Source organism: Nelumbo nucifera, chromosome 2 (genome assembly GCF_055504915.1).
Source record: "Nelumbo nucifera cultivar China Antique chromosome 2, China Antique-T2T, whole genome shotgun sequence".
Taxonomy (NCBI): domain Eukaryota; kingdom Viridiplantae; phylum Streptophyta; class Magnoliopsida; order Proteales; family Nelumbonaceae; genus Nelumbo; species Nelumbo nucifera.
In genome coordinates, this window is record NC_142650.1 from 75,910,346 (window position 1) to 75,982,434 (window position 72,089).

A 72,089-nucleotide genomic window follows, 5' to 3' on the forward strand; every position below is an offset into this window, starting at 1 on the left:
CAACAGGAGTTCCAGGTGCCTACAAGACCTTGTAATTAGGCTTAATAGAGGTGCCAACAAGACCTTGATGGTGTTCAATAAGTTGAACACTTACCTGCTCAAGGATATTTCTTTAGTAGATTTACAAGCAAAATAAGCCTCTTGCTAGAGTGTGATTATTCTTTGGTTTGTATGGATAAATAAAAATGGCAAACAATTTAACAACAAAATTTCTTCTCCTCCCATTCTTGTTAAGAGAGCTTGTCAATATTTTGTGGGCCTCAAAGTTAGTTTTATTTGTGGTGGGTCTCCTCAGGGGTAAATCCGTTATGAAGATCCAATGAACCTTCATTGTGGAGAAGTTATGAGCAATTTTGATGCATCTTGGGGCACTAATGGCTTTTGCACCATTTCTTGTATAACTAGGAACCATTTGGATGAAGTCCTTGATTTGAAAGCCTATGCTGATTCAACATAATAAATCTTGCCAAAGCTTGGACTGTTTGGGAGGCCCATAATCTTGTGCTCAATTTTAGGAACCATCTAATTGTCATTAAAGGAGATTCCAAGCTGGTTATTGACTACTTAAGGAAGAAGGTGGACCTCCCATGGACGAGTGATTGTGCATTGGCGCACTTCTGGACAAAGGTGTTTTAACGCACTTCTGGATTGGTGCATTGGCACACTTCTAGATACCGGTTGACTCGAATAAGGATTAGCTGAACGCTTTAACTGTTCAGCGGGCTGTGGAACCAGTGATGAGGTTCCACGCCATAATAAATTCATGGGCCCCACTGTAAAAGATGAGGACCCTATGTATTTAATACTGGTGTGGAACCTTATCATTGGTTCCACAGCTCGCTGAACAGCTAAATCATTCAGCTAAACTTTGTTTGGTTGACTCATGCGACTCTATTGGGTTCATGGTTTTCAGTGATGGGGTTGCCTTGCGATCTTGCAAATATTTGTTTTTGTGATTTGTGGGGGCTTGCTACCCCTCGCCTTGTGTAGCACAATTCTTGTTCTACCAAAAAAGTACATCAGTAAGAGCATTTGCCTTCACCATCATATTATTGCTGTGACCAGAAAATTTTGCAAACCCCGCAATGAACCGATTACCATGGTAGCTGATCAAGCCCCCTCCACCAGTAAGGCCCAGATTTTCTCTATAGGCACCGTCAAAATTGAAAGACTGCAACCTCTAGTTACGAAAGTTTTCTTCTGTTTCATCAACCATTTCAATGTGTATACCAATTCATTACCAACATGCATGGAAATTTATTCATAAGGTATTGACTATCAATGAATGTGTATCAGTCCATATCAGTCTATCAAAATATATGAATCGTATTGATGGATATTGGTCGAATATGCATTGATAGAGTTCACATCTGTGCCCCACAATGTCCCACAGCGCATTCCCAGCTCCCCGCCATGTATTGGGAACATCTCCCAATGATAATACCAGACCCGATGCGCTGTGGGATGTTGTGGGGCGCAGATCTGAACTCGCATTGATAATGAGAACGGTGGAATCCCTTTAAGATATTGACGTTCCATTTCCACCTTTATATCGTATGCAACCAACACAGCCCAAAACACAATACTTGTTGATCCTTTCCACCTCAAGCAAGTCCGGGAAGTATCCTGCAATGAGCTTGGATTTTCTACCGACATGACATCACATTCCCACATAGGGAACATCTCCTGTGCTTGTATGTTATTATGCATGGAGAGATGTTCCTAATTCAAGAGTGTAGTGTTTTGTGGGTAGAATTATGAGATCCGTTAGTGGACTTCGCATAAAAAGTCACTTGTGCTGACTCTCTAGTTCTTTACCCAAAATAAAGTCTTGATTCTCTAGTTTAACGGGATTCCTGCCAAGGTTCAAATTATCGAAATAATAGAGGGTGTATCCGGCATATGTATCAGTTTTCAGGGCCATCAAAATGCAACCCTATGAAGTGCAATAGCCTTTCTACTGATATCCTAAATTAATTTCAAAACTGTATTTTCTTTTGCAAGTGTGGCACCCCTCTGAAACATAGGCAAGAACATGGCATATCGAAACTTTGAACCTTGATTCCTACTATTTTGGTAGTAGGTTACGCAACCATAAGACAAAAGTGGGTTTGCCATTACGTCAGGCCATTTTTGGTTTAACTCTCATTATTTCCCATTCCTATCTGAAATTCTAAGATGACAAAGAATTAGTATTTAGTAAAAATGGACAGAATGAGAAAATATTGCTATGAATCAAACATTTTTTTCTTAAAAAATGAATTCTTTTTTGTAGCAAGAATGAGAACAAATTTTGACCCGTTTGATTACATTCGACAATTTTAACCTACCATACTCATTTTGTAGGTAAATACTCTCATTTCTCTGAAGAACTTTAGAGCAAAAATGTAATCATCTTTCTGAACAAACCCAGAAATTATCGCAGTCCAATAAACTACATGAAAATTCATTCACAACTTCATCAATATCACCACACTTGGCATAAAGATCATAGCAATTCCCACAAAGGCATTTGCACCACATTTGACCACCCACCCATGAACCCTTTGCCAATCCTTAGTTCTCCAAGTGCATTACAAGTTGTCAAAATGCTTGAAAATGTAGCTGTTTGGCATCAAGAACCCACCTAACATTTGGTAAAAAATATTTAAAGCAAGGCATTCCAGCGTTTATGGCATTCCAGCATACACATTCTCACATAAAACATCTTGAAATACAGTCAAGGCATGTTTGAAACTCCTACATTTTGAAGACAAGTCTACCATTCCAGTCCAAGCATATCCATCAGTAAAATACCCATTCTTATCACGTGAGAACAGATCTGGTGACCAGAAAAAAAAAAAAAAACCAGAGGCAGTACATGCTGAAAGCATAGTCCCATAAGTGAACTGATTGGGAACAGACTAAGAAGAAAGCAGTCTATAGAAGATTCTTCAGGAATCCCCATGTTTCAGGCTTTGGCTCCTGAAATGATAGCATTTGGACAAAGGGATTTCATCAAACAATCAGATGGAATCGTCCATTGCTGCACATTTACAATAGTATTCAATATTAACAGAGTTGGCAACTAAGACATCAGACTAAATAAGGGACATTTTGATGAAGTGTGAATGAATTGATTTGACCTATCCCAATGTGGGATTTTGCGTTCTGATTGGATCACTAAGGTAGTCAACTGGGTTAAAAGATATGCTGATGGGATTTCAAGGAGGGAGAGGGAAGATATACATCTAATAGAGAAAATTGGAAATTTTGCCGAGAGAGTTTGGCCATTGAGGATACTCATTTGATTCATGTCAGATTGTCAAGAGGATATCGAGAGAGTTCAAAGGTTGAAGGGATCACCAACAGCAGCAGAGAATCACTGCAGAGTGAGAGAGCGCAAAATGAGAATGGACAGCCTGCGACACAATTATGTATGGTGCTGCAGGTTGCAAGGCCCACTTTTCATTCTAAAAAAATGAGGCCCATGGCAAGAATTTTATTAGCAAACACCATAGTGTTATTCATTCTTGCCCATTCTTATTCAAAATGAGTAAGAATTGAAAAAAATGAGGCCCATGGCAGCAAACCAAAAATGGCCTAAACCACTATAACAACATAAATCTAGAGATTACTGGAACCTCTTAAAAATGGGCTAGAAGAAATGTACAAGGTGCTCAAAGAAAGCATTGCACCCTTTTGCCATATGCACAAAGATGATACACCATACCAAAAAGGCAAAAACTGCTAAAGACATCGAAGTATGAGCCAATTAGAAACTTTTATGCACATGAGCCTCTGCAATATCAAAAACTGTGAAGATATATACTGCTACGTCAATCCCCAGCTTATGGAATAAATTTACATGATATGTTACATCTCAGAAATGAATCTATCACTAATTATCCCAGTAATTTCTTAGCTGGGACATATGAAGCAGCAGTTCGTTCCTGCCCAAGCCAGTCACGCTGCTTGTCATGATCCATGGAGGAGGTTCCTGATAGTTTTTTCTGATAAGTTCTTGAAAATCCTTAATGTTCTCATCAGGCCGCTTTCCTTTACTTTTCTTCACTTTGTCACACTTGGTGAAGACAAAAGTCAATGGGATCTAAAATATTACACGAAAGGCAAACCATAAGAGAGGGAGAAGAGGAATACAACTTGTGCCCCAACGTTTGAGTTATAAGAATTCCCACACTGCAAATTAAGAGGGAAACATAAAAGAGAGAGAGAGAGAGACGGAAAAGGCAGAAAAAAAGAGAAGTTTTAAATTTAAGTTACAAGGGAGGACATACATTGTTGCGGCCAAGCCAATTAGCACAATCCAGGTCAATCTTCTGAGGAGGAATACTAGCATCAATCAGTAGTAAGACAGAAACCAAAGTATCTCTGTTAAGAAAATAACCCTTGGTGAATGATGACCAATCCATTCGAGCAGATTCTGGAGCATTAGCAAACCTGCAAGCAATGTCTCATCAATGAAATTATAAACCGACACCCTTCAATCTAACCAGAAATTATGCACAGATTCCTAGAGTGATACAATATGTTTAGATTCCAAGTGATCTATCAGCAGAACTTTGTCATCATGACTTACTTATACACTGAGGCAAACAAAACCCAATAGAGGTCAGGTACCTCTGAAACAGGAAGATTTCATTATTTTTAGCAACATCTCCAAGTTTATAAGGGAAGAGAATGAACCAAGGAGAAAGCTGTTATACTGGACGACCATCCCGGAGTTGTGTATCTTGTTGGCTGAGATCTTTGTTTCTTCCTGCTTAACCCCCTATATGGAGCATAGGTGGCTTCAAGGATTGAAGTATCGGTATTGTGTATCGTATCAAACTGCTTGGATATGGATATGCTTTGGAAACACATGGATATAGACCAAAGATATGGATATGCTTGGATATATTAGGGAAACACATATAAATCCTATATGCATTATTTACACTAAATTTAAGGCTAAAATATCCATAAATAAAGCATAAATACATATGAAATATCTATTTTAATGATATATATAAAAAAAATATATTACAATTAATATACGGGATGCATAGATATTATATAATTTTATTGATCCATCAATTTGTAAATTATATAGATGTTTACAAATTAGTACATGCAGAAAGCCATTTTTATGTTATTTTCTATTAAATCCAAGACATAAGACATAAGCAACTATTATAGTTTAATTATTATATCAACTATTTTTATTTACTATTTTTTATTTTTAGCATTAACAAATAAGAAATCAACTAAATATTAACTTCTCAAATGTGTGATAAACAATATTTTCATTTTTGTAAATAATAAATGTTGTTATTCAGTGTGAATTAAAATATTAATAACAATTTATAAAAATATGTAAAAGTTCTAAGATGCATATCATGTGTAAATTCATAAATTTTCATTACTAAAATAATTATTCTATTATTAGATTTTTATTTCTATGATTTTTTGAGATTAAAAATCATTCTTTTAAAAATTGTGGATTTGATAAATCATTTATTCTAATAATGTCTATAATGGGTTTGACTATGATATCAAAAATGTCTATAATGGGTTTGACTAATCAACCAATATCATACAAGACATGACTAATTAGGTGGTATTCATCAAAATTCATGGGGGTGCTTTGATTGATTATTGGTCAAAGCTCTTCCATTACCATGTTTTTCCAGTAGCATAGATTTTTCCCTTTTATAAAAGGCTGATTTTGAATATTGTATGTATTAAAAATAAATTTTATTATATTTCACTTTTTAACACACCAATGGAAGATAGTTAATGGCTTGAGATTGAGGCTTGGAAGGTGTATTCAATGTTCGAGCGACAGGTGACTTGCGTTTGAGTCACACTGCCTACAATTTTTTGGTAGAGGAATTAAAGACGTGTCAGTGCCCTATACATATCATGCTGTATTGTTGCATATCAGTGGACACAGCGTGATACGGTATGATACAACCAATACTACACTACCAGCACACTACAAATGACTGCTAATGTATCCAGTCATAGCACGCCCCATGCCATTCCCATTGGACACCAATACGATACGCTCAATATGGGTTGTATTGTATCGATATTTTGAATGCTGCTGGGTAGCCTTGCTCCATGCTTTCCATTGTAGGGAACTAACATTCATGGCTATTGATTGGAAAAAAGGTGGTTAGGTGGAGTTGGGAAGTATTTAACCTGAATAAATAAAATTATCAATTGGCTCTAGGCACACTAGTTGTATTTAGGAGTTAATGACCATATCAGTTCTGAATAGCCAGAAAAGAAATCATTTCAAACAGGGGCTCCGACCTCTTATTGTTTGTCTTTTTTCTGATACAAAACAAGGGCCACTCTCATTCTTTTCCAATTTTTATTTGCCACTAATTAGGGGCTCCACCTTATCTTTATCACCTACTTTTGTAATGTGAAACAAGAGCTTTGCTCCATTGTGTTTTCAGCTGTTTTAACATAAAAACAGGAGTTCCACCCTGCTTTTTTTTTCACTCCTTTTCTTATGCTAAACAGGGTCTGCTCCTCATTTTCTCCCATTTTTTTAACACAAACAGGGGCTCCGCCCTATTGTTTTTTCATCCTCTTTTTTATGCAAAATACTCCATGGTTTTTAAGTCTTTTTTGACATGAAAACAGGAGCGCTGCTCCACGTTGTTTTGGTAAGGTATTTGTGTTTGAATTCTGAAAGACTGAAACTCTGAAGATTTCTTTGTTAGTTCTGGTGTGGTAGTGTGCGTCTTCTTTATGCTAGTTTGATGGACATGGTTTGGCTTATAATTTGTTAACTCCTCAAATAAGTCTTTATAATGGTGTTATTTTGTTGAATTATCATGTTCTTGGATGTGTATTAGGCTGAGCAAGCATCTCTCTCTCTCTCTCTTATTTTAGTATTTCTCATGAATTGCATGCTTGACTTAAATTATTGAAACTTGAAGTTGAAACTATAGGGAATTAGGGATTAGATAACATTATAATTCTTCTCCCTTAAAAACTTGGAGATAAGATCACAGGATAACTAAACATTCAATAGTAGATTAGTAGTATTGTAGATTTGTAAGATCATAGGTTCATTATACTTATATCATATCTATAGTTAGAAAATTAGTACCATATCATTTTTTCTATTCTTTTGAGAGGCTTAGGTATTTTTTATAGTTTTTTGACAACTTTTAGAATAATCAGAAAAAACCTTATGATTTACCATACAAATTTGATTCAAACCTCTTTACAATTTATGATATGATTACGGTTTTCAGAGCATTGGTCAATATCACAGCTTTGTAACTCTAAAACCACCCACAACCCATCCCTGAAGTCCTCTTTCTCGACTTGAGCGAATTCTGGATGCACTAACACCCAATCTATAGAGACTTTGCCAATGAAGGCCACTAACTTCCTCAAGCTCCAACTTTTGTTTTCAAAACACCTATTCCTTTTTCCTTCTAGATGCACCAACAAACAACAAACAGGATGCAACACCAGAGCAATCTAGCCTTCTTGATCCCTCTGATTCTTGGCCAGGCAGAAAATATTTGTAAGGAGAACTAGATTGACTGTATCTCACCCCAAATAAGGCTGAAAATAATTTCCAGATGAAACCAGCCACATTGCACCAAATAAATAAATGGCTGACACACTCCTCTTGCTCCTTGCACAAGTAACAAATGCTAGCCATGCTGAAACCTCTGCCCTTGAGATGATCAATTGTCAAAACACTTTCCATAACAATAAGGCATGCCAATGCCGCTGCATAAAATGACTTAACAGAAAATTTACCATTAGAGCATTCTTTCCACCACAGCTCATCTCTTGACTGATCTGAAATCCAACTTTTTCCAACTTCTCCAGCTTCATCAAGCTCCACCTCAAGCAATCATCTCCTAAATTTTGGGCACCAAATCAGCTGCTCCCCAAGTCTCTCATACCACCGGCTTATGGAAATCTCATGATCAGACAGTCTATACAGTCTTGGACATAACTCATTCAACTTCCCAACCCCAGACCACCCATCTTCCTAAAACCTTATCCTAACACCATCCCCCATAAGGAACCTGATGCAATAGGGCTGGAACAAACTATCACAAGACAGAGAGATGAAGAGAGAGAGAAAGGATAGAGAAAGAGAAAAGAGAGATAAATCCCAAGGAATCACTCGAGGGTTTGTAGGAATCACTCCATACAGCAAACTTGCAAGAGAGCTGTAAAGAAATCTTCATTAGCTTCAAAAGGAAGAGAATACATCTATTTATAGAGTGACTTGTGTGGCCCGGAATACTGTTCACCATAATAACAAAAAAGCCACTCCTTGTTTTGTGCATCAAGAAAGATAATAACTTCCTACCTACTAATGCAAATAAACTGAAAATTGAAAGAGAAGCACTACTAAGCTAGAGGAACAAGATGCTATAGCCCATGTTTTCTGAAGCAGTACCACATCCGGCCTGAATTTTCTCATATTGCACACCACTGCCCTCCTCTCCTCCATTAAATCCCTGACATTCCAACTCAGCAGCTTCATCCTTGTTTCACCCCCTTCCCCTAAAGCTCTCTTCTTTTCACTTTCCTCACTTCTTACCCTTTCAAAATGTTCAAATGCTCTCCTAACCACCTCTTCCCCTCCCAGAAAAAAGAGACCAAGGGATTTTCCAACCTCCACATGCCTTCCAACTATGTTCTCAATGTCCACTTTTCTGTTCACCACATTCAACGCCCTGCTGCTTCTTCTCCCTCCTTATCCACTTGCTCTTCGACATCCCCCCTAACTCCCTAACCAATCTCCCCTACTTCAAGCACTTTTATTGATGAACGAACAAAAACTTATTAGCCAAAAGGATAAAGAGCTACAAGCAACCCAAGGAACGAGATAAGACCTCTCCTTTAAGACTGATCACAGTTTCTCAAGCTCAACTATAGCATGAATTACAAAGTATCCCAGAATAAAGAATCCTGAGAAGCCCCTTGTATAGCAAGTGAATCAGCCATCACATTTTCTAATCTACCCACCCATTGAACTCGCTATCATGTTCCTTGTTAACCATTTAACTTTTTTCAGGAGGTCTCTATAGCCCCAAATTATATAATCCAGGTTCAGCTGAGAGTCACCTTCAATTAGCAAATGCTCTACCCCTATCTGATTTGCAAACTGGATTCCCTGTACAGCAGTTAGTATCCCAGCCCTTGTAGAGTCTCCTATTCCCACCAGGCCTGAAATAAGGATATGATTCTGTTGTCCTTATTTCTCAGAAACCCTCCTATGCCCAAAGGTCCTGATTTACCCCAACTACTCCCATCAAAGTTCAGCTTCATAACATCCTCCTAAGGCAGCATCCACTCTACAATAATTCTGTTCTTCCAGGTGGAAGTATCAGCCACTGCTAACCAACTCCACCAAAGATCATCAAACAAATAATTGTCAAAAAGGTTTTAAGGTTCTCAACCACTGAATTGCCCTTGTCAAAATACAATCCTTAACTTTAGAAACGCTTCTTTCCTTTGCTAAGAAGATTTTGGCATTCCTCTCTTCCCAAACAATCCACAAGAGAGATGCTCTGATGTACTTCCACATAAATCTCCTTCTCTTGGTGTGCCACCCAAAAAAAAGATGGATTAAACATGCTAATATCAGATTTCAAGTTCCACCTACATCCAAACAATACAAAGATCCAATTCCATAAATCTGAAGCTAGGGGTGAGCATTGTTGGGTTAAAACCAAAAAACCGAACTGAAAATTTCAGTTTTGATTTTTTTGGTTTGATTATTTCAGTTCGGTTAATTCAGATTTACAGAAGTTCAGTTTCAGTTTCGGTTTTCAGGTTTGGAAATTCAGCTAACTGAAAAAACTGAATAAACTTTATTATTTATACATAATATATAATATGTATGTACTAATATATAATACATAAGTAATCTCTATCATAAAATACATTATATTATGTATTAAAATATATGCATATCATAAAATACATTAGGGGATAAACACCAAAAAGGTCTCTTCTTTTGCAAGTTTTCCAAAGAATTAATCTTACCATAGTAAACTTCCTGGCAAAAAACAACTTTGGGGGGGAATAGGTCTAGTCCAAACTTCTTTAAATGGGAAAACCCATGGAGCAGAGATAGAGCAGAGGAATTTGAAGAAAGAGGAACAACTAAGGTACCTTTCGGAACAATTAACGTCTACTTGACATCCCTCAACTCTTCTCTCCACCATTCCTCAACCTTATGCACAAAATCCAGGTGTGTTAACCGCATATTTTTAAATCTAAAGGGCTTGGATCCAAATCCAAGGGTTTCCTAGCCCAACTCTATAGGATAGAGGTCAAAGGTAACTCTAGTCTAGGCAAAGCTTTGGCAACCAATCCCCTCCAATAGGCCTCCTATTCTTCATTAAAGAGAAGCTATGAGCAAGTTAGGTTTTCTTGGAAATTAGACCACATAAAGTTGGCTTATGGCAAAGGGATCTCCTTAAGTTAACAGGTGTTGATGAGGTCATTGAACTTCCTCATATTGGTTGTAATGGTCTGTTGGTGATTATTTGACTCATTTGTAAATCGTATTACATTAAAATCTCCACCCAAACACCAAGAGCCTTCCCATAACCCTTGGATTCCATAAAGTTCCTCACACAACTCATTCCTCTCTCTATAATTATCCAGCCCATACACATTGATTAACACCCAAGTAAAACCATCCTCCACCATCCTTAACTTTAGGGATGCAACAAAGCTACATACCAGTCCCTCTAATGGTTCTACCGCTGTTAGACAGTGTATGCCCTTAGCTTCAATCAGAATTATGTACATTATGGCATTTAATGTAAATGAATAAAGTACATATTTGATTCATGTTATTATGGTGTGTTTCTGCGTAATACCCTTAAATTGGACACATATGAGACTCGTGTTAGTTTAGAATCTTCACAGCGTTGGATAGATTTGGGGAGATTTATCCTGCCAAGGCTGACACTGATGTGCCACCAAGTTGGTTGGGGTGGCCTGTCTCAGCTGTCAGGGTGAGACCTGAGGTATATGCAGTGTGGGTTTTCTTAAAACCCTGAACCAGACCAGAATTCTAGTATTGCCCTGGACCTTGGAGATAGATGGGCAAAACTGGAATGTTACACCTGACCCCTATACTCGATTATGATACTGCACTAGGTGTCAGATTGGGTTATCTTTGATATGCCAATCAGTGAGATCCTAAGAGGGGGTCAAATCCTGGGTATGTTGGGACAGTCCGAGAATTCATCTGAGTGGGTGATCAAATTGACAGGATCAGCCCCTTTGTCGGACAAAGTGAATGATCGGGGATGCACTCTCTCTGATGGAAACCAAAACTTCTGACAGTTGATTTCAATCATTGAAATTTGTTTTGCAAAATATATTTATATAGAGATATATATATATATATATAGATTATGGTTTCGAAATGTTTGCAAAAGGTTTTAATTCCCATGATCCATGTGAGTAGAGAGTGCAGCACTGTACCTTGCAGTCGAGGGAGAGGTCCTATCTTGTCGGGCAATGTTTGATCATTATGGGCTAAGAGGTTAAGTGTAAGACCATTGAGGAGGGTAATACCTGATGGGCTAATCTTGCATCTGCCCACAATCCTTTTTTATAAGGTGGTTTGACGTAAGGACCATTTAGTGTAAATGTTGGGCCTATTAAGAGCCCATGGTGATGGACTCAGGGGTTCACTGTCTCCTACAGTGAATTCGGGCCAAGCCTTGTAACAGAGGCTGGGCTGAACCCATGTGGCTGATGTGTAGATCAATGTTTGGGTCCCACGCCATACAAGGATAACCAACTGGGCAACAGTTTGGTGGGTAAGTGAGCAAATGGACTTAATGGGCCTAAAGCCCAATTCGAACTGGCTTAATGAGATTAATTAAAAAGGGGCGGTTCTGGGATTTAGATCAGCAGATAGGATAAGGGATTATCCCTATCCACTCAGAGAGAGTCCAGATCCAAATAAAGATTTGGATCAGGAAACTCCTAATTAGATTAGGATGGCTGATCTTTATCTGCAGATAAGACAAGGGATTATCCTTATCTCTTAAAAAGAGTCCAGATCCAAATACAAGATTTGGATTAGGAAACTCCTAATGAGATTAGAAGAACCTCTCTTTAAGGCTATAAATAAGAGAGCAGGGCGAACCCTCAAAATACAACAGAAATCATCTAAGTGACTGCTGATTTCCAGAGAGAGACAACACAGCTTGACTGCACTGTCTCTTTTTCTCCTGCTCTTTCCACCATACCAGTTCGATCTCCACCTGTGGGAGCGATCAAGAAGAGTTCTTGATATTACCTTTTGGCAGAAAAGGTAATATGAAGTCGTGCTCACTAGCCCTCCATCGGATTCTTGCTGAAGAATTAGCAAGAACCGTCCTGCTGATTCTGCTTCATCCTGCACCGTGTCATCTTCGGTGGAAGCAGTCTTTGGATTTTTTCTTGTGCGTGAACACCTTCAATGGATGTCATTACTACCTCGTATTAGGTATATCCCTCCACTCCCTTTTGGTTTCAGATCTGGTTTGGTTTAGGTTCAAGATTGATCCTTGAAAATGCACTTTTCTAAAATAGGGAATGCGATTCCCACATGGGAGAGAGAAATTTTTTAAATTTCGCCCAACCTTCCTATAGGGTTCGGCCATCCATATAATGGATCTTTCATCCCTTCAACCGCATCTTCTCTCCAAAGAGTTGTGGAGACACTTAATGTACTATAGTTCTATGGTCCCTATTGAACCATAGTCTTAGTCTTATTTTCTTCTTTTTTATCTTTCAGCCCTCTAAGGGCTCTTTCATAAATTCTTTATTTTTCTTCTTCAGCCCTTCAAGGGATCCTTTGTAATTATTCATAATTAATATATATTTTGACTCATTTGGGGTGGGGGTCGAACATTAGAGAAAACACCCCAGAAACCTTTGGTGTTCTCACGAATTGGAAGAGATTCACATGGTATCAGAGCGGGTCATGTCTACCAGCTGCTGATTCGATTAGCTTCTTGGATGATTAGAGGATTCTTTGAGGAGTATTTTGATAGCTATCGAACTCTGGTTGAAGGTTATTTAAGGCTGTTTTACTCAGCTGAAGCTGATAGGTTTTTTTCTGGAAAAGGTGCCCAACAGGTCAGTTTTTTCTTGTTTTCTCTAAATTGGCTGACTCAATCAGCCTAATACTCTATAGTTGATGTCGTCCAGGCCTCCTTTAAATGGTTATTTAATCTGCTTTGAAGACTGGTTCAGTTTTGATAGGGTTTTGATCCTACCTTGTAGTCGACAGTCCTGCAACCTTCCATTTTAGGATTAACATTGATATAACCCAATTGTTCTGAGATTTCTGCATCATAATCTCAGTTTATTTAGTGAAGTATTACTTCAGTATTGATCTTGAACTGTTACTGATTTAAGTTGGGTGGTTAATCTCTGTTTCTTCCTTCCTTTAGCTTCATTTCGAGCTCTATTAACCTGTTTTGGACTGTGGTTGTGATTCGGAATGTCTGAGAAGGCTGAGATCATTCCTGTAAAGTTTGATGGAACTAACTACAACATATGGAAGTTCCATTTTAACTTCTTTGTTTTAGGGAAAGACCTAGAGGGATATTTGAATGGGAAGGATCACAATGGAAGTTGGATAATAGGAAAATAGTTTCTTGGATACTCTAACTCAACTATTTCTCATATTGCAGTACCCATGAGAAGAGCGCATACTACTTATGAGATGTGTGCATACTTGAAGAAGGTGTACCATTTTTTTTTTCGATCAGTTTGAAGAAGGTGTACCATCAATCCAACATGTCTAGACAGTCTCAGATTGAATCTGAGATTTTTGCCTATTGCCAGTGAGATAAGATTCAGGAATATTATGCCAGTTTCATTGACTTGTGGGCAGAATATGAGCTTGTCCATACAGACCCTGCAGAATGTGTCAAGTATCTCCAGTAGCACTTTGAGAAGAGGAAAGTGAATCAATTCCTTAGACCTAAATATGAGATAATCAGGTCTAACATTCTGAATAGATGAACTCTTCCAGATTTGGATCAGTGATGGATGAACTATTGAGGGAGGAGACTAAACTCTTAACTGCTGCAAATATTGATGGGAAATCAATTGACTCTGGGGCTGACATAACTTTTGTTGTTCAAGGAAACAAGAAATCTGGTGCTAAGGACTTCTCCAAAATAATCCATCAAAAAAAAGGACTTCTCCAAAATACAATGTTATGAATGCAAGGGGTTTGGTCACATTGCTTTTCATTGCAAGAAAAAGAATGTCTGCACTTATTGTAAGCAGCGTAGTCACATCATTCCAGACTGTTCGGTTAGGCCATCTTAAGGTGCCCAGAAGAAGCACCAGCCACGTAAATATCAAGTGATTGAGAGACAAACCACTGATATCTCCTCTATCAAGGGAAATTCCTTTGCCTTTAGTTCCTTCAACTTCCAGTGGACTTTCATCCCTTCCCAATTCGCCCTTGGGTTACTCCCCTCCCACCATTCCTTAACCTTCTCAATAAATCCATCAGAACTTAAACCACATATTCTCAAATTTGAAAGGAATAGGACCTCTACCCCCCACATCAGCCTTACAAATAGAAATTGGCCAATGATCCAAAATTATTCTTGGAAAAGCTCTTTTGACACTAGGCTTTCCCATGGTGAATAAAAATCTATCCAATTTAGAACAAATTGGGTTAGCCTGCATATTGAACCAAGTGAAAATGCTATGAGAGAGAGTCAAACTCCTTAAGCTCAAAAGTATCAATAAGGGGTTATATGGCTGAAAACACTCAGGCAAAGATGGGGATTCTTGGAACATATTTATATGACCATGGCTGAGAATCAGATGCCCTCTGTTTTCTCTTTTAGTTTGGTCAAATTGGAAACAATTAAATGAAGCCCTCTGTTTCCTCTTCCAGTTCAATATATTTGAAGAGCTACAAACCGAATATAGATGAGAGGCTTAACGGTGGCTTTGAGGCTCTCTATTTTATCACACAGGAGAGACCACTGAACATGTGCTTATAGCTTCTATCCTCTTATTGGGCCTAGTATTGGCTACCGTGGTAAAACTACAGCAGATCCAGACTCCAAACATTATATCTTCAAATTAACTCTTCTTTAATTGCAATAACAGTGGCTCTATTTATAGACTCAGCATATGAAATCAAATAACCTTTACAGTCTCCAATTGGACTAGGAAATTGACCCAAATCAACTTCTAATTGCTTTAGAACTAAGACAATTCCATAAGTAACCCATAAGGACAATGGGGACTCTAACTCTGATAATACTTTCCTAATTCCACTAAAACTAACTTAATTTAAAGACACCAGAAATTACTAAAAATAGTAAACTATAAGTTTACTAAAATAATAATTACAAAAAAATACTATAATGGTAAGACTGAAAGTTACATAAATAGTAATTTTAAAACAACAGTAAATTTCTGGATACTTAAAATCCTATTCCTAAGACTCCCACAACTTCAATAAAAAGTTGCAGCTTAAGTAGGCTCAAACTGATCTAACCAAGTACATACTATTGCGCCATACTTGCTCTGCTTATACTTGCTTTTATTAAACTCTCTTAACATCTGTCTAGAGTCTCTAGACTACTTTGTTGGGTAAATCTATGCCTAATCTCAAACTAACAAATTGAGGGCTTTCTGACCAAATTCCAGCTTGTTTAGGCTCATTTCATCCACCTAATTAGTGCTGTTTGGGCCGGTTGTGCATCACACCTCTCTTTTTATTGATCAGCGGCATCAGCCATGCATCATAGTGTTAGCAAAAGGGGCATCATATTTCAATCAAATTTGACAGTCAGTGGAAGAGGGGGGAGAAATTTGAATAAGATAGTATATAGAGAAAGGAAAGAAAGGGAAAAAACCCTACTTTCTCCAGCAAAAAGAAGATTTAAACCCTACTTAGCTCAGAGAATCGCCACATGAAAATATAAAAATAAAGAAAGAAGAAAAGACCACTGGAGGGAGGAACTAGAAAACAAGCGACAGAAGATTTAAACGAACCAGTAAACTGCACAACTCAACTGCAGCTTCAAGACTAAGTGCAAAGGAGAAGGATAGTAAACCCAACAAAATACTGGGATGCATTTCCTCTAGCTCTCCAAGAAGATATAATATGCATTGGATTGGGAGGTTCAGTAATCTCAAAATTAGAATTTATTTGTTGTCGTCAATATGAACTTTGTAGTTTCCCAAAATATATATACCCTGGTTATCCATGTAGCAAAATATTATTCAAACTAGAAATAATTGGATTTCAGAACAATGTACGAGATTGGCTCATTACCTCAAAATTTTACATGACCAGACACCACTATCCAATCAGATTGAAAAGAAAGATACGCAGCATGCCAATTAGGTTAATGCTAGTCAATATGAACAGATGGTCTCTTGGAAGGTGTCAAGACTTACCCGTAACCAGGTAAATCCACAATATACCAGCTTCTGTTTACTAAGAAATGGTTTATAAGTTGGGTCTTCCCTGAAAAGTTATCACAAGTTTCTCAAAAAAAAAAAAAAAAAACAAAAATGAAAATGAAAATGAAAAGAAAAAAGAAACCAAAAATTCAGTTCAGATAAAAGTTCCCAAAACAAAGACAAGAAGGAATATAACAAAACCTGGTTTCTTTGAGGTAAGTGCAACTTCTTTCATCCGAACAAGGGCATTAATGAGCGACGATTTTCCAACATTAGATCGACCCAGCATCGCAAACTCGGGACGATCATCTTTGGGGCAATCCTTGGCTTTTCCGCTGCTCTTCACGAACTGAACCTCCTTAATTTGGGCATGACCGGCATAAGGACCCAACACAATGTTCGAACCAGGAAGAATCATGTCTTCTCTCACTTCTTCTGGTTCCACTCCCGGAGGGACGAAAAAGGCCTTCTTGATAAACTTGACGGTGTCTAAAACAGCCGGTTTCGAAGTCTTTGCGGCAGAGACGACATGGTTGGGGTTCTGCTGCACTTGATCTGGCGACTGCGAAAAGAATTTTTGGAAGGAGAATATGATAGGAAGCTTTATAGAAAATGTTGGAGAGGACGAGAAGAATGACGGCCGTTGGAGACTGATCAGTCGGTTTTGCAGTAGCATTTCTTCGCTTTGAAGGTTGTAATGTAAGCTCAATTCAATTCAGAGGTTCGGAGGCACTTCTTTCAGTCACAGTTTGTGAAGGCTTCACCCTTCAGCTATAGTTTGTATCCTTCGGGAAGGTTTCGTTCGGATTTGGTCTAAAATTGCAAAGAAGCCCATGGAATCTATAGAGGTCAGAAATGTGATTGGATTGGGAAGTAGGGTTATTCATGGGCCGGACCTGGTTGGGTTCGGGCCGAGCTTAGCACCTATAATTCGGGTTATAAGCCCCGGATTTCAGGCCTATTATTTTTAGGGTAAATTTCTTAAACTATCCGTATGGTTAAGTTAATTGATTAATTCTATCCTTACTATTTGAAAATTGACTAACACCACCTTTAATGTTTTTGGCAATTGACTAATCCTTTTTTGTCAGTAACATGTATCAAGGGAAATATGAAAAATGCTATTCTACCCTCCAATTTTCTTTAAATTTTGAAAAAGTGTATCTCTCCCTCTCCCGCCCGTTCTCTTCTTCGGAACTGCCAAAACTTAGATCTCTCCCTCTCCCTTTCGTTCTCTTCTCTAGAACCGCTAGAACCACCCAAAATGTTATATTTTGCAATTCTTTCCATATGTTGATCATCTATGCTGGAGCCCATTCTGATTGAAAGTTTTGGTGTCGATACTTCTAAAAGATTCAATTTTGGTATCGTTGGCTTTGTCACAGGTGGCAGTTGCAGTTGAATCATTGATCCTTTATCCAAACCAAAGAGGAAGTCAGGATGGGTTCTCTCCTTATGGCTTGATGAATTTAATTGGGACGCTCTGTATCTATGCAATCATATGTAACCACAAGGGTATGCTGTTGAGGTTATCAGGGACAATAGTTGTTTGGGAGGGTTATTTCGATGCATTGGATACATATTATGATCACAGAGCATTGAATATGGGCGTCGGTAGATCCTTACGTGAAGAATGACTTCAAGATGTGTTCAAGTGGAAGCATCTATAAAGGGTGTTAGGGAAGTAGTTTGGAGTTCAAGAGCGGGCTCCGACATAAAATCAAGACAAAAAAGACAAAAAAATGGAGCTCAGTTCTGTTTCAGAGTTGGAAATTTATTAGATCAAGTCAAAAAAGACACATCCTAGGCAGATCTTCTCTGCAACCAACCGGCACAAACTAGTTCTGTTTCAGAAATCAGTTATGTAGAGAGTGTTCAAGCAAAGAATGGATTTATGTTTTGTTTCAAAGTTGAAAGTTCATAAAATCAAGACAAAAAAGACACATCCTAGGCAGATCTTCTCTACAACCAAAAGATGCAAACTAGTATCAATCACTCACAAAATGCAACATTAACATGCTATGGGTGAAACCAAATACCACTAGGTGAGAGTAGTGAGTAGAAAAAATAGGTTTTTGAGGGAGAATTTTCTTGCTTGCCTTTTTGTAAGTGGTACTGTCTTCTTCAATGGTCCAATCGGACTGATTTTGTGCCAATAGCTTTTACTAGTAATTTCTAGCCCTTGGAAGATAATCCTTGTACCACCATTATTGGTTGCACCCAGACTTAAAATTTTTATTGGGTTTTATTTTGAAACAGGAACTTAGTTCCTGGGTTTTCGTCGGAACTGAGGATGTTGGATCTAAGACCTCTTCGTCAAAACTGAGATCGGCATCTCTGCTCCTAGGTTTTTGTTTGAAACAGATAAAGAAGTAATGAAGAAGAAAGGTTTTATGGATGGTATTTTAGGAACAGAAGTCAAAGGGTATTTTTAGGAATGAGTGAAAAGGGTATTTTAGGAATTTTTAATAAAAATATCAGTCATGTGATGTCACATGTAATGGAAAGTTAACGTATGATAACAATAAGGGTAGAGCTAGTCAATTGCCAAAAACAGTAGGGGTAGTGTTAATCAATTTTCAAATAGTAAGGGTACATTTAGTCAATTAGCTAAACCATAAGGGTAGTTTAAGAAATTTACCCTTACTTTTATTATTCAAAAAATTTTAAAAATAAAAAATAAAAAAAATGTATAAAACAAATAAAGTCAAATGGGGTTCCACAATAAAATAAAAATAGAAAAAAATAAGAAAAACTAAAAATATAATTATGGGGGATTCTTGTGATGGTTTCATTTGTTTTGCTTATTAAGATGTTTATAGTTAATTGAAGAATATTTTTTTGTGCTTATGTTCATTTGGAACCACACGTGGGCCCTTACCTATTGGGCCATGAGAGGGGTGCCTAACCCCTTCCCTCTCTCATCCACGTGTTACCTAGATTGACTCAACTAGTGCCTTGGGCCTTGGAATCACTATAAATGAAAAATGATTTTTATGCAAATTCCTAGAGATCCCATCACCTCCATTTCACTTAGCTGATGGGTGGCAACTACAAATCAGTGCAAGAAAGTCATTTTCCAAAGCTCACACATTTTGCTCATTGCCTCCATGTTTAATTTCTATTGTTAATTTAAGTATTGTTCTAATACCACAATCACATCTTAAATTTCTTTATGATATCAGTGTTCCATACTTGTCTTGTCAAATTCAATGCTATTGATTTTTATAATTTGTTTAAATATACCATTAATATAACTTAGAAGTTGTCATACTGTACAAGTATCTACTTAATATTTAGTGTTGTTCTAGATGTGCATCATTTTGAAACAAGTAGGCTAAGCATGTATAAGTATATGGGTATTATAATTGCTAAAAAATGATGCATCATGTTGTATGATTCGAGTGTACTAAACCAAATATGCAGCGGATAATCCTATCAACTAGATGAGGCCAAAGTGGAAGGACGAAGTCGCGCACCGAGGAGATCTGCAAGTAGAAAGTAATTAGAGGCCCAATGATGAGGTCCCCAAGAAGGCATTCCAACGCTTATGTCGGTAACAGGGTGATGAAATCAGTCGAGCCAAGTTGTAGAGAGTGAGCTGGTCCAAGCTGAGGAGAATAGTAAGAGAGCTAGAGAGTTCAAAGAGTTGAAGGTCCTTTACTGCAAGGGGCAGAAGCCTTTAAATAGATGACTGTTCATGTTGTAGCTGGACAGGCTCCTTGCGGAGTTATCGAGATCAGGCCACCCGTTGAGGTCTTCAATAGGTTTCGCCTTTCTTGGCGAGGGCACTTCTCCTTGTCCATGTGGGACTTTGCTTCTCTACAAGGTCTTTGGTGATGTTACTGTCCACTTAGGTGGGCAACATGATGATGTGGTCCAAAGACGTCGACCATGGAAGCGTCCATGTGATATTACTGTCTGCCCAAACATTGCCCCCACCATGAAGACTCAACTCTACATTTTAGGCCCCAAAATACATAGAAGGAACAGGTTGCATGAGGTTGGCAATCCATGGAAATTTTACTTCACTCCATGAATCTTAGTTAGTGTTTTAATTACATGCTAAGGCATCATTCCCTTAGGAAGACTTGGCCTTCTACAGACAGTGTGGAAATCTATGACAAGTGGTCCTAACCCCAAATGATATTATTATGATAATGATGATGACATCGATACGCATCACCTAAAATTATCTGATTCATTATTGTTCACTAAGAGAAAATAGTTGGAAGGAAAACATGTTGTTCTATAATAGTCAATCTCATTTTGGTAGAATTTTGAGGGCATAACTAATTCGAGCCTATGCTGAAAAATATTGGCACAGAATATTCTTAATTAAATTGCTTTTTCTATAGGTTTCCTCTTAAGTGAAAGACCCTATTCTAGATATGTTTACGCTCAACCTCCCTACATCCAGTAAAACAATGGGAGCTAGCATTTTTAGACCTCTGAAGTACAACACAACAAAAGCTTCTAATATTTACTAGATCTAAAGAAGGAGATCTATTCAGCACCTCTCACACCCACCCCCATCCCCTCAAATCCATACACCCAAAACACCCACATGTTAAAACCTGAAATTCTACCAAAACTTCTCATTTCCAGAGCAAACTGAAAAATGGGACAATATAGAAAGCATGGTTCCCAATAATATCAGATCTAGAGATGCTTCATATAGTAGACTGACTTTGTTGTAGAAATGTAAACAAAATATTAAATATTAATTCACTGTCAAATAGGTACTGAAATAGTGAAGAATGTAAAACAGGGTATGTGGATATTTGAAATTCTGAACATGATCATCTATGGTATCCATCCAATTCCAATATATCAGCACGAAAAAATCAAATAAAAGCAGATCAAGAATAGAAATGAGAAAGACTAAATGATATAAACTAGGTAAACCCTTGAAATTGTATTGGTGTTCCTTCAATTCTCATTCTATTTGTTAACTCTTTGTGAGAGGCCATCTCATATGTAGTGAGAAAATTCATTAATTTTTAAAGATATGATCTCGGCTCATTAGTGAAAATGATTGTATCATCCACATAGAGGCAGTGAGAAACATTGATAAAACCTTGAGGAACCTTGTAGAACAGATACGGGTTATCATGAAAGACCTTGAATAAACCACAGTTGAAAACTTCTTCCGCTAAGATGAAAGATAGGGAAGAGTGGATCCCCTTGCCATAGACAACTAAAAGCCAATTAAAATTCAAAGAAAACCCACAATTATCAACAAACTTCCTAATCAGATCAATCCATTCAGAGTCCAAGCCAAACTTTTCTAGAATTGAGAAGAGGAAATTCCATTCAAGTCTGTCATATGCCTTCATCATATCTAGTTTAATTGCAACACTACTCCCTTTAGTTTTCCGATTGTGAGTGTCGGAAAATGTCTCCCTTGGGTTGATATAGAATTGTCACTCATCATTTGAGGGAATTGGAGGTAATGGGACCTCCAAGAATGATTTTCAAAAACATTTTAACTTTAATAGTGACTCCAAAGCCTGAGACACCAGCTAACCAATTCGGGTAAGACTTAGATGAGAGAGGAAGGGGTTAGGCACCCCTCTCCCGGTCCAATAGGTGAGATCCACATGGGGTCCCAAAACAAGCCCAAATAACAATTAAATAGATCAACACTAAGGAAAGCAAATCACATAAGACAACATAAAAGTAAATTCTACCCACTTATTTTCATTTTTGATGATTTTTTATTTTAATTTACTTTGTTGTATTTTTATTAGTTTTTTGTTTTTATATTTTTTTACTTCCCCTTTTAATTTATTTCTATTTATTTTTTGTTTGTTTTTTATTGTTGTATTATTTATCTTTTTTTTTATTTTCATTATTTTTTATAGAACCCTATTTCTATGTTCATTTCTTTGTTATTTATTGAATTTACTTTACTCTATCCTATAAAATTCTTTGTTACTATGTCTTTTATCAACCTTCTTTTCTATTTTATTCATTATGTTTTGTTTTTTATTTTTTATTACTTCCCTAATCACTACACCTTTATATTACCCCATTTTACTCCCATTTCTATAGTTGTATTCAATCTGCTAGAATGAGTTCGTGTCCCTGTTAAACCACTTAACCTCTCCCATTTCAGATTTGTATATAGGGAATCTCTTTAGCTCATTCCTTACTTCTTCTTAACAATGTTTCTTCTCCCTTTTCTTTTTTTACATTAATTTTATTTATTTCTAATCTATGACAGAATGAGCTCAAATGGCAAGGAGATCACTTTGTCCATCATCTGAGACCATGCTTCATATCTGGCTCTATATTCTTTGCCCTAACCTCAAGCAGATATGCGACTATTTAGTCTCACTATCGAAATAAAACTAAATATTGTTATTAAACATTAACAATATCCTGAAAATGGAGATGCAACCAACATCGATCAATAACACATAACAAGAGGCAGAGAAGTAAAGAAGAGGAACATGTAGATTTGAATCTAGGAAACACTATCTAAACAAGATAAAAGTAAATAATAAGCAGTAAACAACCGCATTCATTGTTAGCCAAGGCATTTATAGAGGATGGCTCTATGGAGGCTCATTGGCGTCTCTAATGGCCAATGGATGAACGTAGTTCAAACGGAGATTAGAGAGGCTACATATATAAGAAAAAATAATAAAAATAGATAAATGAAAAAGATAATCATAAGGTTGAATAAGACTACTCTTAGAAAGCCTTCAACGAACTGAATACATATTACCTTACCACTACTACTTAGCAGGCCAAACCCAGGGGAAAAGCTCTACCTGTAGTTAGACCTATTCATGGGCCGGGCTTGGGCTGGGCTTTGACTCTTTATTAATAGAAAAATGTTAGGCCCGAGCCCTGATAAAAAGCCCGAAGCCCGAGCCCGAGCCCGAAGCCCGACCTAATAAAAGAAATTTGAATTTTTCCCTATTAAAATAGATATTATCTATTTTAATTCAGATGTTTTTTTCCCTATTTAAATGAACAATGGGCCTACAAGTGAATCAACAACCTTCTCAAATCAAAAAATTTATTCAAATGGACATCACATAGGGTTTTTACTTAGGTTTAACTATAGGTCGGGCCGGGCCGGGCTCGGGCCGAGCTATTTTGGCAAAGCCCGAGCCCGGCTCAAATTTTATGCGGGCCCGGCTTTTTGGCCCGAGGTTAAGCCTGCGGGCCAAAAAGCCTGTTCAAGCCCGTCCGGGAATCGGGCCACCCAGCCCATGAACAGGTCTACCTGTAGTTGTCCATAGGTGATAGAGCAGTCAATTCAATATTGGTCCTAGAAGATGAGAAAATATAGAAACCAATGTATTTTGTCAACAAAGTCCTTCATGATGCGGAAACCAGATATCCTGATGCAGAGAAAATGGTCTTTGCACTATTGACCTCGGCTAGAAAGTTGAGACCCTACTTTCAAGCTCACTCCATAGTTGTCTCGACCAACTAACCTTTGAAGCAAATATTGCAGAAGCTAGAGACCTTGGGTCGACTACGAAGTGGGCAATAGAGCTATTGGAATTTAACATCAGCTACCAACTGAGGTCTTCAATCAAAGCTTAGGTGGTAACACACTTCCTGCTTAAATGCATCTTTAGCAGCAACAATGCCCCAGCTCACGAAGAACTCTGACCCACTTGGACTTTGCACGTAGATAATCCTCCAATACCAAAGGAAATGGAGTTGGCCTCATCCTACTAATTCTAGACCATAACAAGCTAGAGTTTGCACTCTGGTTCAGTTTCCTTGCCTCAAACAACGAAGGCGAGTATGAAGCCTTACTTGCTGGTTTTCACTTAGCCAAAGATCTTGGGGCAGAACAAGTTGAGGCCTTCGGTGATTCATAGAACCTACCATGGCCATGACCAAGTACAAGGCCAGAGAACCTACCATGGCCAAGTATCTAAGCGAATTCTAAGAATTGATTGGATAATTCCAAGAATTGATGCCCTCTTCAAGCTTGCTAGCTCCTCGAGTTCGGACCTTGGCTACACAATTCATGTAGAACAACTGGCTCACCTAAGCATTGAGGAAAAGTCAGTGCGTCCAATCCAGATGGAGTCATGTTGGATGAATCTAATCCTTGCCTACCTGCAACATAGATAATTACCCGATGACAAGAACAAAGCCGAAAGGGTCAGATGCCAATTAGCTCGATATACACTATTGAAGGAAAAACTCTACAAGAGGTCCTCCATGTTTCCCTAGCTCAGATGCCTATGTCTAGACAAGGGAAACTATGTCCTCAAGGAGATACAAAAAGGCCTCTACAAAAATCATCTAGGGAGTAGGGCCCTTGCATAAAAAACACTCAAATAGGGATACTTCTGGCCTTTCATGAAGGAAGATAAGAACCAGTTAGTCCAAAAATGTGACTAGTGCCAACAACAATCCAACATATCCCATCGGCCTGTTAGGATGCTCTCATCCCTTAGCAGTCCTTGGCCCTTTGCTAAATGGAGAATGGACATCTTCGGCCCCTTTTCTCCTATAACGGATTAAAGAATACACCTTATTGTGTCATTTGACTACTTTACCAAATGGGTATAGAAGCTGAGCCCTTGGCAACTATCACAATAAGGAACTTACAAAACTTCTTTTGGAAGAACATCATTTACCGCTTTGGCATATCCTATATGCTCATCACAAACAGCATCTGACAATTTGATGACTCCAAGTTTAGGGAGTGGTGTGCAAGTTTGTGGATAAGACAACACTTCACCTCGGTTGGCTATCCTTAAACCTACGACATTCCAACATATCCCATCATCTAATAATTAGTCCAAGAATGTGACTGGTGCCAACGACATTCCAACATGTCCCATTGGCCTAACACAACGCTCTCATCCTTTGGCCCTTTTCTAAATGGGGAATGGACATCTTTGGCCCCTTTCCTCCTACAACAGGTTAGAGAATACACCTTATTATGGCAGTCAACTACTTTACCAAATGGGTAGAAGCTAGGCTCCTACCCACTATCACGATAAGGAACATAGAAAACTTCTTTTGGAAGAACATCAATTATTGCTTTTTCATACTCTATATGCTCATCACAGACAACGTCCAACAATTTAATGACTCAATGTTCATGGTGTTAGATAGTTGTATGCCCTCAGCTCCAATTAGATTGATGTACTTATGACATTTATTGTAAATGAATAAAGTACATATTTGATTCGTGTTCTTGTGGTGTGTGTTTTTGTGTAATACCCTTAAACTGGACACTTAATGAGACTTGTGTTAGTTTAGAATGTTCACAGCCGTTGGATAAGTCTGGGGAGATTTATCCTGCTAAGGCTGACACTGATGTGCCGCCAAGTGTTGGGGTGGCCTGTCTCAGCTACCAAGGTGAGACCCGAAGCACATGTAGTGTAGGTTTACTTGAAACCTTGAACCGGACCAGATTTCTAGTATTGCCCTGGACCTTGGAGATTAGTGGGCAAAACTGGAAAGTTACACTTGACTCCTAGACTTGATTATGATACTGCACTAGGTGTCGGATTGGGCTGTCTTTGATATGCCAATCAGTGAGATCCTTAGAGGGGGTCAAAACCTGGTTATGTTGGGACAGTTTGAGAATTCATCTGAGTGGGTGATCATAGTGACATGATCAGCCCCTTTGTTGGACAAAGGAAATGATCGGGGATGTACTCTCTTTGATGGAAACTAAGACTACCGGCAGCCGATTTCAATCATTGAAATTTGTTTTGCAAAATATATTTTATATATAGATATAAATATATATACTACAGTTTCAAATTGTTTGCAAAAGGTTTTAATTCCCAGGATCCGTGTGAACTGGGCTGATTTGATCAGTTAAATAAATGGGCGAATCTGAGACTAGATTAGCAGATAGGATAGGGTCTTAACCCTATCCACTCAGAGAGTCCAAATCTGAATATAGATTTAGATCAAGAAACCTCCTGGTAAGATTAGGAGAGGGTTGATCTAATATGTAGATAAGATAAGGGTCTATCATTATCTCTTAAAGGGAATTCAGATCCAAATATGATTTGGATCAGCAACTCCTAATGGGATTTGGGGCTGATCCCTTTAAGGTTATAAAAGGAGAAGGGGGCGGCAACCTTTAGAAGATCACACATTCAAATTTAGAAAGAGAGCATAACACCCAGTGAGACTGCGTTATTTTCTCCTTGCCGCCACCATAACTGCCAGTTCGATCTCCTCTTTCAAGAAGGAACGATCAAGATTGGATCTTGATATCAGCCTTTGGAGAAAGGCTGATCTAAAGTTGTACTCATAGCCTCCAGCGAATTCTTGTGAAGGGTTCGGTTACATTGTTGATTCTGCTCTATCCTACACTACGCCATCTTTAGTGGGATTAGTTTTTGGTTCCTTCCTTGGGCGTGAACACCTCCATTGGGAGATATTGTTTATTCATATCAGGTATATCCCTCTCTTGCTTCTAGTTTCAGATCTGGTTTAGTTTATGGTTCAAGATTGATCATTGAAAATGCAGATTTTCTAAAACAGGGAATGTGATTCCCAAATGAGGGGAGAGGAAATTTTTGATATTTCGCCTAACCTACCTACAGGGTTCGGCCATCCATATGATGGATCTCTCATCCCTTCACATGGAGTGGTGTGCAAGTTTGGGGATAAGACAACAATTCACTTTAGTTAGCTACCCTCAAACCAATGACCTAGTCGAGGTCACCAATAAAATCATCATCAATGGCCTAAAAGCCAGACTTGATTGAGCCAAGGAATTATGGGCAGATGAGCTACCCAATGTATTGTGGGTTTATAGAACAAAACCTCGGATGGCCACAAGAGAAACCCCATTCAAACTTGCCTATGGCATGGAGGCAGTTATCCTAACAAAAATTAGCCAGCTGACGATTTGAAACGAAGCCTATTTATGAACTCATTGCAGACGTGTGATGAGTTGTGGGCCCATCACAAACATCCATTTGGTATTGATTCAACATCCTCTATGATCTGATGGTCTAAGTGACCACTATGTACCTACATTAGCCCCCTGCTTATTGGTAAGTGGAAACTTACTAATAAGCATCTTTGTCCCTTGGTTTGTTTTGGGGTTTTGTGATGGAGCAAAGTGAAAGGGGATTCAAGATGTTGTGGCATCCTGATCTTTTTGCATTAGGTCCGGTGATTGTTCGCATCAAGTTTGGTGATTTTCATTAGATCTAGTGATTGTTTGCATTAGGTCTGGTGATCGTTCTTGTTCTTGATGAAATTCTAGGCGAACAGGGGAGATTTTATTTGGGTATGTTATTAGCCCCCCTATTTATTGACAAGTGTGAACCAGTTAATAAGCAATATGGCATTCAGCTTAGTAATATCTTTGGATAGGAATCGAGAGCGTTCATTTTGGGCTAACTTATCATTCATTATGTGATTTAGCCCCCTTGTCTTTTGACACTTTGCTTTCTGCGATAGGCAACTTTGTACTCAATTTATTAGCAAAGTTCTCAGCCCCCTACCTTTCAGTAGGAAGTGGATTGTCAAAAGACAAGTGTTAGACGATAGAGTCCGGGCTTCTAGCCCCCCTCTGGTCAAAGTTGTCCCATTTAAGGTTTATCCACCCTATTTCATGAGAGGGTAATGCTTTGCCAAAGACAGATGAGAAGGTGTTTTTGATTTTCAGCCCTTGTCTTTGGCAAAGTATTGCCCATCGTGAATACATTGTGTGAAGTAGGAGTGTTTTGTTTGGGTGGCTTTAAGCTTTATGCACGGGTGATGTGGCATTCATCATTAGTACTTTTTCATAAATGTTGTCTTGCATTAATGCATTGCATTCGCACATGTGGCTCAGAGGGTAGATGTGATATTTAAAGTGATGACTGCCAATGTGTGCTACTTTTGAATTAATGCACCGGTTGTCTCGCCTTCCGGAGAGTATAGTTGTAATTTTATTTAGTTTGCTTTTTTGTTTAAACGATGATAGGGAAGTGGCAATCATTTCGTTTTGTCTTCCCCGATGGTATTTAGGGTTCCGGATGCGTGTGAAGCTTCTATAAAAGGGTAGTACCTCCGCTAGTGGTTCTTTCTACTTACCTTGTTGTTCTGAGTCGACTACTCTTTCTTTATTTTTGTCCTTCTCCGTCTGCTCACTGTTCCCTGTCTATATCCTATTTGCCCTCTATTTGTTGGCAATGGCTCCTCGCTAGAAGAAATCCGAGTGCCCATTTGTGGGTTTCATGTAGGAAGTGAATACTACTAAGATTCTCTCTGAGTGTGAGGCATCTAGAATGGCTAATAGAAGAAAGGTTTTTGGCCCCCCATGCTAGTGACATGGGGAAGGAGTTGCTATGTTTGTATGGTCTCCAGGAACGTTCCGTGTCATTTCGATGCCATGAGCCCAGAACTGATAGGTCTAAGTCTCTTGTCAATTATTTTGAATGGGCTTGTTTTGTGCTAGACGATTCCATGTTTTGTCATCTGCTTCGTGAGTGTGGTTTGCTTTGGTTATTGGATTGTTTTATGGATCTTCTAGGAAAGGAAGGAGGCTAACTACGTGAAGCCCCGTTTGAACCACTAGTGTTGTTGGACCCACTCTTTTGTGGGGGCTTTTGGTGAATTTGGCATTACTGTTGAGGACGTCGCCACCCTTTTGGCACTTCCAATAGGTGGAGCTCTTTCTGATCGTCATTTGCAGTTCATAGAATCCATCCTGACCAACTTGTCTACTTTTTGTACAGAACTAATGGAGGAGATTAGCAGTTTCAAGTCATAGGTAAATGAATCCACTACTTGCGGGGAGATGCCTTTGGAGGCATGGATAGCATATTGGTTTGAGGGCAAGGAATCGGGTGATGTTATGGTTCAAAGGGGGGATGGCCAATGTCATCTTGCTCCATTCATTCTATATATTGCGTCCCAATTTCTGTTTCCTGGAGTTCCAGGCTATGAAATTTAGGTCATGTTGGCCCCTCCTGTCGTTCTTGCTGCTAGTGGCCACCAATTTCCATTGACCTCTATGTTTTTAGGTTATTTGTTTGATCAGATGGATGATACCATCCATCAAATTATGGATCCGAGCTACAAACGACGTTGTAGTCATGTCTTTTGTCCCTTTCTGTTTATGTTTATTTGTGAGCAGTTCCCACTCAGTGTTACCCCCCGTAAACTATCTCCTTTTTCTGTGGTTGTTGCAATCCTTGAGGGGGATGGGTTCGAGGAACAGCCCTTGGGTGTGTGCAACGGAAATCAATGGCTCGACGCCAAAAGGCTTAGACAATTTTCTGTTGCCGAGATCGAGTTGTAGCTTTCGCCACTCGAGGGCTTTGTGTAGAAGACATATGTGTGCTCTGTTCGTCATGCCATGCCATTCTTTGTTGGCGTGGATGTTCCTAAAGGGGGTGACTAGCAGTGTGTTGTTGAGGCCGATTGTACTCTTGCTCATGTCGCACGGCTTGTTCTCTGGCTCAGTGTTGTTGCATATCTGGGTCGCACTAGAGAGGCTAGGTGATTGCATATGGACCTGATAGGGTACTTCGCCAATTTGGAAGAATTTGGTCTTTGACCTCAAATGGCTCCTTCTCTTGTTCTTCCTTCTTTAAGTTCCTTTGCTCTACCCCTTCCCCTTTGTTGTTCCCAGTTAAAGAAGTCTGGTCAAGGCCAATTCCATCTAAAATTGTTGGTTTTTATTGAGAACTGTATCATGGTAAAATTAATACTATGGACAATGTAGAAAAAAGGAGACCTTTTTCATGCTTGTCCCCCAATTGGTGCATTTTATGTAAGTGCAGAATGAGGACTTTTATCACCTATTGATTTCTTGCTCTTTTATAGTAAATATTTGGAATTAGGTTTCTATGCTATTTGGGTACAAGTGGAACCTGCCTCCTGAAGTAAATCTACTTTTTGATCTGTCTGTTTTTGGTTGGCTAACAAAGAGAGGGAAGGTAATGTGAAAATGTATTAGGGCAGCCCTCTTATGGACCATTTGGGAGGAAAGAAATGCCAGAATTTTCTAGGAGAAGGAGAAAAGCATTGCTGAAATAAAAGATTGTATACTGACAAGGGCAATCCTTTGGCTAAAAACTACTGATCTCTTTGTGGAATACTCTAGTGATGACCTTCGAAGGAGTTGGGCAGCAGTGGCCTCCACATCATCCAAGAAAAATAGAACACAAGCAATTTGGTTACCCCCTCCGGAAGGAGTTGTGAAGTTGAACTGCGATGGGAGCAGTCAAGGCAATCTAGGACCTTCGGGTATAGGAGGGATCTTGAGGAATAAGGATGACAACATTCTGTCCTTATTCTCAGGTCCAGTGGGTTATGGAGACTCTACAAGGGCTGATATATTAGTTGTGGTACAAGGACTACAGATTTTCAACCAACTTGGAGTGACTGATTTGATAGTTGAAGGAGACTCTAAGGTGATAGTGGGATGGATGTCGGACCCGGAAACTGTTGTTTGGAGATATAGGGACATCATCAAAAAAGTCAAATGGCTTACGAGCACCATGTCAGTTAGCTTTCAATGGGTTAGTAGATCGGCAAATGCTTTGGCATATTCTTTAGCTAAACAAGGGGCTTCAAGAGATTCTCTGTTTGGCAAATTTGTAACTGCAACCTGAAAATAGTTGGGTTTGGAACCACCTGTAAGGGGAGGTAACACCTCGTGCCTCCTCTTAGGGTGCTTCATGCTTGTACTATTTCTATCTCTATTTAATAAAGTATCATTCATTCATAAAAAAAAAGTAGAGAGCTCCCAGTTTGGCTTTTTTGGTGGTTGGTGGCTTGTCTGCTTCATTGGCACTTATTGGGTTTTTAGGCTTCTGATTGTTTTTTCTTAAATTGGGTTCTTTTGGGTAAAAATATTGGGTTTGGGTATTATCTAGAGTTTTCTGTCATGAGGTTTACATTTTTAGGGTCAGTTTATTTGGTTGTGGTTGTTTGTGCCTCTTGTTATTGTTATTTTCCCTGGGATAATTGCCAAGAAGGGGTGGGTAGGGTTTGGAGTTTCTCTCTTTCGGGTGATCTCTGGTCACTTTCCTTGTATCAGTTTCTTCTTCTTTTAATAAATTTTATTTTATTAACGAAAAAAAAAAATCATAGGACCCCAAAAGGTGCAGGCCTTAGGTTTACCTCCTAATGGGAGACCAAGGTAAATAGTTTTCAAGGCATCTAGGTGATTCTGGGCAACACTGGGTCGCCTAGTCGCCTAGGCTGGACCAAATGTTTGTGGTATCAAGCACCATGAATGCACTGCAAAAACACCCAGTGTGTAGTGGTCCATTTTTTCTTATGAAGGGTTATACATGGAGTCATGAATCAATGTACTTGGGAAAGATTGAAATGCCTTAAGATTGTGGAGCTAAACTGCCTAACCTCTAATTGAAGTCAATGCTTAGGTTTGTTTATGTTTCACACCTCAAGAGGCACATATCTTTGGGAGAATGACGGTTCAGCTCAGGGTCAGAATTTCTAGGCCCAAATACAGTTGGGGTAGGTGCCAGCTTGGAATTGATGTCAATTCATGGGCGGGCATTGGTCTACAGAGTGGGGTTTTTTGGCATTTTGAATGTTTAGGTCTGCAGTTGAATTCAGAAATCTGCATTGGGCCTGTCCGTACTTTTCTGCATATCTTTTGCCTCATAACCCAATTTTCACCTGGCTTATTAGTAGTGTTAAGTGTAAACTTGGTTATCAATTTGAAGAGTTAGGCCCTGTTTGGCATGCATTCAGAGAATCATTTCTGGTGATTCTTCTGATTCTCTGGATGATTCCCTTGCAAAATCGAGCGATTCTGCTAAGTGAACTTTTTCACTTCTTAGGATGGGAATTTCTCATCCCGTTATTTTCTGTTCCGTCCTTCAAGTAAAAACGAACATGTATAGTCAAACCACATGTGAGAGAAAGGGTATACTAGTAATTTCTCACAAAAACATAATCGTACTCAAAATACCCCAGCACCCTTCATTCTTTCATCGTTCTTCGTTGTTTCTCTGATTGACATCTATCCTGTTCAACGGCACAAAGAATCTTCTGAGTTGGTGATTGTCCTTCATTTTCAATATCAGAAAAGCCCTTTTGTCCCTACAGAGTCTACAGACCATTCATCCAAAAACAGAGAGTGATGTCTTCTTCTTTTGCAGCAGCATATACCCACACCCCAACTCACCTTGCCGGTAAATAGGTAAGTTCATACGGTCTCTTCTCCCATGGTTATGATATGCAATCTTCTCTGTTTTTTTTTTTTTCCATTTTTGTTACCCCCTCTAACGAACTCTGGATTTTGAACAGGTTTGAAATCCAATTTTGGACCTGAAAAACTTGAGGCTCTGAGTTATGGAATTTCTGGCCTTGTGTTGAAAAGCGAAAAAGCTTTGCTGATATAGTAGTTATTCTTAGTTTGAAAAACAAAAGCATACATTGTAAGCGAGTTACCACATTTGGTTTAATGTATAACAGTATAAGTGAGTTCCATTTCTTAATGCTTGGTTGCATTTGCAGACTCATGCTTTAAATAATAACCCTACAAAATACCTCTACCATACTTGTGCCCTGTATTCAATTTTTCTTTACTATCTATATGCTAGTTTAAAAATCTTGTCATTAGAATATGTGTTAATATTCTGAATTTTTTTTTGGAGTTAAGATCATTCAATTTATCTACTTATATATCTTTTATTTGCCATTTCTTTTAATTCTTTTGTTGTTGAAACCTATTCATAGATCTTGTTGTTGATTTTGTGTATGGGTGGGTTTGCATGGACTAATTTTAGATTTTCCACTCATAAGCATTTAGTTTGCCTTTATTTATTTTAGTTTTTTGAAATTAGATTTTTAAAACTTGTAACTTGTGTTGTTTACTTTGTGGAGAATCATGCAGAACCATCAATTGGCATATGCAACAATATAAAAACTAAAAGTTCTAGAACTGATGCACAAAGAGAAAGACGAAGACTGTTGCAACGTATACGTCGTCAGCAAATGACTGATGAGCAAAGAAGAATTTTACTTGAACGGAGACGCCAAAAGAAATTAAATGAGCAGCAGAGGGAAAGTCATCGAGTAAGAAATAGATTAAGACATCGATCCCTGACTGATGAACAAAGAAAACGCATTAATGAAACTAGAAGAAGAAGGATGCAACCATTGACAGATGAACAAAGAGAGCGCATAAATGAAGCTCGAAGAAGAAGGAGACAATCCCTTACAGCTGAACAAAGAGAACGTGTAAATGAGGTTTGAAGAAAAAGGAGACAAGTATTACATGCAAACAAAGAAGAATGGGAAGTGCATAACGAAGTTAATGGACCATATCAACCTGATGGTAGCTCTTTAAGATTGCAAAGCATAGTAGCGTTAAATATGGTAGAACAATCTCGTCCTAACGAAGGTAATTCTTTTTGTTTTTATATTTTTTACATAAATATATTATATAAGACATAATTTAAAGACATATGGGGTTGTGTGAAATTTGACCAAATGAAGTAGATCACATCTCCTCAATTTTTAAAGACATAGAGGTTTGTGATCAAACATTATCTCAACCAACTCCACCAAATGAAGTAGATCACATAACTGAAGGAAGAATCCGCCTAACTTAATTGCGTCGCCGTGCTCGGTGTACAATTCATGCCCCAATGCAATCTATAAATGTTGAAGGTGAGATGTGTTCTTAACTAGTTTATCTTATGTTTAATATTTTTGTAAGGATATTGCTAATTTTACATTTTCCTTTTGTAGAAAATATTGCTATTGATGCAGGGAATATATTAAGAGATGAAATTCAAACAACCCATGTGCATCATGATGGAAAGGCCTTCATGGTTCATTAAGACAATATTTGGTTCATTTTTCTCTTGGTTTAGTTAAGATTCTAACTGTCAAGGAGACCGTAAACTTGATCGATTAAGAAACTGTTTGGGAGATTGTAAATTGCATGATCAAGAAGTTGAAAAATGAGATCCATTGCTGCAGTCACCGCTCCATTCAAGGTGGCAAGGTTCTCTAGGGGTTTTCTTGAAGGATCCAATCATTCATTATGACTTGATAAACAGGTTATTCTTGTATTGTATTTTCTACATTCCTCTTGTATATGTTGATACGGTTTTCCAATTCTTGAACCTGATTTTTGGTTGTTTAGATTGGGTTTCTGATTTATAGGATATTGGGTCTTCAATTGTCATTTGATCCAATTTTCAACTCCCTTCCAAAATCTTGACCAATCTTGATAACCTCTCTTCCTAAGCAGGCACCATTACGGGTGCTTATCAATCCTTTTATATAAAGAACTCACTGTTTATATAAAGAACTCACTGTTTACGGAGTTGATTTAGTTGTCCATTGGAACCTACCAATGATTAGGTTACTTTCTTAAAAATATTATTTTAGGACTTAAAATTTATATAATCAACAAGAGAATGTATTAATTTCCAATCATTTTCTTTCAAGTTGGATTGAATAGATATTTTATTATCTGCTACACTTTAAGATTGTAGAGATAGGGGGTGATGGGGACATGTTTATATTGTTCATTGTTTGTTTCTTGTATTTTTTCCTGGTTTTTTTTTTTTTTTTTTTGCTTGTATGTATTTATATTTTTCTTGTTTCTGATGGAAATAATTATTCTTTCACAGTATTTAGAGTTAATATAATTTGTTCTTTTCTAGGTGGATGAATAGTGACACCCGATTCAAACCAGTGTCATTTGAATTGCTCTAACATGGTATGAAAAAAAGCTCGATCTCATTACCTGTGAAGACAACTTTCATTCTTGGTTATTAAGATTGTGATTAGGGTCTTCAAATCGACCTATTGGAGTTCTCTTTGTGATTGTTTCAATCAATGCAAGGTGAACTACATTTGTTTTGGGAATGCCCTTTGAATCAATGTTTTTGCAATCTTGATTGGGCTATTGGGGTTGAGATTTTGCATTTTGGGTTGCCTAACATTTTTTGACCTGTAAAATCTTGTGGAGTTTGAATCTTGGGTTTCCTAACCCCATTTTTTGACTTGTAAAATCTCGTGGAGTTTGAATTTTTCCTGAAGGAGTTCTGGTTTGAAGTTTGAACAAGAGGAGTTACTTTCTGTTAGAAGAGGATGCCCCTCATCTAAATTTGTTTTGAAGGGTTTTGATCCCTTTCTTAGTTCGACAGGTTTGGGCTTTCTACCTTTTATGGGCTTGGAATCATTATAGTACTTGATTGTCAGTTATTCCTTGCTTTTTCGTTGTCTTGTTTCTGCTATTTTGTGATGAAAAAGTTAGATTTCTTACCTGTCAACTTCGACAGAATGAAATACACACAGGAAATTTCACTTTGAGTTTTATGTAGAAGCCAGGGAAGGGGCCTAAGGTATGGTTGATGTTACAACTGGGAAGGTGGATAGTAATGAATCTAAAAAATTACAAACAAGAATTTCTTTAATTCTCATTTCAATAACTACTAATGTTTCAATCACTGCGTCTTTTGACTGTCAGAGCTACTATAAGATCTTCTCAAACTAAAAAAATCCATATTTTGCAATTGAAGTTAGATCTAGTAAGGCAGCTACCTAGGGGTGCCAATTGGATCGGATTTGGTCCAATATGAGTCCATTAAAAATGTACTAGGTCCAATCCAAACCGATGAATACTTTGAAAGCATTTTAGACCACTTTAATTCAATGTCCAAACCAAGGTTCAAAGTATCGACATGTATTGGCCCGTATCGACAAATACATATCGTTCTGGGACCCCTCTAGTACGCCCCTATAGTGGGTGTATTGTGGGTCTGATCGGTTCAGGGGGTGGAGGAGCCCTAAATTGGCCCCCCTGAACCGGTTTCAGAAAAAAATAAAAGAAGAGTAATAAAAAACAGTATTGATTTGCCCGATATGCCCCTACCGGTCTATCGGGCATATCGATATTTTGTACCTTGGTCCAGACCATCCAATATATTCAAATTGGTTTTAATTTAGATTTGTTCCAATCCAAACCTGCTCCATTGATACCTGTATTCTTATCTTCTATCAATGAACTGGATATTTGTTCAGTTTGACCCAATCCAAGATAAATCCATTATGGATGTGGATTAGGTCCAATCCAATCCAATAAATACTTTGAACCATTAAATCTGGACTAATCCAATTCAATATGTTTTTATTGGTCCATCCAATTCATCCAAATTGATTTTGATTTGGTTGGGGTCCAACAAAAAATTGGTCCACTAACATCCTTAGGGAGCTTGATTAGAATGGCAATTTTTTCCCTGCTTTTACGATATTCCAAGAAAGATTCCATGATCCAGACAGAGAAAATGAATATGTCTAAATTGCCTACTGTAGAACGAGTTCAATCAGCCCCCCCACAAGACTGCCCCCCACAACGTTCCACAGCACATCCCTGCCGTATATTGGGAATATCTCCCGATGATGACATCATCATTTCTGATATTATAATCGGGAGATGTTCCTAATACACAGTGGAGACGTGCTGTGGGACGTTGTGGGGGGCTGATTCGGTCTCCTGTAGAACCCAGATTAAGTACTTGAAAGCTACTATAAAGGGAAATCTCTAAGATCTAGAGACAGACTCACAGAAGCAAGAAACAACTGAGACAACTTAATCTGAATAGGGCTGAGCGTACTGGAGGCTCTTAGTCCATCCAAAAGCTATGTATCTCTTTTTTTTTTGTTTCATATGGCTGAGAGAACACTATTTAGAAACTTGGCACCCAACGTTAGCCTTAGGAATGAAACAACTGAATAAGAACGTTGGGTGGATTGCTCTCCAAGAGACTGAATGAAGTCCCATCAGATTGAGACAAGTGTTTCATTGACCGATCTAACCACTTGCTCATCCAGCCTAAATCAAGTCAAATGAATTTCAATTGACCCAATAAGAGTTGAACTAAGATTCAGAATAATCTAACAATATTGACATCTCTATGAATGAATAAAAGGTTTTCCAGTAAACAATCAAATAAATTTTTTATATAAAAAATAAATAAATAAATAAAATTTAAGAAAACGAAATGAGTAATTGATTGCATATAAAAGTATTGCATGAAAATAAGCATAAGATAATCATCTTCCATCAATGACGATCGAATACTCCAACATATCGAGGATTAAGCCAGGTCATATGGCCACTTTTCCATCATCTACAACTCTACTTGAAAAGTGCAAGTGCGATAATATATGTGCAATTTAATATATACGCATAGGGAGTTGGGGATTATTTCATCATTGATTAATAGTTTTATGGTTGATTGGCTTTAGCAGATGCCAGTAAGCTTTACGAGCACCTATGTCCACTTATCCCCTTCAGAAGGGGCTTGAGTCGGTTGACCGGTAAGTTTCAGTGTTGTACAGATAATCTGTGATTTTTCAAATAAGGTCAAATGGACGTCAATTCTTTTTATAATTATTTTAATGAATTTGATCTCGAAAATCTACAACATTGTAGACTGTGGCGTTGACGTGGGCAAGCCCAGAGAAGCAAGCTCAAGGCTTTTATTTATTTATTTTTACTTAGAAATTGCTCACATAAAATCTGAAAACTCAGTTATACTCACATACCACAAGGTAGATTATTAATGGTCTTTACGTAAATCAGATGCCAACAATCATGATACACCACATAGCCTCGTGTGTGGGACCACGTGTATATAGATGACGTGGCGTATTATTATTGATCCAGTATTGTGTGTACGTTAGGATGCTTAATTAAAAATTGAGGATTATATTAATCATGCCCACTCTTACCGTCTAATGGTCTTACCAGTTACCACTTACCACCAATGTAGTGGGCCCTGCAATTGGGCCTTGTGAACTTCTACCCTCCAGACTCCAGTTCAGACCATAAATTAGGTCAATAGGAAAAACCCTCGGAAACAGTAAAATTTAATTTGAGTCTTTTTTTTTTTTTATAAGAAGTTGACGATATTTTAATAATTAGGTCAATCGATCGTGTAGGTTGGTTTTATTTCGAAGAAGAAAAATAAGAGAAAAAGAAAGGTCTTCCTAATCCTATATTTCAAATTTTTAACGGTCCGTTTTCTTTACGTGAAATGTCTGGACTATTTCCATTCCAATTATTTAATTGAACGCCCATTCCCAATTTTTTATGCAATGGCATTCCGTTTTGAGGGAATGAAATCCCAATTTTTTATGGAATGGCATTCCGTTTTGAGGGAATGAAATCCCATTCCAGCTGTTTTTAATTTTCATTTCAATACCAAACAGATTGTGATAATAGGTCATTTCAATTCCAATTTCGAGAAAAAACGCTTCTGCTGTTATCATGGTTACAGTACCACCTTGTGACCTCCAATCAGATTAGAGCGGGTAAGGATATCAACAAGTTGTGTTTGGTATGGATTTGGGTCAACTCCAACCCCAACTCGATTCCGATATGTGACGTGGGGTTATCGAACCAGACCTGCCCCATCACACACACATATATATATATATATATATATATATATATATATATATATATATATATATATATATATATACCAATGCTGCAATGTCACTCATACAAATAAATTCAAAACATCATATTAATTGTTTTTAATTTCTATTGCTGTGGTGTGTATGTTTAATTTGAGGGTCCTAATGTGAAATCCCTAGAGTAGTCAAGAGTAGACCTAGCAAAAATTTGACCTAACCCATGAATCTGACCCAACCCGAAAAATAGGGTTAGGGTCTCATATTTAGCTATTTATTCTTTACCCTTTATTGTTTATTTTTTAAATTCTTAAATATTCAAGGTTTTTTATTTTTTTATTTTTGAAATTTTAAGATCAATTCATTTAATTTTGGTATTTTTTATTATTTTTTAAAAATTTCCATTATTTTTTGGATGGCCAAAATGACCCATAGGTCAATCTTAACCTAAACATTTAGAGTTAGGGTCTAGTATTTGCCAATCCAACCCGAAATTCAACCCGAACCCAACCCACCCACCCACCCAATTGCCAGGTCTAGTCAAGAGTCAAGACTAATAGAGAGGGCATTTGGTACAATGGCATTGCGTTGCCATTGTATTTTGGGTATATTGATCAATACACATATGTGAGAAATATGTGTTGCCACATTGTATGCCGGTGCCATTTCAATTAGAAAAATACATGTGTATAAAAAACATTAATATGACGTTTAAGTAGATGTAGCAATTTGTATTGATCAAAGAAAAATACAACCCTCTATATACAGTTTTCAATCAATTTACTTAATCAAAATTTTGTCTATTTAGATTTAATTTACAGGAAATAAAAATGGAAATGTCATTTGCAACTACTTTCAGTCAATTCTGTTCTCTGTTGGAAGAAGGAAAATATGCTCTTGCAGATGAAGAATCCGGACACCATTGTCTTCTCTTTTCGTTATAATGAAAGCAAACATTGTTTGGTAGATCTACAGGAGCTCAAATATTATTTCTTTCGAGAAGATTGACTTGATATGAAATGTTAGCATACTTTTGAAAGAAACAACGGCCATGCCCTTGGTATAAGGTGGTTATATAACTATTGCATGACGATATAGAACAAAAGATTAATCGTGTAAATTGAGTCACATGGTTATATAACTATTGCAAGACCTACTGATAACCAGTCATTAAGTGGTATATGAAAAAATACAAATGACTTTAGGTGTCATCTAATTTTCTTTATCAACCATTCAAATGCCTTTTACCTGAGAAGTTTGAACCATCTCTTTTTCTCTTTTCTCTTTTTCTCTAATCTCTGTTTCTCAATTCTTCCAACTCCCATGCCCGGGTTTAATGATGTAACCATTATCATTTCCTTGCAAAACTCAATATCCAAAATTTATACCCTTGTTTCATTTTCTTGAGGAAGAAGATGAGGAATACTGTTTTATTTTGAAGGATAATTTTGATATTTTAAGTCGCACATAATATCACATGATACCACATAACTGACAAGTGACAACTAGTTAACGGTATGTACTTAAGTTTGAAAGTTTAAGTACTGAATTGGGACGCTTTAAAGTTTCAGAACCAAAATGAAACTAGGCCCATAGAGGGTTAATTTTGAGTCACATGGTATATTTACCCTATTCACCTTTTAATTGATTCACATATCACAATATATAATTGTGAATATCACAATTAATCACGAAAAACCGATTTTTTTATTCAAGTTAGTATACTCGATAGGCAACCCAACCTGTATGCATATAAATGAGTATAGGAGTGATAAAAATGGAAATCACCAAACGGAAGCACCGAAATAGTATACTATCTTAGCAATGGTTCTGGATCTGGTTATGCTGCTGCTGCTGCTGCTTTATCAGTTCCTCGTCTTTTCGTTGTGCGGCCCAGCAACTGTAACAGCATCATCATCAACCATGCCGCTGCAGGCAAAGCCCAACTGCGCTGACAAATGTGGGAACATCACCGTTCCCTACCCGTTTGGCATCGGAGACGACCCAAGCTGTTACAGAGACGGCTTCAACCTATTCTGCAACAATACTTTCACCCCTCCCAAATTATTTGTTTCCAATATCAGCAACATGAGAAAAGATAGAAACTTATTCGTATCCGATCCTTCGCTAGCGGTGGAAGTTACAGAAATATCATTAGAAGGCCAACTGCGCGTCTATTCCTTCATGAATTGCATTTGCTACGACGATTCGTTTTCCGGGACTAACGCATCCCCAATCTTCATGGATCTGAGGAATGCACCCTATACTTTTTCCGGCACCGGCAACAGATTCACGGCTATCGGTTGCAGCTCTCAAGCCTACATACAGAACTTCAATAATGTTAGGACCGGATGGTATGGATCCCTCCAGTACGGCTGCTCCGTCTACTGCTACGACAAGGAGAGCACGCTCAGTGGGAATTATACGGGCATGGGTTACTGCCAGACCTTCATTCCCAAGGGATTTAAGGTGTTTTACGGGTCCCTGCAGATCAACGACAAAAACTCCATAATTTCAGTCCCTGCATTTATTCCTTCATCGCCAGCTCCGATTGGTACAACTTCTCTGTAACCGATTTCTCTAACTCTGGTTTCTATACAAGAAACAGAGGAAGGGTTCCGGCCATACTCGACTGGGCAATAGAAAACGAGTCGTGTGAAAACGCTGCTATTAGAAACGCAACTACTTACGCATGTGGCCAACACAGCGAATGCTTTAAGTCTCCCAACGGTCTGGGATATCTTTGCAAATGTTCTGAAGGCTACGAAGGAAACCCTTATCTGCAACATGGATGTCAAGGTACGTAATCCATATGAACAACTTGCTCTTGAATCTTGATTATAATATAACCAGTCTTTCTAATCAAATCACTGGTAGAAACTTGATCGTCAATTTCTATTCCGGCCAGTTGATCGAACTTGTCATAAATGGATGGATTGCTTTCAGATATAAATGAATGCTCGAATGGAACAATGAACGACTGCTCATCATCAGCGATTTGCACAAATATGCCTGGGACTTACAACTGCTCTTGCCCTCCTGGTACAGAGGGGGACGGAAGAAGAAATAGAAGCGGGTGCGTTCAGATCCTAGTGCTGCCTAACCCACTGTCCCCGCCTGCTCACACAAAATTGGTGGCGGTGCAAGTAATTGTAGGTAATATAATGAAAGTCCGAATTCACTTTACTACTGGCCGATATGTCTCGGAAAATCGCCTGGTCATTGGTCAACCAGGGATCTGTCAGTTGTATCTTTTCGTAACTAGACATCTAATTCGGATTAGTTGAACCTAGGGGTGTCAATTGGACTGGATTTGGTCGTCCAATGTGAGTCTGAACCTTCCAATCTAATGAATGTTTTGGATTAATTTGAATTAATCCAACCCAAACCAATATAAATTTGTTATGGATGGACCAGGTCCAATTCAATCTAATAAATAATTTGAATCGGATTGGTCCAATCCAATGTCTTATTGGTTTGTCCAATTCATCCAAATTGATTTTGAACTGAATGGGGTCCAATCCAAAACTGGTCCAGTTTGAACGTGATGGCTAATTCAGATTAGAGGTTAGGGGTAAAACTTTTGCAGGTTAGGATTGGAATTTTGCTAAAATTTTAATGGGCCTAACCCAAAGGCTGACCCCAAAACAGCATAAACCGTTAACTCAGTCCAATCCAACTCGCACCCCTATTTAGGGGTAATCATTTCAGCCTGGTCCAGCCCGGTCCAACTAGGAAAAACTGGTCTTGGACCTGGGTTTTTGTATATAATATGTATGTATATATATTATTTTATATATAAAGTATGTAATATGTATGTATATATATTATTTTATGTTATTTTGTAATATGATATTTATACACATATTGCCTCAAAAAAAATTATATACAAAATTGTATATTATAAAATGTATAAAATAAATTTATATGCATATTATATGTTATTTAATGTAAAATATTATATAATTGTAACATTTAATATAAAAAAGACATAGGCCGAGAATTATACAAGCCTGTCCCAGGATTATGTTTCAGGCCCCTAAACCTGGGATAGTTCAGGCCTGGACCTATAGGCTACAGCCTTTAATACAGCTGCATAGTCCACCTCAGTCATGACCAATGCAGATTTCTGAATTCCACTGCAACCTATAAATATTCAAAATGTCAAAACCCCCACTCTATACATCGATGCCCGCTCGTAAATTAGCATCAATTCCGACCTGGCACCTACCCCAATTGTACTCTGACGTGACCAATGATAATGCCCATGACAATCACAAATACATGGCACCCACAGCCATTCAATAAACACTATGGTTGGCATTGTATGTAGGGATGCATGCCAGGTAGGCTGGACTGGGTTTATGGTCAACCCAGGCCCAACCCTAAGATTTGGATCTATCGCTCAAATTATGATCAAGTCCAATCTTCCCAATATGAACACAACCAGCCCTGAAATTTGATGTATTTGAGTTGGGCACAAGCCAAAACCGGGCTTGAGTTGATCAATGAGACCACTCTAAAATTTGACACATGTACGTATATATATGCATTTATCCAACTATATGTGCATATGTGTATGAATATATGTAATATATGAGTGTATATAATTGGACTGAGTTGGGGCTATTTAAGTATTAGGCCTGGGTCAACTTGAAAAATAGCAATGCCCAAAATCTTGTAATCTAGTCTCAGTCTGAAGACCAAAAATCCAAGCCCAAATGATAAATAATTAAGAACTGTATTAATCTGGATTTAGGTTGGCTTCACCTAAATTGAATCCCTAATTGAGAAATATCATTGATTCCACAGTCCGCTACACAGCTATCTTCAGCTAATCCACATTAAAAAAGAAAATATGCATCGAGAGAAAAAAAAGTAAGGAAAGAGTAAGAATGGAGAGTAACACTTAGTACTGGTCTAGGTCTGGGTGGAGAGTGGAGACGGTCCCCAACTGATATGAATCAGTCCAAAGGACCCAAAGTCCCAAACCAGACCATTTAGTATCCTTATTAATCTCAGAACGAGTCCCAGCCCAGACCTGGTACCAAATTTATGTCCTAGGTTCTTATACTAATATTATTTTATTCGCATTTCCATTTTCACTTATTTGTCCTCTTCACCGGCAAGTCGGCGTGGACGTCATATATATGTTGGGTCTACCTCCAAGATATAATTTTTAAAGTGGGGCCTGGATTGGCCAAACGCAATCCAACCCATCTTTATTACACCCCTAGCTTGACCGGGTTATTGTTTTATCAAAATTAGAAATCATATGCTAATACATATTTTAAGATGGCGCTTGATAAACATAAAATCTTGAATCTGAAAAGCTAAAAAAATGTTAAAAATGTCTGAAATCTGAAAAGAGCTATGATGCTTTTATACTTTTTAGATGTGCTGAATAGATAAAGTTGTTTGTATTGGACCAACTATTCAATATTTGAAATTCCTTGATTTTATTATTTTATCCTTAAAACACACTATTTGATAATTTTGAGTTCAATTTGTACTATTTCATATGAAATAATTTGTGAATTTCAAAATAATATTGAAATAATATGAATAAAAAATAAAAAAGTAATAAATAGTAATTAACACATTTAAAATTACTAAAAATAATTGATGACTAATAAAAAATATTAAAGTAATTAATACTTAATAAAATTAAAATAATTAATAATTAAAAAATAACACAATTAAAATAAAAATATAATTAATAATTAGTAATTTACACAAATAAAACTTAAAATAATTACTAATTAATTATTAATAATTAAAAAGTAACACAATTAAAATTAATAAAGATAACAAATGAATAATAAAAATAATTAATCGGTTTTAGGGATTGTTGATCATCGTTCTTGTTGCGAAGGCTGAATAGGGCGGCGGTATTCCCCCCTCCTTTCTCTGGTTACTCTCCCTCTAAATTCTCTCTCTTTCCCCTTCTTCTTCTTCTTCCAAATGCCCAGACCTGCTATTCATCTTCTTCCTATTGTCATCGAACAGGGAGTGGTGGGGAACTGCGGTGGTAGCTCTATTCAATTTGCTTCTATCGGCCGATCCTAGCAACATCAGTTGCTCTTCCTGGAATCGCACTTGCAAAGGAGGATGTTCAAAGCTGAGGCAGATTGGTCGATCCCAAAATCCCAAAATATAGTGGAGAAAAACAAACAAATAAGTAGATTTGATTTGAAGAATAGGGAGTAGAATGTAGACTCGAGTTTCAAAGCCTAAAGAAAATAGTAGAAAACAAGAGGTAAAGTGGAGATTTGGGTTGAAGAACATACCTTCGAGAAAAGCTTGATGGTGGTGAGCTCTTTTTGCCGGGTTAAATGAGGGACAACGCGGAGCATTTACAAAATTGCAGAAGCCTATTTTTGTCTTTAAACGTGGTTTGAAATGCATCTGACTGCGTTAAGAGGTTGGTTGACCTCTTTCGATTTCAGATCTAAAATGGAGTTTTGAACCCATATTCAGGCCGGACTCTTAACGTGCATAGCATCTGAAAAGCAGCCAGAGGTCTAAAAAGAGTTATCAAACGCACCCTGTCTCTATAGGTGCTAACTTTATTGGTTATTCCCATAAAACATAATTGACCAATCATAGTTCTCATTTTCAATTTATTTCAGCCAAACCTTGAAGTGTAAATTTGATGGGGTCAAACCGAATGCAACCCAGTCCAATCGGAAAAAGAAATAGGTTGGTTTAATAATAGGTTAAATATAGGGATAGAAAAAATGTCAAGCCAGTACATAAGTCACGTTGGGTAAGGTTTGATGCCTTGGGACCAATTCCAAGGTTTTAAAACCGGACCAGATAGCTAGGGAACCATTCCGGGGATTGGTCCCTGGGTCAAATGGTTTAATCATTTGTTTTGCACGGATGGCCTGTTCTGACTTAAAAAATAAGAAAATAAATAATAGTAAAGGATCAAAAACTGTTGTCCAAGTCGATGGTTCAATGGTTTGACTGCTTAGTTCAGCGGGCCACCGATCAAATCAATGGTTTTTGACCTAAAAACGGTTTTAGGATGAAAGAGAACAGTTCCTTTTTTTTTTTTTCCAGTTTGATTTTAAAAACTATGATCAATTCCATCCAAACATAAACATTAAGGTTGTGTTTGGTTTGAAAGAAAAGGTGGGAAAAAGAATAGAAAGAATATTCTTTTATTTTTTCAAACCAAACACAGCCTAATTATGATTCCTTTTTTTTTTTCATTTTCGTAGTTATTAAAACAACATTGAGTCTTATGCATCTCCTGTTTATAAAGTGGTTGGCCTTACATGAATATGCTGGTGTCTTTTCTCAGTTTCTGCACATGTTTCTAAATTTATTAAATAAGGTTGTAACCTAATCAATCCAACTTAACCAACGTAACTTATGATTCAGTTGGGATATATGGTCAAGAGCACCACAAGATCAAGGTTGGGCTGGCTTAGATTAGGGTTGAGGTTTTAAAACTTTAGGTTGAACTAGGGTTGACAACAGCCCAATCCAATCTATCTAAGTTGCATTCCTATTTTATAATTGGGAAAATTCTTAATTAGTGCCCTGTACTTTGGGCCTAGTGTCACAATGATCCCTAAACTTTAAAACATGACAGTTTAGTACCCGAACTTTCAAAATATGTCAATTCAGTATAGGAATGGCAATAGGGTGGGGCAGGGCGGGAATGAGGAGCCTCTCCTCATCCCCACCTCCATGAAAATCTCCATCCTCATCCCCATCTCCACTAACAGGGACAAGGTTATCCCCATCCTCATAACTTTTTATAATGTCAACCATTTTGTTTTTTTTTTATTTAAAAAATAAAAATAACATATTTAAAAGTTACAATCATATTAGAAAAAATTCAAACATATTCAACCATATTATTTTTAAAAATATTAATATATAGATGGATGTATAGATATAATACATATATGCGCATGTGTACATATATACATATATTAGCAAGGATCCCATAGGGTGGGGGATTGGAGTCCCTGTGGGGAGGGGAGTGGTCTCCTCGTCCCTGCCCCATCCCCACCAACGGGGATGAAAATTTCCCCATCCTCGTCCCCACAGGGGAAAATCATCCCCACCTCATTCGGGGTCGATCCCCATGGGGATCGGCGAAATGGTGAAAATCGACATCCCTAATCTAGTATCTATCATTAACCAATTGTTAATAAGTCATTAAGTGTCATTTGAAAAAGATACAAATGCCCTTTAAGTGTCATCTAATTTTCTTTATTAACCATTCAAACGTTAGCAAAAAAATGAATAGTCATTGCCTCTTCTATTCAAGAAAGTTTGGGTCATGTCTCAGTGAGCATTCTAGTGACCCCAACGTTCTTAAATGGAAGAGGCAAAGATTTGAGACTGTTCATTTTTTTTCATTGCTTTAATGGTTCATAAAGAAAATTAGATGACACATTTTGAAATTCCACTTAACAGTTGCTTAACAACTAATTAACAGTAGGTACTAATTTGACACATTTTGAAAATTGAGGTACTGAACTGTTACATTTTAATGTTTGGGGACCAAAGTGGCATTAGACCCAAAGTATAGGGTACTAATCGAAAATTTTCCCTTCATAATTTTTCTCCTCTTCATGATGGTATTGCCTTTGGCATCTTATTTGTACTATCTATCAATTCTTTGCTATATTAGGGAATAAAAAATAGAAGGCAAAGCATACACAGTAAAATTCTTTCAACAAAATGAAGGGCTTCTACTTAGACAAAAACTTTCTTCACATGATGCAACCATAGAAGTTGCAAGGATATTTAATGAAGAAGAGCTCAAAAGGGCAACTAACAATTATAACGAGAATCGAATCCTAGGTCGTGATGGCTATGGTACAATGTATAAAGGATTTTTTCCTAACAATAAGATAGTTGCCATTAAGAAGTCCAAAATAGTTGATGAAAGCCAAGTTGAACAATTCATCAATGAGGTGATTATTCTCTCTCAGATTAACCATAAAAATGTAGTGAAGCTTTTAGGGTGTTGCTTAAAGTTCGAAGTTCCACTATTAGCATATGAATTCATTACTAATGGGACCTTGTTAATTCCATCATATTCATGATGAGAAATACAAATCTTCAATTTCATGGGACAAATGTCTAAGAGTAGCTGCAGAAGCTACATCCGCACTTGCATATATGCATTCTTCCGCTTCTCCTCCACAAGATTCCCTTTCGATGGTTCCAATTGTGCCATACCAACACACCTGTTACCCGATTAGACTCCATCATATGAAGCAAAGCTGTTTATCATCCAATCACACCAAATTTTAGCCCTAATTCCTTCATTTTACCATTCATCCATTAGAGATTTCATTTGAACACATTTAATACTATGACACTTCTCAAACAAAAAACCTATGATCTACAAGTTCCCAATATGATCAAACCCTCACAACAGTCTCATAATTCAGATCCATGCAGTCCACCAAAGTCAAACTTAAAAATTCCCTTAATCATGGATCCTTCAACCCAAGATTCCATTTCAAGCCCTCTCATTGGTCAAAACACCCACGACATAGATTCCATAAATTCCAACACCTTTAAAATCACCAGACACTCCCATTAGATCCCACATATTCCAAAATATCCACGGCCCAAACTTTAGACACAAAAATCCCCATTTCGCCCTTCATATGCAAAGATTATGAATTGACCACTCTCGTTACTCATTACACTCAAAATCTTAGATTTCGATTGTGACACCTCTCCCAAGACATTCAAACCTTCCCAAAATATTCAACAACCACTTGATTGACTACGCATCAAATTTTAGACCTCAAAATGTCCATTTTACCCTTCGTACACAAAGATTCTAAATTGACCACTCTCGTTGCTCACTACACTCAAAAGCTTAGATTTCGATCATGACACCTCTCCCGAGACATTTAAACATTTCTAAAATCTTCAACAACCACTTGATTGACCACCCACCAAATTTCAGACCTCAAAATGTCCATTTTGTCCTTTATCCAAAAAGATTCCAAATCGATGGTCCTTATTAGCCACCATTCTCAAAATCATAGATCTCCATCATGATAGCTCCCCTAAGACGCTTAAACTATACTAAAACCACCATCAACTTCTTGATCAACCATCCATCCAATTTCAGACCTTAAAATACCCATTTTGCCCTTCGTATGCAAAGATTCTAAATCGACAATCTTCATTAGCCAATATTCTCCTAATCCGAGATCTTCATCGAGATACTCCATCCAAGGCCCCGAGACCTCCACTAACTTCCCGATCAAAATCAACAATCCTCGTTGGTTGTCACACTCCAAGTCTAAGATCTTCACCGAAACACATTATCTAGGACCTTCAAAAGCTACCAAACCCTATCAAAACCTCCTGGTTGATGATCCATCATATTTTAGACCTTAAAATGATCATTTTACCCTTGGCTTAAAAAGATTCTAAATGGACCATCATCATCGCCCAATACGCCCCAAATTCAAGATCCATCATAACACATCATCTGACACTTCCAAACCCCATCAAAACCTCCCGATCGATGATCCATCACATTTTAGACCCTAAAATGACCATTTTACCCTTAGCTTAAAAAGATTCCAAATGAACTATCTTCATTGCTCAATAAGCCCCAAATTCAAGATCCATCATCACACATCATCTGGCACCTTCAAACCCTATCAAAACCTCTCAATCATCGACCTGGTAAACTTCAAGCCTTAAAATTACCATTTTACCCCTCATCTATAAAGATTCCAAATCGAAGGTTCTCATTTACTACTACTCTCTCATTTCAAGATCTGCATTGCAGTACACCCTCTAATACACCTAGACCACGAAATCATCTTCCTAGACACCCGAATAAACCTTCCTTCATTTTTAAACCCAGAATCACCATTTTACCCTTCTATTAAGAAAAAATCCTGATTCGATGACCCCTATTGCTCAATACACTCCAAATCACGATTTCTTACTCGGACACACCTCTCGAGGCCATCAAACTCCATCATTGCCCTTTTTATACACCTTAGAACCCTCTTGGAAAATTTCATTACAAAATTCCCCATTTTACCCCTCCATCTATGTGGATTCCAATTCGTGCGATCTAGTTAGTTAAGAAAAACCCTAACATCTTGAGTTTTAATCTCAACCCTTGAATCTTGCACACTAGGCCCCTTAGACTTGCCCTTTCATTACAAAAACCCCCTACACATCTTCAATTAGGACCCTACACATTTTGGAAAATAACTTAAAGCCTCCACTAAACCTAAAATCAATCCTAGCCCTAAATCTGAGCCCCCTTGCTTCTCCACCCTAGGATTGGCCTAACCCTCACTTCCAAACCCCGAAACCCTAAATTCTAAAACCATAGCTGCCACCTATCCCATTCACCCCTCAAATTCAAATTTTAAATTTAAAACTCCCCTCATTCTAGGCATTAAAGGGAAGGAGACAAGGAGAGCAAATCAAAGGGAGTTGTCCCCTAGCCTATTAAATTTGGTTTAGGAGGAGGAGCCAATGAGAAAAAAAAGGAAAACTGAGAAAACTCTAGGAACCTTTCCATCCTTAGATTAGCATCAAAACATCTCAACCCTCTGTCCTTTCCAAACCTTAAAGAAATCCTAAGAGAAACCCTAACTAACCCTCTCCTTTTTAGTTCAAGCCTAATCAAACTAGACCTAATTTAGTTCTAATGAGACTAAACTATCCCAACTGAACCAAACCAAACTGGCCCTATCCCATTCGATTTAACAATAAAAAATAATAAAAAAAAGAAGAAAAAATCTACACTAAAAAACCAAACCAGCCAAGAGAAGGGCGTTTTTTTAGGGATTCTCTCCCAGACTTTCCTCCTCCCTCCCTCACTCCCTCAAGCTCTCACCATCGAATCCATCCATCTTCTTCCTCCTTTCTCCCTCACTCTCTCAAGCTCCCACCACCGAACTCCACCTTCCTCCTCTCCTCTCTGCCTTCTTCCTCCACCACTGAACCTACCCATCTCCATCTCTATCAACCTTTACCAACATAGCACCACTGAACTCTCCCTCTCATTGTCTTCTTCCAGCTCTCCTTTCACCTACACCCCAATTGAAACGCCCCCATCAAATCTCCATGCCCCAACCAAAAACAAAAGAAAGAAAGGTAAAAGAAAAATAGAAATTGATCTCCATTCGGCTGGAAAAGAAGAAGAAGAAGAAAGAAGGAAAGGAAAGGAGCAAGTCCATTCACCATTTTCGGCTAAGGTAAAGAATCCATTTCCCTCTATCTCTCTCTCACCAAAATCCCTCTCTTTCTCTCTCTGATATCCCTCTTTAGCCTTCTATTTCTCCAATTGAAATCCACTCACTCACGCATCACCCTCTTCTTCATACTTCTCAACCCCAAACAGAAACCTAGCTCCATCAAAACCCTAGTTCTATTAACCCCAAAACAGAACCCTTTTTCTTCCTTAAACCTTCTCCCTTCCAATAGTCCATCTGAACCTATCCTCTATCATCATTCAATCTAAGAAAAAAAAAAAGAAAAGCCTCAATGCAACCTTGGAGAAGTAGTCCCTCTACCCATTCAATTCAAGCAAGGTTCAACCTCAAAAAGAGACGCCAACAATTTCAACCACTTATCTTGTAGTAAATGTCAAAAGGCAAAGAGGTGAGCCCCTCACCTCATCATTTCTTATTTTTTATTTTTGTTTTATTTTAGTATTTTTTTTTGTTTTCTTGAATCTTCTTAATGCTCTAGGTGTTTTCTTTATTTCATTTCAGCATTGATTTTTTTTTATTGGAGGATGTTTGTTATTTTTTTAGTTAATTTATTGGTGACTTGGAGTAGAAATTTTTAAAACACTTGTTGACTGATTTTGATAACATTCTATGTCATTTATTAGTTATTTAACATAATTATAATCAATATCATTGCTGAAATTTCTTCTCTCATTGTATTTAAATTCAGATTTGTCTAGTTCAATGAATATACATATTGAATCCTTTTTTATTTGAATGTTAGAATACATGCATAATAGTATTTCAGCTCTATGTTAAATTCTAGTTCAAGTTAGTTTTTCTATCTTGTTTACTATTTTGTTTTGTCTCCTTATTTTATTTTGTTTTAAATCATAAGTGTAGATTGTTCTTAGTGAGCCCTAAGTGAGGTGGTTCATAGGGGATTGATTCCCTTGTGTTTTGATTTTTTTTCATTAGCCTAGTAGGAATGAGGGGATCCTTAGATAAAGAAGGAGGATGCATGTAGTTGCCTAATATTTTGCTCCTTTAAGGGTTTTCCTCACCCAAAAAGAGAATGAAAGGGTTGAATCACTTGGGAAACAAGCTCACCATGACTATCCTTTTTGATGGGCAAGGTTGCTAGAAATCTTATAGATTTTTGTTTTCTTTTGTTCTGATTCTTTCTATACCAAATTAGGGGAATGGTACTATATGTTGAGTATGAGAGAGGGATGCCTAACACCTTCCTTCTCTCCCATATAAAGTACCTAGAATAGCCTCTTTTGGGATCACATGAGAGTCTTGTTTTGTTTCTTGAACTCGGGAGGCCCATCACTCCCATGTTCCTTGTATCGATGGATGGCGGCTCCTTACACTTCATCCATGAAGTGAACCCCAAACTCAATTTGGATGTTCATAGCTATTTTGCATTGTGACACCACTCATCATAACTCTGTGTATTCACTAGTCCCAACCCCGACTACTGCACAAAAGATTGTTGACAACCTAACTCGTTGGGGTTCTGATTTAAGTTCCCATGGTGAATCTCGTTGGTTGAGTGGTTTTTGGGATTGGGGCCATGTCATACTCTAGGAATATAATATAGAGTTAGAGATGATTAGGATTTATTCATCTATTTTGTCATCTACTTATGATTATGACAGACCAACTGGAATGAATCATGCCTTATGGTAAGGAAAGGCGTGACATAAATCTTCTTTTTGAGGAGTTAGAGTTTTTGATCAGCACACATCCAGGCTTCCTATCATGGCAGAGAGAAATTCCATGGTGGAATCTGAATTGTATAGTCCGCACCGATTTTCTTGCCAGTTCGGATTTTATTAGACGATACCAGGATCTCCTAACCATGAACATGTCACGCTTGGTGCAGTTGAAGCTTATCATTGTTGCAGGCCTCTTTTAAGAGAGGACATTGGGTCCAAGTTCATTGTGCCACTACATCTTAGGGACCCTCAACGTTGAACCATGGCAAGCTATTCGGGTTGGTGGTATAGTGAGGTTTTGTCAGTTCTATGACGACTCAAAATTGAAATTCTGGCTAGTAGTGAAACAAACTTTTACCATGTTGATCTCACTAGGGCACAAGAAGACAAGCTTGTCATGATGAATGTTTGTGATAAAAAGGTGAAAATAGGGGAAGAAGCAAGAGTGGATGATGCTCAATCAATGACGGATGTTGTTCCACCTTCTGCCCCTTTAAAGCGCCAACAACCCAAGAAGGATGATCATGGTGAATCAGAAGGTGAAGTACAGTCGCTTGAATTCTTTAAGTGTCAACAATGAGCCAGCCATGAAGATGACTTTGCTTCCAAGAGCAATAATTTGATCAAGACCTCATCATCAATGCCCTCAGTAAAAAGTCGTCTGGAGAAAAATGCTGGCCACTAAGCCTAAAGGGTCACAAAATTTACCTTCAGGAGGGACACATAACCCTATCTTGGTGGACTCTGATGATGGTAGTTCATTTTCTCACCATGGCTGATTTGCACCTATATATAGGTTCACAAGGTACAATTCCCCTTTCTTCCTCTCCCTTTTTATTTAATTGTTACTTGGTTATATCTATTGCAACTCCAAAGAAGTTGGTTACACAAGAAGTCATTGGTAATCAACAAGTGGAGACAAGCATGGGGCATGATTCCTTTGCTTCTAGTGATGATGAGGATGTCAACAAGATCATGCGTTCTGCATTGGAATAGTATTTGACCAACTTCATTTAGTCAATGCTCAAGGATCCTCATGATATGATGAGGGCATAGGTTGGCAAGAGGCTACCAATACTTTCTCAAGTCGTGAAGAAACGATTCCATGTGGACCTTATGCCTTTTGAGAGGTGGGTGGATGTTTTTCTGAGGCACAATGATTATTACCTAGCCCACCAGCAAGCCATCGAAGGGGGAATTTCCCTTAAAGAGAAAACTTCTAGAATGGAATCAATCGCCAAAAGCATTGCAAACCAGTTAGTGTTCCAGGTTGAGATTCAAGCAAAGTTGAGTGATGATGGCACCCAAGTAGAGACCCTCAAGAAGCAGCGATGTGAGCTGATAGAAGAGTTGTCCAACTTGGAGGATGGATTAAAAGAGTTAGAATCCACCTTGCATGATTTGCAAAGTCGAAAGGCAAACTCCATTGTCGATTTATCTGCAATTAAGTTGAGGGAACAAGAACTCAAAGCAATGACCGTGATCCCTATGGAGAATCTTGAGACTTGTAGAGTCCTTCGAGAGGCACTTAATATGAAGGCATCAAACCTTAGAGTATTTGGCTGGATTAACTTTGATTGCTTAGAGTAGGCTAGGATAGTAGATTAAATCTTTGCAAACTTTTGTAGTAGGCATTTAAGAGATATCTTGATGTTTTATTAGTCTAACTTCTTTAGAATCATTCATGATGCTCTTGCAATGTAGGATCAATTTCTTTATCTCTTTTCCCTCCCAGACATGCTAGAAATTTGTCGACACAAATTTTGTGATGAATTTGGAGCACAAAAATTAATTCAAAGAAATTTAATGTTTTTCTTTTTTTTTCTGCAGAAATGTAAGTGGGATACAAACTCTCCTTTTTTTGAAAAGAAAACCCTTTGATTCTCTTTTCACGAATACAACCCGAACTTGTACTTGTAGCTTGTCATGGAAACGATCCGAAAATCTTGACAACTTGTAGAAATAACTTGCAACAATCAATTGTACGTACACAAGATAGGAGAATTTTCTTTCTTTCTTTTTGTTGTAATAATTTGATGGAGCTTTTGATTGTAGCAACTAAAGGCTAGAATCCTTTTGCCGATGTGGTATAGAGCTGTAATGGTTTCGGGGCTTCAATGGTTGAGGAGCCTAAATTCCGACTCATCTCTTGATCTTGATGCAACCATCCCTTCTTCTCCCCCTTTTTTTTTGAAAGAAATAAGAGTAGGCCAAGGAACTGAGGAGCCAAAGTGTGAGAACTAGAGAAAGGACAGAAGGAGAGCTAAGGGAGGGCGAGAACTTCCTCCATCTATTTATAATGTCTTCTCTTAGACAAGTTCGAATGAAGACTTGAATTCAAATTTCAAGCAAAGTGCCACTTGGCAAAGGGGTAGGGCCCATGCAGCTTTAAATCCTCTTAGTGGGCCCAATAGCCTATTTTAATTTTATAGTGAGCCCTATTTACTTTACTTCCTGGGCCAAAAATTTACATATCAACAAATAACCCCAAATTTGGTGGTTGTTATTGTAATTGGCAATGCAATCACCGACTTGAAAAGTTTACACTCTAACAAACAAGAGCAAGAATTTGTTGGGTTGTTCGTAGTCTAAACTTATGTAGACCATGAGTTTTTTTTCTCATCTAGACTAGGAGTTTCTTTCTTGTTTTTTTTTTTGGGTTTTTTTTTGCTGCTCAGAATTAATACTCATGTGGGCCAGGGTTCTTTTTGGGCTTTTGATTTTGCTTCTCATAGTTTATACTCATGTGGGCTAGGAGTAATACACAATTTTTGTATTTGATTTGGCCGTTCACAGTTTATACTCGTGTGGGCCAGGAGTGATACAAATAATTTATTTTGTGACTGCACCTTTCAGGTTGCCTACGTACCCTTAGAGGGATCAAGTCATGATGTAGGTCACAAAGTGATTTGTACTTGCGAATTAGGGCTTTGTAGATAGTTTATACTCGTATTCAGGAGTCTTGTAAACAGTTTATGCTCGTATCTGGGAGCATATTTGAGTTACTTTAGAAGTTGAATAGTTTACACTCATACTCAGGAGTCTTGTAGATAGTTTATGCTTGTATCTGGGAGAAAATTTTGGAGTTATTTAAAAAGTTGAGTAGTTTATACTCATACCCAGGAGTCTCATAAACAATTTATGCTCATATCTGGGAGCAAATTTTGAGTTGTTTAAAAGGTTGAGTAGTTTATACTCATACTTGGGAATCTTGTAAATAGTTTATGCTCATATCCAAGAGCAAACTTTGAGTAAAGCAGTTTATACTTATGCCTAGAGTCTTGTAGATAGTTTAGGCTCATATCTGGGAGCATATTTAAGTTACCTTAGAAGTTGAATAGTTTATGCTCATACTCAGGAGTCTTACAAATAGTTCATGCTTGTATCTGTGAGCATAGATAGTTTAGGCTCATATCCAGGAGTGAATTTTGAGTGAGTTTTTTTTAATAGATAGTTTAAACTTGTATCTAGGAGCCTAGATTGTTTAGGCTCATATCTAGGAGCGAAATTTGAGTGTTCCCCTTTTTTATTAGATGGTTTAAGCTCATATCTGGGAGCATAGATAGTTTAGGATCATATCCACGAGTGAATTTTGAGTGAGTTTTTTTTTTTTTTTTTAATAGATAGTTTAAACTCGTATTTAGGAGCATAGATAGTTTGGGCTCATATCCAGGAGCGAACTTTGACTCATTTTCTTTTCGTGTAACATGTGACTATGTGCACAGCTACACATCTTCTAGAAAAGAAATTCCTTTTGTATGTACTTTTGTAGAGTAATTGGAAGTCGAGGGACTTGTTTCAAAACTTCATTAGTTACCACTCTCAGTGGTTGGGTAGCAATATTCTTGCCTTGTCTTTTCTTGCTTTTGGGGGGTTTATATGGTTGAACATTTCTTTTAATTTTCTTTGATTATCCTCAAGGTATAGTGGATTGGTGTGTCACATGATGCTCTCGGCATGTAATGATGATCCATTCATCTTTTGAGAGTGATGTGGTAGACCGGGGTGAAGGAATTTCCTTGGGACTTAAAGCCTGTGCCTGTGTTTGTGCTTGATTAGTACTACCACTAGTGTATGGCAACAAGTAGAAGGGTCACTGGGAATTTGTGTTTGATTTAGTGATGCCCTTGATGTAACTTCATAGATGACAGGACGATGAGGGCATTGGAGAGTTTCAAGTTCAAATGATCCAAATGTAGCGGTTGTCATGTTTGAGGTCACTATGTCCTCACTTGGATCTAGTTCGATCACTCGTGACTTAGCCAATTGCATTATCTTGTCTTTAAGGACAAAACATTTCTTAATTGGGTGGCTAATTACCCGATGGTAATGGCAATACTTTGGGTGAACAATTTTCCCTTCCTCTTCTGCCCGTTTACTATCAAGAAGCTCTATAAGCTTTTCAATTAGAAGGGCATCCAACATCTCTGAGACATCTGAGTCAGGGAATGGATACACCTTTGCTTCCAATTCCTTAAGAGTGTGTTTTGGATTTTCTTTCTCTTGCTGAATATTTGATTTTATTTATTTCTTGCTTTCTTTCTTCCCAATAACCTTGAGAGGGGCTATTGAGGTTGTTAGAACTTGCATTGGCCTAGACAATTTCATCTCATTTTCACAATCTTTCTTTTCCTTTACCCTTCAGAAATCATCTAAGTGATGTTCTCTGAAGGTAGCCAAGCTAAGTTCCATGTCATGGGTGCGAGTGGCCAATTCATCAAATGTTTGGGTTTTATTTCCTTGAGGATGTAATGCAAACCCCAATGCTTGCCTTGAATACAAGTACCAATAGCTAAAGCTTCTAAGAGCTTGCCTCGATAATTGAGGTAGAGATTTCTCCACTTGTCAATATAGTCAACGACAGGTTCATCTTTTCTCTATTTTGTGGTAGTGAGTTTGTACATGCTTATAGTACATTGAGTACTGTAGAAGCAATCCAAGAACTCTCTTTCTAATTGATCCAACTATCGATTGATCTAGAAGGGAGGTCGTATGAATTGCTTTACCATTAAATCACCAAAAGTTTAAACATTATTGCATGTCTCTACGAAGTGAGCAATATGTTGCTTAGGGTTACTTTTCCCATCAAATTGTTGAAACTTCAGGGGTTGGTACGCTAATGGAATAAGCATATGATCAATGCGCTCAGTATATGGCTTAGTATACATTGAGGATGATTGTGAGACACCTCCATATTAGGCATCCCATATGTTAGTACGTTCTAGAAACTCCTCTTAGAGAGGGTTTACTTGCAGGGTGAACCTTGGTGGGTGTGAAGGCCCCTGGTTGGATGTTGTTGTTTGCATTTGTTCCATTCGGTTCATGAGGGAAGCAATTCGAAGGTCCTTCTCTTCCACCGTCTTTGTTAATTTAGCGATGGTTGCAACCATCTTAGCAAGTTGCTCTTCCATTGTAGCTCCTGCCATCATGATGGGTGCTACTGAAGTGTAGGAGTGAGTCTGCATGTAATCAGACCGTCCAATCGTAGGAGAGTTGGGATGGGAGCCAGACCTTGAGCCGATATTCAATTCCACGCTCGACATGGGCATTCCTCCACTTGGATGCTTTAGTGGATTTGTTATTACGAACTCTTTCATCGGGGTTACCCACTTTGAATTAGCGTCCTTTGCCGTCATCAACCGTGAAAGTCCATCTTTGGCATTTCGGACTTTTGAAGGAACCTATTAAGTTCCATAGAAGGCAAGAGTTGTAACTAGCTGTGAATCCCTGGACCTTGTCGTAAGGCAGGTGATTGGTCTCTCGTAGTTGGAGGCTAAAAATGCATTTGAGTCGGATGAACTTGAGCTATATGTGGCATTTTTTCTTGTTCCCAACGAAGCTTGAAACGGTTTTCTTTGGAGCCATGTGTCCAAACTGCTTGAAAAAACAAACTTGATGTTTTGACTTGAGAGACGAGAGGAAAGAGATGTCCCATTAGGTGTGGTAGAAATTTATTGACACAAATTTCGTGCTAAATTTGGAGCACAAAAAAAATGCGGACAAGTTCAAAGAAATTTAATTTTTTTTTGCAGAAATGTAAGTGGGATACAAAGTCTTTTTTTTTTTGCAAAGAAAACCTTCTGATTCTCTTGTCATGAATACAACCCGAACTTGTACTTGCAGCTTGTCACGGACCAGATTTGAAAATCTTGACATCTTGTAGAAAGAACTTGCAACGATCAATTATACGTCCACAAGATAGGAGAATTTTCTTTCATTTTTTTTGTTGTAGTAATTTGATGGAGCTTTTGGTTGCAGCAACTCAAAGGTCGGAGCCCTTTTGCTGACATTGTACAGAGTTGTAACAGTTTCAGAGCTTCAATGGTTGAGGAGCCAAAATTCCGATTCTTCTTTTCTTGATCTTGGTGCAGCCATCCCTTTTTCTTCCCCTTTTTGTTGAAGAAATAAGAGTAGGCCAAGGAATTGAGGAGCCGAAGTGTGAGAACTGGAGAAAGGACCGAAGGAGAGCTAAGGGAGGGCGAGAGCTTCCTCCATCTATTTATAACATCTTTTCTTGGACAAGTTCGGCTGAAGACTTGAATTCAAATTTCAATTCAGCCATCTTGCATAATTAATATGGGGCCCACTAGATTGATGATTTAGTAAGCAAATTATGATCCTATTTAGAAGCTAATTAGGAATTGGGTTGGGTTTGTCCCCCTATTATTTAAAGCCAAGTGCCACTTGGCAAAGAGGTAGGGCCCATGCAGCTTTAAATCGATTAACCAACCACCATCTCTTTTTTTGTTAGATCAATTAAACCTCTCAATTGCTTTTTAAATTGGATCCAATAAATCCAATTTAAAATTTTTCCAATCTATCATCTGATGAAGGGTGATATGGCCCAACCTAGTAAAAAGGGGACACGTGGACACGACATGACCAAGAGATGACAACTCAGCCTGACAAGTTTAGTTCGTAGTAATTGAGCTCGGGTATTCAGTCACCTCGGCATAAAGGCTGCCTCAGCTTTAGGCTCACCTTGGTGCAGGGCCACCTCAGCGTAAGTCTCACCTCGGCATCAAGGCACCTCAGTATTCAACCCAGTTCGGAACTAAAAGACCGAAGTACCAGTTCAGAACCAACAACTCGAATCACCATATAACCGACTCCCACGTAACCAACTCCAGAGGTCTCTCCAACGGATCCCAAATCCCTCGAGATCACGATGAGTTAGCCGACCCCGACATTTTTGGGATCACAATAAGGACTTATCCTGACTCCGCCGGAATCGGAAGTGGAACGAGATAAGCCTTACCTGTATACTGCTCCTTCGGAAGCGGAACAAACTCTATTTCCACATCCCAGATATCCCGGAACTCTTTTGTGTATCCCATGACTACTCAACTATATAATGGCTCCAACCCCGATGGCACTAGGTACGGATGATTTTTCTGCTCTCTAGCTCTCTAGCTATCTACACTCTAAAAGCTCTTCAGCTCGCATCAGATTACTAACTTATGCATCGGAGCGACCTCGCCGGGTTAGCCACCCTGGGTTCTCTGATCTTGTCTTGCAGATTCATCTAGCTCACCGTTCAACTGGAAGCCAAATCACCCTCCAGCAGGGAGCAGTCAGATCGCACTACATCAATTGGTAACATCTGTAGGAAGACGACCAAAAAGCCTTCTTCACAATCAACAGCTTTCCACTGAAATCAATGGCATCTTCCAGTCATGCCGGATAGAGTAGTGAGATGAACGCCTCTAGGGGGCAACCTCAGCTTCCATCAGTGTGCATTGGTCAGTTCACCATACCGTTTACTGCGGCTGGGGTCCCAACACTGACCATGCCACCAAATACTACACAAGTGAACACCCTGCTCCCTCCAGTGGTAGGCGCAACCTTCGCTGAACTGTCTGTGGTTCCCCCCGGGGTCAGACAATCCTAGTTCGATGACCTAGTACACTATGTGTGGGCCATCCTAGTCCAAATGCAACAGGTCCAATAGTTCTAGCAATACCAACAGTATACGTTCTACCAACACTACCAGCAGCAGTTCCCTCCATTGCCGGTTCCACCCCGGCACCCAGGAACTCAGCATAACCGACCTTGCATGCAGGACACCACTCAATCTCCCCATCGAGGCGAGGAGACTTCCCAGGTCCCAGTTCCTCTCAGGAGCCAAGTCTCACCTCGTGGGAGGGAAGATGGACAGATCACTCCATCTGCTTCACAAGGCAACCTTGGAAACAGGTTCGGGGACACTCAACCCAATAGGCCCATTCTTCCTCAGTGTTTGTATCAAGAAGGCAGATCGCTTGCAAGTAACCGGTTCAGGGTTCTGGCCGTGAACTCAAGGCAAGGTCCTTCCATCCACGACAGCCAGCCCCAAAATCCCACAAGGAACCAGGAGCTACCTCGGGGCAGAACAGCACCAGAGCATGCCAAGGTTAGCAGCACCAATGTAGAGCCCATGAAGAAGCAGCAGTAAAGGCATCGCTTGGCACTCTGAACTTCAGTTCAGAACAGGCAGCTCACGAGACCAAACCAACAGGAACAAGTGAAAGGTAAAGAGGAGGCGAGCTTGGCAACCACAAAGACCGCTCCTCTACTCTCTGGGTCGTCCCCTCTGTCTTCCGAGCTCTTGGCAACCCCAATGCCCAAGGATTTCAAGATGCCTTCCCTAAATAAGTATGACAGATCTTTTGATCATAACGGTCATGTGGACTCCTTCTAGTCCCAGATGCACCTAACTGGGGCTGATGAGTCCTTGCATGTGCATAGCTTTCTCCACCACATTCAAAGGAGTAGCTCACACATGGTATCGTAACCTCGCGCCAGGATCAATAAAGATTTGGGCATAGTTTGTAGAGTTATTCACCTCGCACTTTACACCAATAAGAAGTGTGCGAGGTCGCAAGAGAGTCTACTTAATGTAGTTCAAAGAGAAGGGGAGTCTATCAGAAGCTACATCAAGCGCTTCAACAACACCTGCCTGCAGATCCCCGACCTAGACCCAGCGGTGAGACTCACGGCAGCAAAAAAGGGCATAACTCATAGGGAATTCAAATGGCATGTGGTGGCCAACAAGCCAAAAGACATCCCAAAATTCCTCAACCTTGCCGACCAGTTCATCGGAACTGAGGAAGAGATGAATCAGAGGACCGACAATCCAGTAGAGAAGAGAAAAAGAGATGGTGACAACACAGGTAATGACTGGAATAAAAGAAGAAAGAGTAAGTCCCCGACTAGGGGAGGAAACAAGTTTGGGAGTCGATCTCCTTCGTGATCTCGCAAGTCAGGTCAGCGCTCTAGAACCCCACCTATTGAAAGGACGAACTATGTACCCCTCAACGCTAAGCGAGGAGAAATCCTGATTGCTATCAAAGACTCCTCCTTTGTCAAGTGGCCTCCAAGGTTGAGGGGAGATCCCGCCACCAGAAACAGGAACATCTACTATCACTTTCACAAAGACCACGGGCACAGTACAGAGAACTGTAGGAACCTCTGTGATGAGACCGAAGAGCTCATCTGTCGCGGGTATCTGAAAAATTTCATACATAGAGAAGAAAGAAGCCAGGCAAATCGACAAACAGACCGATAGGGGGACTAGAGAAGGAATGCTCCCGAGTCCAGTAATAGGCAGAACGAGCAGCCGCCATGGCAACTGCCCGAGGGGAGACCGATCCATGAAGTAATCAATATGATTATTGGTGGGTCCATCATTGTGGGGTGCACTTCGGCAGTACGTTGAACTTCAGTCCGTGAACTAGAAAGCGAGGAGCAGAACCCGCTGAAGCGACCTCAACTTAAAGATCTTGATTACTTCACAGAGGATGATGTGCGTGGGATCCAGTATCCTCATGATGATATCTTGGTGATAAAGCTGAGGCTAAACGATTTCGAAGTCAAGCGGATCATAGTGGACTCGGGTAGCTCGGCTGACATATTGTTCAAAGACGCCTTCGACAAGCTGCAGCTCCAGGAAAGCGACCTAAAGCCGACAGATACTCCCTTGGTAGGCTTCAGTGGCAAGGAGGTCAGACCCCTAGGGCGAGTTTCAATACTCGTGGAGGTCGGCACGTGGCCAAACATAGCGAGGTTCGAGCACACGTTTCTAGTGGTCGCAACCCTCTCTCCTTACAATGCCATAGTAGGTCGGCCCATTATGCACGCTCTGCGTGTGGTAGTATCTACCTACTACTTGGCAATGAAGTTCCCTATGGACTATGGAGTAGGGGTTGCACGAGGTGACTAGCTCGAATCTCGCAAATGCTACGTAGCCGTCCTCAAGGAGAAAGCCAAACTAGCGGCTGACATCGAGCTTGAGCGACCTACGGAGTATGCCGAGGAGCGAACTACACCAACAGAGGAGACGATTCACATCCTGGTCTGGACCGATGACCTAGCTAAGACCCTCCAGATCGGTGCTTTGATCGAGGAGCCACTTCGCTCTCAGCTGGTAAGCTTTTTACTTCAAAATTTAGATAAATTTGCTTGGTCCGTGACAATGCCCGGAATAGACTCTAAAATTTTAACTCACAAGCTAAATACCGATCCCTTAGTCAGACCAGTTAGGTAGAAAAAACACAACCTCACCCTAGAACGTTAGAGGATAGTCGATGAAGAGGTCAGGAAGCTCTTAAAGGTAGACTTCATCAGGGAAGTGCATTACCCGAGCTGGGTAACTAACCCAGTTCTGGTGAAAAAGGCCAACGATAAATGGCACATGTGCGTTGAATATACCGACCTGAATAGAGCCTACCCAAAAGACTATTTCCCGCTACCCAAGATCAACCACCTAGTGGATGCGACCTCAGGGCATGAGTTGCTGAGCTTCCTGGATGCATATTCTAGTTACAATCAGATCAGGATGGACCTCGCTGATGAAGAAAAGATGGCCGGATAGCCGCTCTGAGTCGTTTTATGTCTAAGTCGATAGATCGCTGCCTACCTTTCTTTAAGGCTATAAAAAAGAGTAAAGACTTTGTGGATTGCAGAGTGTCAGCTTGCCTTTAATGAGATAAAAAGATACTTTGCTAGTACCCCGATTCTGACTCGACCCGAGGAAGGGGATATCTTAAAGTTGTACCTCTCTGCGAGTGATGAGGTGGTTGACTCGATACTGATCATAGAGGTAGATCGGGTCCAACGACCCATCTACTATGTTAGCAAAGTTTTATAGGATGCTGAAACAAGGTATCCGGAGATCGAGAAACTGGCGTACACGCTAGTCATAGCAGCTCACAAGCTTTGTCTGTACTTCCAAGCCCACACCATCGTTGCCTTACCAACAAGCCTCTGAGACAGATCCTGCTCAAACTCGAGGCATCTGGTAGATTGACAAAGTGGGCTATCGAACTCAGTGAGTATGACATCCGGTACAAACCTCGGACGACAATTAAAGCCCAAGCCTTAACCGATTTCATGGCAGAATGTATGTTCAGTACCACAACTCGCAATCTAGCTCAACTCGAGCACACGGTGGAAGCTTCAACCAGTGCGACACCAATCCCGGTTAGAGCTAGTCCGACTTGGGGCGAGGAGCCCTGGATCCTCCACGTTGACATCATCCAACCAACAAGGAAGCGGTGTATGGATAATTCTGTACAAACCAAGCAGGGTGAAGCTAGAATATGCGCTCCAGTTCGGGTTCGCAGCATTGAACAATGAAGCAGAGTACGAAGCATTAGTCGTCGGGCTCACTCTAGCAAAGAAAGTGGAGGATAAGCACCTTGTCATATGCAGCAACTCCCAGCTCATGGTCAACCAAGTCAGCGGCGAATATGAAACTCACGACCCCGCCATGGCAGCTTATTAGGCCAAAGTCAAGGAGATACTGCGCGGCTTCATCTCTTACTTCATCAGGCAGATCCTAAGATCCGAGAACGCTGAGACCGACGCCTTGTCCCGGTTAGCTAGCACAAACAACAACACCATGTGGACTGTGTATATAGAGGACTTACCTCAGCGTAGCATTCTCGGGGGGGCAGGAGAGGTCATTCCTGTAGCACAAGCAGAGCCAAGTGGGATTGAACCACTCGTGAGTTATCTACTTCACGGGACCCTCCCTGTAGAATGCAATGCGGCCCGAAGGCAGACATGCTCGAGCTCATCAAGAAGTGCAACAAGTGTTAGAGGCATGCCAACATCCACCACCAACCTGCTGCCGATCTCAAATACATCACCAGCCCATGGCCCTCCGCACATTGGGGAATCGACATACTTGGCCCATTCCCGCTAGCAGTGGACTATTTTACAAAGTGGGTGGAAGTGGAACCTCTAACAACAATCACAACCTGCAACACTTCTTTTGGAGGAACATAGTGTGTAGCTTCGGGCTATCTCAGGTACTCATCTCCGACAATGGGAAGCAATTCGAGGACATCAAGTTTCAGAATTGGTGTGCCAAGATGGGAATTCAGCAAAATTTCACCTCGGTGGCACACCCCCAAGCGAACAGGCAAGCAGAAGTCACCAACAGAACCATACTCCGTGGACTAAAAGCTCGCTTAGCTCGAGCCAAAGGATTGTGGGTAGACGAACTGCCTAGTGTACTCTGGGCCTAACGGACCACCATCAAGACTACCATGGGTGAGACTCCTTTTAACCTCACTTACAACACAAAAGCGGTGATCCCAGTAGAAATCGAGGTGCCTACACTACGCTTGGAGGCCTATGAAGAGGAGACAAATGATGACGAGCTCTGTACCAACCTAGACCTAGTGGAAAAAGTACGAGACCTGGCATACATCCGGACTGCAGCCTACCAATAGAGAGTAGCTTGGTACTATAACGCCCGAGTCAAAAAGAGACACTTCTGTGTCGGTGACCTAGTTCTTTGGAAGGTTATGGTACCTGAGCCCGGTGTTGGTAAGCTTGGACCAAATTGGAAAGGTCCATACCGAGTAAGACAGGTATTCGGGGAAGGTACGTACGAGCTCGAAACCTTGAAAGGGAAGCAAGTACCTCGAGCGTGGAAGGTCGGCAACCTGAGAAGATACTACTTCTAGTCATTGAGCTGGAGAGAGGATTGCGAGTAACTCCCAGAAGCCCAAGGGCCATGATGTCGAGCTAATATAAGACCTCAGCTCTACGATAAGTCCTACTTGCCTCTTCGGCATGGGTAGATAAGTCCTAGTCGCCTCTTTGGCATAGGCAGACAAGGCCTAGTCGCCTCTTCGGCATAGGCAAGTCAGTTCTCATGCTTAAGGCATAGACAGCTCGGGTACAAACCCTACGATGTCTAGCCCACATCGGCTCATAACCACAGGTTGATCCCATTTGAGGTCAGGCCCGATGGCTTGATAATAAGGGATAACCGACACCAAATCATGTAGCCCATGCGCAGACAGGTCGAGTATATACCCTACAATGTCCATCCACCTCGACGTATAATATGCAAAGTTACCCCTACTTGTAGTCCAGCTCGTTAGCTCGACCGTTCAGGTAACCTACACTTGGAAAAATTTTGTTTCGCTTATCCCTACTTGTAGTCCAGCTCGTTAGCTCGACAGTTTGGGGTAACCTACACTTGGAAAAATTTTATTTCGGTTATCCCTACATGTAGTCTAGCTCGTTCGCTTGTCAGTTCGGGGTAACCTACACATTTTTACTCCTATTTGGTAGTTCGAGAGTTGTTCACACTTAGAAATTTTTTGAGTACAAGCCAAAAAAAAAAGAAATTTCCACTATGAACCGAGCTCGGAGGCCCAGGGTATACAGTATAGAAGATTAGGAGGCTTCTAGTCATCTCGAGGCTCCTCGCCCTTGTCCAAGGCTTCAGTAGGAGGGTACGTCTTCATACAACTCTCATCAGCACTGGTCTCCTCGATGTCATCGAGCAGGTCGCTGTCGCTTTCTACTTCGGAGTCCGAATCTTCAGCAGCTTCAGTGGCCATTTCCTTCATAATCCTCAAGGTAGTAATGGTACTGAGATCGAGCTGAGGGAACTCACACCGAGTCAACCACCTACTGAGATTGAAGCCTTTGCGGTAGCTCGCTGTCCCCACCTCGATCATCTCTTTTCGGTACTCCTCCGAGGCCTTGTATTTCTCGATGGCCTTGACCTTGGCCTCCTCCACTGCTTGAAGGAGTATCTCAGTCTGCTCCTTTATGTGAGCCTCGAGGTTCTCCACCTCTCTTTTCAGCGTTGCCTTTTGCTTCGCGAGCTCCTTCTTCTCGGACATCAGCAGCGTGATCAACTTCTGTTTTAGCCTGCGCATCCTTCTTCAGCTGGTTAACTTCATTGCGGGCCAAGTTTAGCTCTGTGTGAGCCTCGTGGGAAGAAGACTCAACTACGAGAGCCCGCTTCAAATGCACCTCGGACTGGTAAGTCAAGGTGTGGATAGTGGAGTTCGCCTGCCAAAAGAAAACAAGCGTTAGCACAAGAAGAGCTAAGTACAAGATCGAAGAAGTTAAGTCAGAAAACCTACCACCATGTAGTGGGTAGCCGCTCGTGCTCTGAGCTGAGCGACCGACTGTTCGGCCTAGCTAGCAACCTCCTCGGCGTACACTACGCTTTGGCTCTTGAGAAAGCTATATTTCAGAGTCAGAATGCTCTGAGCTGCTTCATCACTGCCTGAAGAAGCGACAGCTACAGGGGTGAGCTCCGAAGACATTGCCTCCTTGGGTGCGTGGGGCGGGGAGAGCTTCCCAATTTCCTCCTTGACCAAGTTAATCACGGGAGGTTGCTCGGCAGATGATGGCTGCTCGGGCTCTGGAACGGTAGCCGGCGAAGACTCAACGCGAGCTCTTTTCGAAGCTCGCTTCTTCTTCCCATTCTTCATACTCCCGAAAAGTTCGGTCGCGGTGATGTCCATGATAGTTGCAACCAAAGCACAGTTAGAAACAATACCAAGATAAAATAAAGGAAATACAACAAAGGATGACCTACCAGGACTCAGACCGGCTTGCACGACCTTATCCTCGGCCACATAGTCCACAAACTTCAAACCGAGCTCTGTTCAAGATCGGAGCGCTTCCCTTGTCTTTAGGTCCAACCTGACACCGGGGTCTTGGATGGCCACCCTCCAGTGGGTCGGGAAAGGCCACCTCTTAGTGTTGTGGACCACAAAGTAACGCCTTTTCCAGGCCAGGACCTTGTTCGGGAGCTCGTGCAAGAGTTTGTAGCCCGGACATGGGGACAGGTAATAAGTTCGCCTATTTTCGGGCAGAACACAGGACAAGTTCTTCTTTATAGAAAGAATGGAGGAGAAGATGTTGAGGTCGAGAGGAAGGTTATAGTCGTGGAAAAGGGAGATGGTTCCTTCTATATTACGAATGGAGTTCGGGTGCAGCTGGTCAATGGTAATGTTGAAAAGTTTTATGACCTCGACTATTAAGGGGTGAAGTGGAAGACGAAGACCAGCTACAAGCTGTTCCTCGAAGATCACGATCTCGTCGTGATCGTGCTCCCAAGGGAAGTTACCTAGGGGAATACTGTAGTCTAAGTTGTTTGGAAGCCTATACCGAGCTACTATGGACAGGAGCCTGTCCACCGTCATTGTCGATGGGCCAAAGTTATCTGGCTGCTGATCTCGATGCGAGGTGGAAGCCAGATCACCTGAGACCTCTCGCTTCCCCCGGGGTGATTCCACCTCGAGAGGATCGCGGACCGCATCCTGACCCGAAGTAACTTCTTCGGTAGGGCGATCTATGGCATGAGCCGAGGTACCCACCTTGGTTACAACGGATCCACCGCTCCCATCTAAGAGACTATCAAAACTGAAACTAGACATATGGAAGACGCGGAATCGGAAAAGAGAGCTAGGGAAGACTTACCAAAAGAAAGACCGAGGAGAGGAAGACGATCTTGAAAAGACACCGAACTAAAGACACCGAGCTAAAGGACTTGAGCGTGACCTCAGACCGAAGGCTAGCGAATTTGTGGTGAAGAAAATGAGTCTCCGCTGTGTCTGAGAATCCATGGTCGAGATCAAAGTGATCCAACGGCTCCTAGGAAAACCGGCTATGCAACCCCCGAGGTTGAAATTGGTTTAGGGCGTGTTTTGACATTCGCGGAGTTTATAGATGGTGTGATCCGTGCGTAGACTAGACGCGACCTAGGTTATTCCTGGTTGAGCCGGGCAGCCGAACAAGTCCGACCAACGATTCGCTCGGCAAGCCGCCTGGACCTCATACCAAATCCACCTGGACTCATCATGAACTCCCCGCATCGGGTCGAGACCCCTGGCTCGGGGAGTCGGGGAAATTGATGAGGGGTGATTTGGCCCGACCTAGTAAAAAGGGGACAAGTGGACATGACCTGACCAAGAGATGACAACTCATCCTGACAAGTTTAGTTTGTAGCAATTGAGCTCGGGTATTCAGTCACCTCGGCATAAAGGCCGCCTCGGCTTTAGGCTCACCTCGATGCAGGGCCACCTTAGCTCAAATCTCACCTCGGCATCGAGGCACCTCGGTATTCAACCCAGTTCGGAACTAAAAGACCGAAGTACCAGTTCGGAACCAACCACTCGAATCACCACGTAACCGACTCCTACGTAACCAACTCTAGAGGTCTCTCCAACGGATCCCGAATCCCTTGAGATCACGATGAGTTAACAGACCCCGACTTTTCTGGGATCACGATAAGGATTTATCCTGACTCCGTCGGAATCAGAAGTGGAACGAGATAAGCCTTACCTATATACTGCTCCTTCGGAAGCGGAGCGAACTCTATCTCCACATCTCGGATATCCCATAACTCTTTCGTGTGCCCCACGACTATTCAACTATATAAAGGCTCCAACCCCGATGGCACAAGGTACATGTGATTTTTCTGCTTTCTAGCTCTCTAGCTCTCTACACTCTCAAAGTTCTTCAGCTTGCATCAGATTACTAACTTAAGCATCAGAGCGACCTCGCTGGGTTAGCCACCCTGGGTTCTTTGATCTTGTCTTGCAGATTCACCTAACTCGTCATTCGACTGAAAGCCAAATCACCCTCCAACAGGGAGCAGTCAGATCGCGCTACATTATTATCTGATGACAAATTTCAATTTGTGATTTCTTTTCTAATTTGATATCTTGTATAGGGTCGATGTATTTTAGAGATCAAGTGATTAAAGGCTTAAGCCTATCACTTTCTTAATTTGCATTTTACTAGACCCTACCAGTATCTCCTTGAGCTTAATGGGCCAATGTACTGGTTCCACCTAAAAATACATTTCCCTTTAGTAGGCCCAATAGCTTATTTCGATTTTATAGTGGGCCCTATTTACTTCTTTGTCCAGAAATTTACATATCAACATATCTTGTATAGGATCAGTATATTTGGAAATCAAGTGATTAAAGGCTTAAGCCTATCACTTTCTTAATTTGCATTTTCACTAGACCCTACCAGTGTCTCCTTGAGCTTAATGGGCCAATGTACTGGTCCCACCTAAAAAAACATCTCTTTGTGGACTTAATAGCTTATTTCGATTTTTTACTGGGCCCTATTTATTTTACTTCTTGGGCCAGAAATTTACATATCATTAGTAATGGTTGGTTTTGGGCCCTCCAAAAAAGAAAGTTGTACTTGTCTAATTTCATTAATATCAGATTGGAGAAGAGAGAGAGGAAAAAGAGGAGGAAGATGGAGGGAAAGCCATTTTTGGTTTTAATGGCTCTGATACCAAGATAAACAATGAACTGGGTCAAAAATGCATCATTAGATTCAATTTAAATGTTTGTATATATATATATATATATTAAGCTTATCTCCAAGAGGAGATAACAATAACAGATAATTAGCAAGGTTATCTTATCCCATGCATGTTGGTCGTGCATCAGTTACATACGTCACTAATAAGGACCAGGAAAACTTTATTTTCCTAAGAAAGTGATACCCATCTCATAGGTGGGTCAATAACTTTCATACTTTGGGGAAAAATTGTCAAAATTTTAATGGGACAAAAGTGCCCTTTTGAAAATAGATTTTTATGACTAAAATGGTCATTGCCTTATTTACCTGAAAAATAAAAGAATATGGACAAATACACTTACCCGAGTAAATAACTTACCAAAAAGCCAATAGAGATGAAGTGAAAGGCGGCCACTTTAAAATTTTGTAACCATGTTATCAAAGAGAAACAAACCAATAGAAAAGAAAATAAAACAGAGAACAATACAATCATGAGCTTATGAAAATCTAATCCTAGGCACAGGAATAGCAGAAATAACACCAAGAATGAGAGTTTTACCATTTATATTCAACTCAAAGAAAAATCTAAAATGAGTCACATTATCTCTATCAATGCCGATATTAGCCCAGTTGGTTTCTCTATAGCCATGCGCCATTTCAATATTTAAATTATCCATAAGCGCCTTCATGTAAATATTTTAAGTAATGAAATGTACTAGATGGAACCAATCCCAATCAAATTCATTTCCTACTGAAACCAGTTTCTTGCTTAGTAATTGGAACCCACACCTCATGAACCCATAATCTCCTTAAGTTCCTAAGTAGTTATTACCGGCCCAGCCAAAGCAATCTGTTTGAACTCGGAACTCGGAAGGGGTGTAAGTCCAGTAGGTTGGGCTGGGTTTTATATCAACTCAGGCAGGGCCCATCTTGATCAACTCCAAGGTAAATCTTCATCTGTCCAATCCATGACCAGTCTGATGAAATTTGACATATTTGGGTTGGGCTCAGGAGTGGGCCAGAATTGGGTTGGTTGGTGACGCTTAAGCACGCCTATTGGGCCCAATATATTTAAAAGTTGCACTAATTATTTAGCACAACCCTTAGCATTCCTCCATAAGTGGAGGCTTGGGAACAAACCCATAAAACTGCAGGATTTTTAGAAAAAACTTTGGCTGTTTGTAAACAGTTTGGGCTGTTTTGGGAGCCTCTGCATATAACACCTTAACTAATTCAGGTCCTTATTTATCTTTTCAACTAAAAAAATATTATGTGTAAATACTTTATTACCCACACTCCTGCTTGAGGATGCCATTACTTTAAGGCCTAGCTAGAGAATGGGTAGAACTTAGCTTTTGGTAGTGGTTCCCACAAACAGTGCCAATTGATGGTGCATGATCTGATGCTCCTTATTGGTGGATAGATTGGATGCCGGGCTGGTGAAGTCGCCTGGTTGAATTACAAAGAAAGAAGTTAGAATGTTCGGGTTGCTTTACCTAGAGTGGTCCCTCCGATGCTTAAGTCAGCGAAGAGTGTGTGAGAGCTAGAAAATAAGAGAGCTAGAAAATAAGAGAGCTAGAGAGCTATGTGTGTTGAATTGCACATACATTTCCTGAGGAATGGGATGCCTTTATATAGGTATACACTGTCGTGGGCTTTACGTAGCGTGTCTAAGATCACTAACTCGTCTAGTTTGGAGGTGGTCTCATGCTTGGAGGCGGAGTCTGCAAAAAGTGATAGCACTTATTCAATT

General features: G+C 39.5%; 1 protein-coding gene and 1 long non-coding RNA gene across 3 annotated transcripts; one reads left to right on the forward strand and one right to left on the reverse strand.

The window, feature by feature from the left end:
• Window positions 1-3,746: 3,746 nt before the first annotated feature.
• Window positions 3,747-17,296, reverse strand: EMB2001 (P-loop containing nucleoside triphosphate hydrolases superfamily protein). 2 transcript variants are annotated; one of them, XM_010246862.3, is made up of 4 exons: window positions 16,654-17,296; window positions 16,447-16,516; window positions 4,278-4,440; window positions 3,747-4,179 (listed from the first exon to the last, which is right to left on the reverse strand). In XM_010246862.3, exons 1-4 carry the CDS (start codon window positions 17,126-17,128, stop codon window positions 4,099-4,101), a joined length of 789 nt encoding a protein of 262 aa, XP_010245164.1. In that variant the 5' UTR covers window positions 17,129-17,296; the 3' UTR covers window positions 3,747-4,098. The 2 variants fall into 2 exon arrangements, with proteins under 2 accessions (XP_010245164.1, XP_010245163.1); XM_010246861.3 differs by having other exon boundaries at window positions 3,747-4,090; window positions 16,654-17,294.
• Window positions 17,297-32,452: 15,156 nt separating this feature from the next.
• LOC148802333 (uncharacterized) lies at window positions 32,453-34,598 on the forward strand. The gene is made up of 2 exons (XR_016082959.1): window positions 32,453-32,590; window positions 33,287-34,598. It is a non-coding gene; the product is annotated as an uncharacterized LOC148802333 (long non-coding RNA).
• Window positions 34,599-72,089: the final 37,491 nt, after the last annotated feature.

Coding starts and splice junctions, on each gene's coding strand:
- EMB2001 (XM_010246861.3), bottom strand. CDS start 17,128: ATGCTACTGCAAAACCGACTGATCAGTCTCCAACGGCCGTCATTCTTC. Junction 4,441..16,446: donor GTGGATTTACCTGGTTACGG/GTAAGTCTTGAC, acceptor CATTGCTTGCAG/GTTTGCTAATGCTCCAGAAT. Junction 4,091..4,277: donor ATTGGCTTGGCCGCAACAAT/GTATGTCCTCCC, acceptor GTAATATTTTAG/ATCCCATTGACTTTTGTCTT.